The sequence below is a fragment of the Scyliorhinus torazame genome, chromosome 16 (assembly GCF_047496885.1).
Source record: "Scyliorhinus torazame isolate Kashiwa2021f chromosome 16, sScyTor2.1, whole genome shotgun sequence".
NCBI lineage: Eukaryota > Metazoa > Chordata > Chondrichthyes > Carcharhiniformes > Scyliorhinidae > Scyliorhinus > Scyliorhinus torazame.
In genome coordinates, this window is record NC_092722.1 from 125029117 (window position 1) to 125101205 (window position 72089).

At 48.9% G+C, this 72089-nt stretch overlaps 2 protein-coding genes across 8 annotated transcripts in view; both read left to right on the forward strand.

The window, feature by feature from the left end:
• Positions 1–17996: 17996 nt before the first annotated feature.
• Positions 17997–56383, forward strand: LOC140393044 (interferon-induced protein with tetratricopeptide repeats 5-like). 6 transcript variants are annotated; one of them, XR_011935474.1, is made up of 4 exons: positions 17997–18239; positions 21984–22089; positions 46938–49497; positions 53972–56383. XR_011935474.1 is itself a non-coding variant. In XM_072478992.1 (3 exons), the coding sequence occupies exons 2-3, from the start codon at positions 22085–22087 to the stop codon at positions 48382–48384; spliced, it is 1452 nt and encodes a 483-aa protein (XP_072335093.1). In that variant the 5' UTR covers positions 17997–18239; positions 21984–22084; the 3' UTR covers positions 48385–50361. The 6 variants fall into 6 exon arrangements, 4 of the variants coding, with proteins under 4 accessions (XP_072335093.1, XP_072335094.1, XP_072335095.1 ...); XR_011935476.1 differs by lacking the exon at positions 53972–56383 and adding an exon at positions 52056–52413; XM_072478992.1 differs by lacking the exon at positions 53972–56383 and having other exon boundaries at positions 46938–50361.
• Positions 56384–69986: 13603 nt separating this feature from the next.
• Positions 69987–72089, forward strand: part of LOC140393045 (interferon-induced protein with tetratricopeptide repeats 5-like) — an 18853-nt gene continuing 16750 nt past the window's right edge. Inside the window, exon 1 of one of the 2 annotated variants that reach the window (XM_072478996.1) lies at positions 69987–70188. In XM_072478996.1, the coding sequence (XP_072335097.1) occupies positions 70184–70188 (5 nt within the window). In that variant the 5' untranslated portion in view covers positions 69987–70183. Of the gene's footprint in view, positions 70189–70554; positions 70801–72089 lie in introns of those variants that run through there. The other variant, XM_072478997.1, reaches the window with a different exon arrangement.

Below are 72089 nucleotides of genomic sequence, written 5' to 3' on the forward strand. Positions count from 1 at the left end.
AGAGATGTGTGGCCTCCTGCAGCTGCTATCAGAATGGAAGCAGCTCAGGTGTGCACACACATTTATACTCCGCCTACTGGGCGGAGCCAGCAGGCAGGGATTTACCCCTGTACCTATAGTACAGGAGCCTTACCGTATTACCTCTAATAATCATCGTTACAACTATTATATAATCAGTGATGACTACCACAAGCCCTAGTTTCCTCCGTTCTTTCTGCAATTCTGTTTTTGCTGTCACACTTGCCTGACGTTTGCAACCTAATTCTCTGACCACTGCATGTGTTATGGCTTTAAGGCAAACAATCGCCTCTAATTACTTAGTTACAATTTTCAGCTCTTTGAGAGGTGGGTCGTTTAAATGATCAAAAGTAATTTCTGTCCGTTCTAGAAATGCACGGGTATCAAATGTGGGCAGACACTGTAGTAAAGAAAACCTGAAGTGGAATATTTAATTTTATACCTAGAGTTTAATTTAGTTCCCAATTCCAATTACATTCATTGTCTGTGGATTCAAATTCCAGACTTTTACACCCAGATTCCTGTAAACAACATGCAAGGACAGGAAAAACGGACTCTCCTGATTTAGTAATCCAGGACTGACTGCAAATGGATTTTGTGAAGAATTTGGAAGGGTGACGGAATGTTCTCAATGTTTCAGTTTAACCAGTTATTTAATGAATGTAAAGAATCAAGTCTGTCAATCTGTTTGGATTTTTAAGCAGAAGGGGGTTTCTCTTATAGTGAGTTGTAAACCCATGCAAGTGGAGATAACAAGATGTATTTTTTAAACGGATAAACCCACAATTTTTTGACCTTTTATAACCTACATTTACACTTACACAAGTATGCAAAACTAGAATGGAACTTGTTACTTTTTTTAAAATATTTTTATTCAGGCAATTTATGTATACATTAAACACAACCAAAACCAAAATAAGAACAAACAGGACACCTCATAACAAATAAATAATACCCAACCTCCCCACCTTACTGCTGATCTCCTCCACCCATCTTGTCTCCCCCATTGTAACCCCTTTAACCCCCTACCCCCTCCCTATCTGATGTGTTGGGTACTCTGGATCTGTGGAGACTGCGTTTACCTTAGCAGTAACATAGACAGGCTACCAACACTTGTAATAGTACAACTCTATTTTATTTAACTAAGAGCTGTGAAACATACTTGCACTGTTGGTCGACAATATGTTAGATTGACTGAAGACCTATGCCTAACCTGACCAGCCTATACTGCTAGCACATGGTGGATGTTTGTGCTACTGACTGCGGGCTCTGTCTCTCTCAGAGGCTGCATCCCGAATGAGCGGGAAAACTAATGCCCTCTGTCTTTATAGTGACCGTGCCCTAACTGGTGATTGGCTGCTGTGTTGTGTGTGTTGATTGGGCTTGCAGTGTGTCAGTCAGTGTGTGTCTCTGCACCATCATATACTGATGTGTATATTATGACATCCCCCCTTTTCTAAAAAAAATGTGTTTGTGGCAATAAATAATGTAGTATGCGAATGTTCCTAACTATGATTGGTAAGCTCGAGAAATACTTGTTATGAAGGAAGATGTGTTGGGTATTTTGAAAAACTTGAGGATAGACAAGTCCCCCGGGCCTGACGGGATATATCCAAGGATTCTATGGGAAGCAAGAGATGAAATTGCAGAGCCGTTGGCAATTATCTTTTCGTCCTCACTGTCAACAGGGGTGGTACCAGGGGATTGGAGAGTGGCGAATATCGTGCCCCTGTTCAAAAAAGGAACTAGGGATAACCCTGGGAATTACAGGTCAGTTAGTCTTACTTCGGTGGTAGGCAAAGTAATGGAAAGGGTACTGAAGGATAGGATTTCTGAGCATCTGGAAAGACACTGCTTGATTAGGGATAGTCAGCACGGATTTGTGAGGGGTAGGTCTTGCCTTACAAATCTTATTGAATTCTTTGAGGAGGTGACCAAGCATGTGGATGAAGGTAAAGCAGTGGATGTAGTGTACATGGATTTTAGTAAGGCATTTGATAAAGTTCCCCATGGTAGGCTTCTGCACAAAGTAAGGAGGCATGGGATAGTGGGAAATTTGGCCAGTTGGATAACGAACTGGCTAACCGATAGAAGTCAGAGAGTGGTGGTGGATGGCAAATATTCAGCCTGGATCCCAGTTACCAGTGGTGTACCGCAGGGATCAGTTCTGGGTCCTCTGCTGTTTGTCATTTTCATTAATGACTTGGATGAGGGAGTTGAAGGGTGGGTCAGTTGGTGGAGTTGGTGGAGTTGTGGATAGTAAGGAGGGCTGTTGTCGGCTGCAAAGAGACATAGATAGGATGCAGAGCTGGGCTGAGAAGTGGCAGATGGAGTTTAACCCTGAAAAGTGTGAGGTTGTCCATTTTGGAAGGACAAATATGAATGCGGAATACAGGGTTAACGGTAGAGTTCTTGGCATTGTGGAGGAGCAGAGAGACCTTGGGGTCTATGTTCATACATCTTTGAAAGTTGCCACTCAAGTGGATAGAGCTGTGAAGAAGGCCTATGGTGTGCTCGCGTTCATTAACAGAGGGATTGAATTTAAGAGCCGTGAGGTGATGATGCAGCTGTACAAAACTTTGGTAAGGCCACATTTGGAGTACTGTGTACAGTTCTGGTCGCCTCATTTTAGGAAGGATGTGGAAGCTCTGGAAAAGGTGCAAAGAAGATTTACCAGGATGTTGCCTGGAATGGAGAGTAGGTCTTACGAGGAAAGGTTGAGGGTGCTAGGCCTTTTCTCATTAGAGCGGAGAAGGATGAGGGGCGACTTGATAGAGGTTTATAAGATGATCAGGGGAATAGATAGAGTAGACAGTCAGAGACTTTTTCCCCAGGTGGAACACACCATTACAAGGGGACATAACTTTAAGGTGAAAGGTGGAAGATATAGGAGGGATATCAGAGGTAGGTTCTTTACCCAGAGAGTAGTGGGGGCATGGAATGCACTGCCTGTGGAAGTAGTTGAGTCGGGAACATTAGGGACCTTCAAGCAGCTATTGGATAGGTACATGAATTAAGGTAAAATGATATAGTGTAGATTTATTTGTTCTCAAGGGCAGCACGGTAGCATTGTGGATAGCACAATTGCTTCACAGATCCATGGTCCCAGGTTCGATTCCGGCTTGGGTCATTGTCTGTGCGGAGTCTGCACGTCCTCCCCGTGTCTGCGTGGGTTTCCTCCGGGTGCTCCGGTTTCCTCCCACAGTCCAAAGATGTGCGGGTTAGGTGAATTGGCCAATGATAAATTGCCCTTAATGTCCAAATTGCCCTTGGTGTTGGGTGGAGGTGTTGAGTTTGGGTAGTGTGCTCTTTCCAAGAGCTGGTGCAGACTCAAAGGGCCGAATGGCCTCCTTCTGCACTGTAAATTCAATGATAATCTATGATTAATCTAGGACAAAGGTTCGGCACAAAATCGTGGGCCGAAGGGCCTGTTCTGTGCTGTATTTTCTATGTTCTATGTTCTATGTGTGGCACATGCGAGCATATTTACAGGACTATGTACAGAAACTATAAGATATGTACATTAGAAGGTGTCTCGTGCAGATGGACAGTATGTAACACAAAATATAACTAGAACAACAGTATGTACAAACCAGTGATTTAATCAAACAGGGTAACGAAACAATCAGTTCACGAGTTCAAAGAGTCCATGAATTCAGGCAGTTCATAAATTCAGTCTCTGAGGTGGGCGCCGAATTCTGGTTGACCGCCTCAAGGGTGGGTCAGGGCCGCCTGTTCTAGAATGGGCGGGACTGTGTCAGACTCAGAGGGTGGCAGAGCGATAGGGAGATCTGCAAAGTCCGTGACGGGTTCGTCGTGACGGCAGGGCAGGACATGATGATCTGGTGGCGAGAAAGGAAGGAGTCGTAGTGCCCGCCTATTTCGGCGAAGAAGAGCGCCGTCTTGTAGACAAACCAAAAATGACCGGGGTGCCACTTGTCTGAGCACCACAGCGGTGGCAGACCAACCACCATCGGGAAGTTGGACACGGACCTCGTCATCAGAAGCATGAGCAGGGAGATCCGTGGTGCGGGCGTCGTACGCTGATTTGTGTTGGGCCCGAGACAACTGCATTCGACGAAGGACTGGAAGGTTGTCCAAGTCCAGGACATGAATGGCCAGCACCGTCGTCCGCAGAGTGCGATTGATCAACAATTGAGCCAGTGACAGGCCGGTGGACAACGGAACTGATCTGTAAGCAAGCAGGGCAAGGTAAAAATTAGATCCTGCATCGGCCGCCTTGCACAGGAGTCGTTTGACAATGTGCACCCCCTTTTCAGCTTTGCCATTGGATTGGGGGTAATGGGGACATGGGTGAAGTTGTATCGTTTGGCAAAACTGGACCACTCCTGACTTGTCGGACATGACCGTGAGCAGGATGCCATGGCGAGCGAAGGTTTCCTTGCATGCCCGAATGACCGCAGTTGAGGTGAGGTCGTGTAGCCTAACTACCTCCAGGTAGTTTGAGAAATAGTCCATTATGAGGACGTAGTCCCGGCCAAGTGCATGGAACAGGTCGATGCCCATTTTGGTCCAGGGGGACGTGACCAACACATGAGGTTGCAAGGTCTCCCTTGGCTGAGCAGGCTGGAAACGCTGGCATGTTGGGCAGTTAAGAACGGCGTTGGCAATGTCCTCGTTGATTCCAGGCCAGTACACTGCCTCACAGGCCCATCGGCGGCATTTCTCCACTCCCAGGTGGCCCTCATGGAGCTGCTCAAGGACGAGGTTCCGCATGCTGTGCGGAATGACGATCCTGTCCAGCTTTAGTAGAATTCCATCTACCACCGCCAGGTCATCTTTAATGTTATAAAATTGAGGGCATTGGCCCTTGAGCCACCCGTCTGTCAGGTGGTGCATGACACGTTGGAGCAGGGGATCGTTGGCCGTCTCACGACGAATATGGTTGAGTCGTTCGTCCGTGGCGGGCAGATTGGATGCGGCGAATGCCACCCGAGCATCAATTTGGCACACGAAGCCCGCTGGGTCGCAGGGTGTGGTGACAGATCGGGAGAGTGCACTCTTCGACGATGAGCTCCTTACTCGGGGTGTAGACGAATTCGAAGTTGTACCGCCTGAGTTTAAGGAGAATGTGCTGCAGGCGTGGCGTCATGTCGTTAAGGTCTTTTTGAATGATATTGACTAGTGGCTTGTGGTCTGTCTCGCATGTGAACTTTGGGAGTCCATAGACATAGTCATGGAATTTGACGACTCCGGTAAGAAGGCCCAGGCACCCTTTTTCAATTTGCGCATAGCGCTGTTCGGTGGGCGTCATTGCACATGACGCGTATGCGACAGGAGCCCATGAGGAGGCGTTGTCACGTTGAAGGAGCACTGCACCAATTCCGGACTGACTGGCATCCGTGGAGATCTTTGTTTCTTTGGCCGGATCGAAAAATGCCAACACCGGGGTCTTGGTCAGCTTCGTCCTGAGTTGCCGCCATTCTTGTTTGTGGGCGGGGAGCCATTGGAACTCGGTCGTCTTCTTAACCAGGTTCCTGGGAGCCGTGGTGTGGGAGGCGAGGTTAGGGATGAATTTCCCCAGGAAATTGACCATGCCCAGGAAGCGGAGGACCGCCTTCTTGTCCTCCGATGTCCTCATGGCCTTAATGGCAGATACCTTGTCAGCATCCGGCTGCACGCCAAACTGTGAAATGTGGCCTCCGAGGAATTTAAGTTACTTTGACCAAAGGAGCATTTGGCCCTGTTGAGGCGGAGGCCATGCTCATGGATTCGTTGGAAGACGCGTTGGGGGCGATCAATGTGCTGCTGCGGGGTGGTAGACCAGACGATGATGTCGTCCACATATACGCGAACCCCTTCGGTATCTTCCATCATCTGCTCCATTATTCTGTGGAACACTTCCGATGCAGAGATGATGCCAAACGGCATCCGGTTGTGGCAATACTGGCCAAATGGGGTGTTAAAGGTGCAGAGCTTCCGACTGGATGCGACGAGTTGGATCTGCCAGAACCCCTTGGATGTGTCTAGCTTGGTGAAAAACTTGGCGCGAGCCATCTTGCAGGTGAGTTCTTTGCGCTTTGGAATGGGATAGTGTTCTCTCATAATATTGCGGTTGTGGTCCTTGGAATCAATACACATGCGTAATTCGCCGGATGGTTTTTTCACGCACACCATAGAGCTGACCCAGTCAGTCGGTTCTGTAACTTTCAAAATTACGCCCTGGTCCTGGAGGTCCTGCCGCTGCTGCTTGAGGCGGTCCTTGAGGGGTGCTGGTACCCTGCGTGGTGAATGCACCACAGGCGTGGCATTTGGTTTTAACAAGATTTTATAAGTGTATGGGAGTGTGCCCATGCCCTCGAATACACCGTGGTATCGGGTGATGATGGCGTTCAGCTGTGTCCGAAAGTCAGCGTCCTGAGATGCGGAAGCGTCAGCAGCTGACAGGAGTGGACCCTTTGGACAAGGTTGAGAAGTTTGAACGCCTGAGAACCAAGCAGGGAGGCTTTAGTGGATCCCACTATTTCAAATGGCAGGTTAGCCTTTAATGATCGGTGCGACCGTTGCTGCCACTGGCAGCAATGGCATTACCATTATAGTCCAGAAGCTGGCAGGCGGTAGGCTTGACATGGAGGCTGTCGAGGTCAGACCACGTAATGAGGTTGGCTAAGGCGCTGGTGTCCAGGCGGAATCAGATGCAGGATCGGCTGATCGTGAGGGTGGCACATCACTCGTCGTCCGGATCAATGCTGAATATTGGGAGAGACTTGGCTTTTGTCTTCTGGAGCATCTTGTGTTTGGTGATGCTGCCCACCCGAAATGGTGCTTTAGGGTCCTCGGTGTCAAGGTCCAGAATCAAGTTGGAGTCGGAATCGGTGACCGGTGGCTGGATGGTTCGGACATCCCTGCGTGGCTGGTTGGAGCGACAAGAGGTAATAGGTTGAGCAGACCTGCATAGGGCTGCATAGTGGCCAAGCTTGCAACATTGGAGACAGCGTCGGGATTTTGCAGGACATTGCCGCTTTAAGTGGGAGGAGCCACAGTTGCTGCACGTCGGGATGTCAGAACGTTCGGTATGCCACCGCGCATGCGTGGTGCGGTCATACGTAGTGCGCGCCTGCGCATGCCGGTCTTCGGCCTCACCATCCCCTCGGTCAGTGCGAGCATGTGCGGGAGCCCGCGAAAAGCGCGCAACATGGCCACCCTCATCCAGGCTTAGGCCCTGGAGTTGTTTAATGGCTTGCACTCGCTCTGCCTCGTGGGGACCTTGCCGCGCCGTTTCAGCCGCTTGAATGTGCGAGTATCGGTTAGTGGCGTGTTCATGCAGAACGCAGGTCTCGATGGCTATCGCAAGGGTGAGCTGTTTAACCTTGAGGAGCTGCTGGCATAGGGGGTCCGATTGCACACCAAAAACGATCTGGTCACGGATCATCGAGTCGGATATGGAGCTGTAATTACAGGACTGCGCGAAGATGCAAAGTTCGGTGAGGAAAGATTGAAAAGGTTAATCGTTACCCTGCAGACGCTGTTGAAAGACATAGCGCTCAAAACTTTCATTTACCTTGATGTCACAGTGACTGTCGAATTTGAGCAGGACTGTCTTGAACTTGGACTTGTCTTCACCTTCAGCGAAAGTGAAAGAGTTGAAGATATGGATGGCGTGGTCCACGGCAGTGGAAAGGAAGAGAGCAATCTTCCTGGCGTCTGAGGCAGCTTCAAGGTCTGTAGCTTCGAGGTATAGCTGGAATCGTTGTTTAAAGATTTTCCAGTTCGCACCGAGGTTGCCGGTGATGCGGAGCGGCGGGGGAGGGTGGACGCGGTCCATACTACTGGATGGCTGATTGCTGGTCGAAGGCAGATCACTTGAAGGTAGGTCTATTAAACTCCAACATCACATACTGGTACCATGATGTGTTGGGTACTCGGGATCTGTGGAGACTGCGTTTACCTTAGCAGTAACATAGACAGGCTACCAACACTTGTAATAGTACAGCTGTATTTTATTTAACTAAAAGCTGGTAAACATACTTGCACTGTGGATCGACACTATGTTAGATTGACTGAAGACCTATGCCTAACCTGACCAGCCTATACTGCTAGCACATGGTGGATGTTTGTGCTACTGACTGCGGGCTCTGTCTGTCTCAGAGGCTGCATCCCGAATGAGCAGGAAAACTAGTGCCCTCTGTGTTTAAGTGACCGTGCCCTAACTGGTGATTGGCTGCTGTGTTGTGTGTGTTGATTGGTCTTGCAGTGTGTCAGTGTGTGTCTCTGCTCCATCATATACTGATGTGTATATTATGACACTATCCTCATTTCTTTCCCTCTTGCTGGCATCTTAACTGTCCTTGAAGAAATCGATAGACGGCTTCCACCTCCGGGCAAACCCATCCACTGATCCTCTCAAGGCGAACTTAATCTTTTCCAGCCTAAGGAACTCCTCCAGATCTCTCACACACACCCCTGGTATCAATGTCCCGAGACACTCCATTCCAACAAAATCCGTCTCCGGGCTACCAGGGGGTCAAAGGCTAAGACATCGACCTCTCTTGTTTCCTGAACTCCCAGGTCTTCCGACACTCTGAATATATCGCTATTCTGGATTCGGGCTACCTGCACCTTCGGCGCCTCAGAGATTACGTCCGCGAACCCCTGCCAGAACCCCGTCAGCTTTAGACATGTCCAAAACATGTGAACATGGTTCGCAGGGCATCCCCCCCCCCCGCTCACCATCTGTACCTATCCTCCACTACCTCAAAGAACCTGCTCATCCTTGCCACCATCATATGCGCCCTATGCACTACCTTGAATTGAATAAAGCTAAGCCGAGCACACGAGGAAGATGCGTTCACCCTCCTCAAAGCCTCCTCCCACAACCAAGCTTCCATTCCAGCCCCCCCACCACCCCCCCCCCATCTCCTCCTCCCACTTCCGTTTAACCTCTCCTATCGGGAGTCCATTCCAGTCCATTACCTCCTTGTAAATCTCGGATACCTTACCCTTACCCACTCCCGCTTCCAATACTACCTTGCCCTGCAGCCCAGGGGGCATCAGTTCGGGAAAGGACGGCACCTGCTTCCTCGCATAACCCCGCCCCCTGTAAGTGCTGGAACGCATTTCCACTGGGCAGCTCATACTCCTCTTTCAATTCCTCTAAACTCAAAAAGCTGCCCCCACAAACAGGTCCCCAAATTGCTCAATCCCTGCTTGCCACCACCCTCAAAACCCCATGTCCAAGCCCCACGTACCCACTGGTGCAAATCTTTGATTCTCCCAGATCGGTGCCCACACCGAAGCACAAATCTCATCCTTGGGGAAAGTAGTGACCGAGGGAAGCACAAAATAGAAAGGAAACGAATGGAGTCGATAACACGCGTTCCCCTGCCAAAGGACGTGAGCCCGTTGCTATCCTTTCTAGCATGGTGGGGTACTGCCGAAACCATATGGACCAAAGCCGCCCCCCTTTCAGACCCGCTAAAGAAAAATGCCCTGTGGGAGTGGACGGAGCATCACACTCAGGCTGCCTCGGATTAAAACAGGCCACAGTAGGGCAGCACGGTGGCACAGTGGTAGCACTGCGGTCTCACGGCGCCGAGGTCCCAGGTTCGATCCCGGCTCTGGGTCACTGTCCGTGTGGAGTTTGCACATTCTCCCCGTGTTTGCGTGGGTTTCGCCTCCACAACCCAAAGATGTGCAAGGTAGGTGGATTGAACACGCTAAATTGCCCCGTAATTGGAAAAAATTAATTGGGTACTCTAAATCTTTTTAAAAACAGGCCATCGTGCAGGTCCCAGCACTGCAAATACCCAACACAGACCTCCCCTTTGTGATAGAAGTGGTGGCCACGGACCGCACACTTGCAGTTGTACTTCTGCAGGAGCACCAAAGGAGACCCGGGCCGATGGCCTATGCCTCCCAGCTCCTAAACCCAGTCGAAGAGGGTTTCTCAGGGCGTGAGAAGCACCTTTCAGCGATTTTCTGGGGCTGCAACACTTTAGCTATACATTTGGCCAAAACCATTGACCAGTCTCAACCTCCAGGCAGCGATTGTTGGATGGCCGGATTAAAGACCGGACGGTTAGCCAAAGCCCAACACTTGACCCTCATGCTCCAGGGCCGTCTCATCACGGTAAAGCACAACATCTGCTTCCCTTCCTAGCCAACAACTTGAGCTACGGAAGGGAACCTCATGAGTGCCAGGTCACGGCAATAAATTACTCCCAAGGGGCCATTTGTGCCAAAACAAAATGGGGGAGGAACCAGGGAAGCAGATAAACAGGCCCTAAACATATTTGCAGATGGATCTTCTGTGGTGGAGGACAGGAACAGAAGGACAGAGTGTGACATCTATGTGGAAGACCAGCAAGGTAAGCCCCTGAGAGAGATAGCCTTAAAGCTTCCCACCCAGATGAATGCACAAGCTGCAGAGCTAACGGCTGCAGCTTACGTGGTCAGCCATCCTGACCAGTTTTCCACCCTGGCAGACATACACTCGGGCTGCATATATGTCTGCAATAGTTTAACTGACTTCCTACCACTGTGGCAGGCTAGAGGATTCTTCTCGGCAGACGGGAAACCTTTACCGTCCAGACCCCTGCTTAAATTTATTTTTCAAACTGCTCAAGGCCATGAGTACGGCATCATTAATGTTAAGGCCTACCATAGAATTTCCCCAATTGGGAATGTAAGGACAGATGAATTGACCAAGCAATTGAGCCATGGCAAACCCCTCCTTACCAAATGGATCAATGCTGTGACTGTCAGCCAGACTAAGGTCAAAGACCTTAAACAGGCTCAGAGCAGGAACCAGGACCTGAAACAGATTCAGAAAGGAGCACAACCCACCTCCTTTGACAAGTGGTGGGATATAAACACAGTAACGGATGGGCTAGTCCTTAAGGACGGCAGGTACATGGTACCAACTAGGGACCGCAACCAAATTATTTATCAAACCCACCATGTCCAGGACCACCAAGGGGAAGGAGCCATGGGTGAGCGAGTTAAGGGATTGTGCTGATGGGCAGACACAGACAAAGAAGTGCACATTTAAGTCAAAAATTGCATAATCTGCACCCAAAATAATCCCGACAAGTATACCCACAAGGGAGAACTGAGGCATGCCCGCTCCCTGGACAAATCTACAGATTGATTACATCAGTCCCTACTGCCCAGCAGTGGAGTTTATAAATACACCCTGATCGTCATTGACACTTTAAGTGGGACAAAGCCTTCCCCAGTAGAACCAATATGGCCAAAGTCACGGCAGATATCCTGCTGCAGCAAATCTTCAGTAGCTGGGTTCTCCCTCGTAGTATAGATTCAGATAAAGGCACTCACTTCACCACCCAGGTGATGCGGTGGTAATGAAATTGTTTGGAATCAAACAACAATTCCATATTGTATATCATCCTCTATCCAGCGGGATTGTGGAAAGGATGAACTGCAGCCTCAAAAAATGATCGGTAAGACCATCCAGCAGAATAACCACACTTGGGATAAAGTCCTGCCATTTGTCCACATGATAGTGCGGAACTCAGTTTCCAGTTCCAGCGGGTTCACCCCCTATGTGCTCGTGACAGGGACTCATGAGAGGGATCGAACTCTGCAAGGGCTGGATTTATCCGAACCCGAGCTCGCAGTCCTTAGCCACGAGACCGCAGTCCAAACACTGCTGCAAAATGTTCAAGCTGCACGACTGGCAGCAGCTGTTAACAGAGTACGGCCTACTTTGATGGCAAGGTGAACACAATGGAGTATGAGGGTCTGAAAGACGGTAATGCTCCAAGTCTTCCAGACAGGCATATTCCTATCCACCAGAGAGGCGGGATGAAACCCGGTGGTAGGTAAGGTGAGCCTATCCATTTACCAGGTATCGATGGGATTCCGGGAAAGCTGGATGGTACCACGTGAACCAAATGAAGGCATTTGGCTCCCAAAACAACTACCACCAGTACCATATAATGCTAGAGGGAATTGAGGCAAGAGCCCCCAATCCCCACTCCCGGGGAGGGAATCCTGATCCCTTGCTGCCAGTTCCACCCCACAGACCACTGACTCCAGACGCAAGACTCTGTCTAATGTCACGGCGAATAAGGAAACAAGTTGTGAGCAAGCCATATACACTCGAGGGCACCTGGCGCAGGGATCCACGGAAGCGCCTGGTACAGTGCTCAGTTAGAGAGACAGTGCAAAAGCAGGTCCTAGGTAGCCAGAGACACCCACTTAAAATCACCACCCCAGAAATACAGGGACTCTGCCATCCCTAAGTGTAAATAAAAAAATGTGCAGCATTCAGTTGAATTTATTTGTATTTATAACTTTAGGCCCTGAGACAGGTCCCTTGTCCCCTTTTCACTTCATGCATATCTCCTTCTTCCTTGGACTTCTCGGAAGATGGCGTCCACTGGCTGTTCTGCCCAAAACTCACACTGGTAAGACAGTAGCAGATGCTAGTTCTGCTCAATTAATAAACTGTGCTTGAGAGATCCAAGGTCCAACTCCTGGAGCCTCAGCTGGTATCAATTATTAGTGCCCCACGTTACAGTATGATGGTAGTCATCATCATTGACCCACATTGTCTCGTCTCATATTACATCTTGATCATATAAAAATGCTCTTCTGAAGTCAGCAAACCTTGACTTTACCATCTTATCTCGTCTTCATCGTCTCTTGTCTTCATCATCTCTTCTCGTCTATGCGACTCCCGTTTCTGTAACTCTGCCCTGTGGCGATAACCATGACTTATCACTCCGGAAAGCACCCAATGAAGCATGGACTCTTAAATCACTCTGATTCGGAGTAGACACTCAGACCCCTACCCCAACCCCTAAGCACACCTCCACCCTGATCATATAAGAACTCATCTCCTGCTAAGTTGGCGAGTCTTGGTGATCATTTTTGCCATCCCTTCTCAGACGAGACTTTTGCTTCACCATATCTGCTTGTCATCTTCATCATATCTTTTCAGTCTAACTTCCGCTTGTGCGACTCTGCCGTGTGGCGAAAGCCACGACTCACCGATACAGGAGAGCAACCACCTTAAACATAGATGTCTAGACGGCTCTGCTTTGTTGCCACAAAACTCTTCGTCCCCAGGAGACGCAAAGCTAAACACGGGTACCTGGCAACCTCAGGTTCTGGGATGATATTCTAAAAGGGGGTCAGTAAGAGCATGAGCCAACATCTGGCTGGAGGAAAAGGGGAAGAAGGGATCAGATATTGGGAAATAATAACAGATACGACCCTGATCTCTTTTACAGAATGTATTATGCACTCATAGTGTGCTGCCATTCAAGTGGGGGGGAGTATAGTGAGAGGGATAGACACATCTCTGCAACAATAAAATGTAAGCCCAGAAGGTTGTGTTGCTTGTTCATATCTGGAGAGAAACCTGCAATGGGAGGGAAAAGATACAATCATTGTGGTCCATGTAGATATCGATGATACACCCAGGACAAGGAAAGAGGTTCTGCATAGTCAATCTGAGAGTCTAGGTACCTAATGAAGAAGCAGAACTTCAAAGTTAATCATCTCTGGATTATTACCGAAACCACATGCAAACTGATATAGGGAAAATAAGAGAGATGAATGCATGGCTCAAAGACTGGTGTGGAAGAAGTGGGTTCCAGTTTGTAGGGCATTTGCGCCAGTGCTGGGTTGCCTACCCCTGAACACTGTTGGGGCAAGTGTCCTTGTAAATCGCATAACCAGGGAGGTAGATAATAATAATAATAACCTTTTATTGTCACAAGCATGAAGTTACTGTGAAAAGCCCCGAGTCGCCACATTCTGGTGCCTGTTCGGGTAAGCTGGTACGGGTTTTGAACCTGCGCTGCTGGCCTTGTTCTGCATCACAAACCAGCTGTCTAGCCCCCTGAGCTAAATAGGGCTTTAAAATAAATAAGAGGGTGAGAGATCAAGTTTGAGTAGATAGAATAGAATCACAGAATACCTACAGTGCAGAAGGAGGCCATTCAGCCCATCGAGTCTGCACCGATTTTCTGAAAGAGCATCCTACCTAGGCCCCCACCCCCATCCTATTCCCGTAACCCCACCTAACCTTTTTGGACACTGTAGGGAAATTTATCATGGCCAATCCACGTAACCTGCACATCTTTGGACTGTGGGAGAAAAACGGAGCACCCGGAGGAAACCCACGCAGACACAGGGAGAACACAAACACCACAGTCACCCAAGGCTGGAATTGAACCTGCGTCCATAGTACTGTGAGGCAGCAGTGCTAACCACTGTGCTATTGCACCGCCTTTATGTAGACAATCAAGAGATAGATTCAAGACCATGATAATATGGGAAATGAGATTTGTAGAAATGCAGGAGGAAAAGTGATATAAAACCAATACACCAATTGTCAATACTACGTGGTACAAAATTAACCAAAGGACAAAACTAAAGGCTCTGTACCTGAATAGACATAGTGGGCGGGATACTCCGCAATCGGCGCAATGTCCGCCGACCGGCGCCAAAAATGGCGCGAATCAGTCCAGCATCGCGCCGCCCCAAAGGTGCGGAATCCTCCGCATCTTGAGGGGCCGAGCCCTAACCTTGAGGGGCTAGGCCCGCGCCGGACTGATTTCCGCCCGCCAGCTGGGTGGAAAGGCCTTTGGTGCCCCACCAGCTGGCGCGAAACTGACTTTGCCGTGCGGCGCATGCGCGGGAGCGTCAGCGGCCGCTCACGGCATCCCCGCGCATGCGCAGTGGAGGGGGTCTCTTCTGCCTCCGCCATAGTGGAGACCATGGCGAAGGCGGAAGGAAAAGAGTGCCCCCACGGCACAGGCCCGCCCGCGGATCGGTGGGCCCCGATCGCGGGCCAGGCCACCGTGGGGGCACCCCCCGGGGCCAGATCGCCCCGCCCCCCCCCCCGGAGCCCGCCCGCGTCGCCTTGTCCTGCCGGTAACAGAGGTGGTTTGATTCTCGCCGGCGGGACAGGCATTCCAGCAGCGGGACAGGCATTCCAGCAGCGGGACTTCGGCCCATCGCGGGCCGGAGAATCGCCGGGGGGGGCCCGCCAACCGGCGCGACGCGATTCCCACCCCCGCTGAATATCCGGTGCCGGAGAATTCGGCAACCGCCGGGGGCGGGATTCACGCTAGCCCCCAGCGACTCTCCGACCTGGCGGGGGGTCGGAGAATCCCGCCCAGTATTCATAACAAAGGAAATGAATTGATAGCGCTTATTAAAGTAAATAAATATGATTTGATAGCCATTACAGAGATATGGCTGCAGGATGACAAGGATTAGGTCCTGAATATTGAGGGGTACATGACATCAACAAGAATAGGGGGCTAGGTAAAGGTGGAGGGGTAGCACTAATAATTAAGGATGGCATTGGTGCAATAGCTAGAGATGGCCTTGGTTCAGATCAGGATGTAAAATCGGTTTGGGTGAAGATGAGAATTAGTAAGGGAAAGAAGTCACTTGTCGAAATGGTCTACAGGCCCCAGAATGTCGGGCAATGTAGACAAGAAGAAATATTGGATGATTCTAATAAAGGAACGGCAATAATCATGGATTACTCCACATGTCTGCGTGGGTTTCCTCTCGGTGCTCCGTGTCCTCCCACAGTCCAAAGATGTGCAGGTTCAGTGGATTGACCATGATAAATTGTCCCTTAGTGTCTAATCCTTAGGGGGGGGTTACTGACTTAGGGGATAGGGTGGAGGTGTGGGCTTCGGGTGCTCTTTCAAGGGCTGGTGTAGATTCAATCGGCCGAATAGCCTTGTTCTACACTGTAAATTCTATGAGAGAATGTTCTGAGTGGTCTGGCAGGCTTAAAAGTAGATGGAATGTATTCCAGGCTGATGAATGAGGCAAGGGAGGAAAGAGCAGGGGCACTGGCAATAATTTTCAATTCCTCTCTGGCCACAGGAGAGGTTCCGGGGGTCTGGAGGATAGGCAATATGGTACCATTATTCAAGAAGGGTGGAAGGGATTAAGCAGGAAACTACAGGCCAGTCAATCTAACCTCAGTGATGGGGAAACTATTGCGAGCAATTCTGAGGAACAGAATTTGGAGAGGTAGGGATGAATCAAGAACAGTCAGCATGGTTTGTTAAGGGGTGGTTATGTGTGACCAACTTGATTGAATTTTTCAAAGACGTGATCAGGTGTGTAGCTGAGGGCAATGCATTTGATGTAGTCTACTTGGACTTTTGATAAGGTCCCACATGGGAGACTGACAGCGAAGTTAAGAGACCATGGGATCCAAGGAAATTTGGCAAATAGGGTCCAGAATTGGCTGAGTGGTAGGAAGCAGAGGGTGATAGTAGAGGGGCGTTTTTCTGACTGGAAGCCTGTGTCCAATGGGGTCCCGTAAGGATCAATGTTGAGGCCCTTGATGTTTGTGGTTAATATAAATGATTTAGATATGGATGTAGGAGGGTTGATCAGTAAGTTTTCAGTTGATACTGGTTTAGCACAGTGGGCTAAATAGCTGGCTTGTAAAGCAGACCAAGGCCAGCAGCGCGGGTTCAATTCCCGGTGCCTCCCCGAACAGGTGCCGGAATGTGGCGACTAGGGGCTTTTCGCAGTAACTTCATTTGAAGCCTACTTGTGACAATAAGCGATTTTCATTTGTGGTAAATTGTGAGGATAGCCTTCTATTACAGGAGGATATAGACGGGCTGGTCAGGTGGCAAATGGAATACAATCCGGGTCAGTGTGGGGTGATGCATTTGGGCAGGACAAACAGGATTAGATAGACTTGGACTGTTTTCCTTGGATCAGAGGAGACTGAGAGGGTCTTGACTGAGATGTATAAAATTATGACGGACATAGATAGAGTAAACATTTAGAAAGAGGGACCAATGACCAGGGGGGATAGATTTAAGGTAAGGATCAGGAGGTTGAGAGGGGATGTGAGGAAAACACTTTTTACCTCGAGTCTGGAACTCGCTGCCTGACAAGGTGGTGGAGGCAGAGACCCTCCAATCATTTAAGAAGTATTTCGGATGTGCACTTGTGATCCCGAGGCATACAAGGCCAAGTGCTGGGCAATGGGATTAGAATAGTTAGGTGGTTGTTTTTGGCCGGATGGGCAAAAGGGCCTTTTCTGTGCTCTGACTAGGACTATGAATCAAGCTCCATGGATGGAAACCAGTGAAATGTGGCAACCTTGCTTGTGGTCCACAGTTAACCAAACGTCTCGCGTGGCCGAATTCAGAACCTAGATGGGCCGCATGTGGCCCCCTGGGAGCAGGTTGCGCCGAACGGGATGGCAGACTCAGCCGGTGGGCCTGGACCAACAAATAAGGTCCCACTGATCTGCCCCGCGCTGCTCGATCTAACCCGCCCGATCGCCACCCATAAGGCCTCCCCCCGGTGCTTGATCCCCCCCCCATCCCCCACCAGGGCGGCCACGGACTGAGTCCAGACCAGCCAGACGTGGTTAGAACCTCGCCATCGGAAATTCGGCCGGTCGGGACCGTTGTATCACTGGGAGGGTCTCTGGCAATGGCCCCCCAGCTGCGCAATTCACGCGCGAGTGATTCTCTGGGGCGGGAACAGCGCCGGGCCCGATTCTCACGTAAACGTCGATTCTCCGCCCCAGCGCCAAACTCGATTTTGGCGGGGGGGGGGGGACTGCGGAGAATCTAGCCCCCCCCCCCCCCCCCCGAGTCTCCAATCTCCCTTTCCTGCAAACCCCCAATCACCCACCCCCCTCAATTTTTCATCTCTCCCCTCAAGCCTCCATTCCCCCTCATTCCCTCTTCCCCAGTCAAGCCTCGATAATTTCAGAGGCCAGAGGATTTTATATCAGAATATAATCCCCCCGCCCCAGCCCCACTGCTACACCAGTTGCACCCGGAGTCTGCTCTTTGTGGCGGGATATGTCTTTGAGTTTAGCAGGTGGTTTAGCAGGTGCTGCAGGGGGTAAATTGAAACCATCTCCCGCCGGCTGCTGCAGGAGTCTGTGCTCCCGGGGCATACACTCTCAAATCTCTCGGTTCCGATGGTAATTGCAGGATGGTTGGGAAAATGATTGGAAAGTCCCAATTTTAACCCTCTACCCTTCAAGTATGACAGCCAGGCACAAACTAGTGACCCCTCTCCCCCTCCCTCCTTCACACACACACACTTTCTCAGGAATAGGCGGAGCAATTCTCAGCTTGCAGTCACTTTCGGATTCCCATGCAAGAGGCGATTCTTGGAAATCATGTGATTGCAGATGCTATAAAAGTTTTGCGCGGAAGCCCGGCTTTATCAGTGACTGCCTGACTGCCATTCCAGCTCAGCATCATGAGGTGAGTGAGTGATCGCAACACAGCAATGCGCTTCATTCGCCGCCGGTGGGAGACTCCTTTCTGCCGGCAGCCCCGGGGGTTTTCCCGACGGCTTGGGACTACCCCACAATGAGAAACCCCGGCCGGCGTAACGGAGCATCCCGCCGTGGGGTGGGGGGGGGGGAGCAGAAATGTGGCGGGGCAGAGTGTGTGACATTGGTGTCCCCGTCTGGTTGCAGAGAGAGGGAATGTGCGGGGGGAGGCGAGGAAACAGCAGCTTCATATTACAAACACACCCATAATGGGCGGGACTCTGTGACCCTGAGGCTAAGTGTTGACGCTGTCGGAAACGTCCTCGCGTTTCTCAACGGTGTCAATGCGGCCTCCGGATCAGGAATTCTGGCCCCTACAGGAGCGGTTCATGTTGCGGTTCATGACGCAACATGGCGCAGGCCTACAGGGGCCGGCATGGAAGAAAGGAGGCCCCCAGCCACAGAGGCCGGCCCACCGATCGGTCGGCCACAATCGGTGGTACCTGTATATAAGTTGGGCGGTTGCTCAAGGACTGCATGTCCACCATCCCTTTGTCCTCATCATTGTTGGAAATACAATCAAAGAAATAGGGCCGATGGAAGCAGCAAAAGATCCTGAAAACCCAGGAAGAGAAGATCCCTGACACCGTGTGCAGCAGACAGGAGAGCCAGAGGTTGAAACTGTAATTAAAATAAGAAACATCTGGTAAGTCAGGGTGGCACGGTGGTGCAGTGGTTAGCACTGCTGCCTCATGGCATCAAGGACCCGGGTTCCAATCCCGGCCCTGAGTCACAGTCCGTGTGGAGTTTGCACATTCTCCCTGTGTCTGTGTGGGTCTCACCCCCACAACCCAAAGATTAGGTAGGTGGATTGGCCATGCTAAATTGCCTTTTAATTGGAAAAAATGAACTGGGTTCTCAAGCTTTATAAAAGAAGAGTCTGGTAAGAGATGGCGAATGCTCAATCATTTTATTGCTTTCTCAAAGAATCACCGCACACTGCGCAGTTATTACTTCAAGGGAAATGTCCCTGTGCTTGAGGTTAAGCAAACATTTTTTCCTTAATGTCACAGAAAGTATCAGCAGACAAGCCAGTGATGGTGATGAGCAATCCTCGCACTTCGAGGAGGTTTTATAGATACTGGAACTACAGTTGTCAAACCAACTACTTAATGCAACCCAATGACAGCAGCATCGGCACAGCCACACTGACTGAGGTGTAGTAGCTGATTGGTCAGGAAGGATGGTCAGGGGGGATAGTATTGGGTGAAGCAGTTGCATTGGGGTTGAACAGAGGTGTTGCCATGGTGACAGCAGGGGAGCAAGATGGAGGACACAGAGAACAGGAGGCATGAGTTCTTGATCCATTGTGACCTTCTCAATACAGCTGTGTTCAAAAAATGTAAATGGGACATAATATTCCAATATCACGATGGTACAGTGGTTATCACTGCTGCCGCACAACACCAGGGACCCAGATTCAATTCCAGCCTTGGGTGACTGTGTGCAGTTAGCACATTCTCCCTATATGTGCATGGGTTTCCTCCAAGTGCTCCGGTTCCTTCCCACAGTCCAAAATATGCAGGTTAGATGGATTGGCCATGATAAATTGCCCGTTAGTGTCAAAACGTTGACTTGGTTAGGTGGGATTACGGGTATAAGGCTGCGCTGTGGGCCTAGGTAGGGGGCTCTTTCTTCACTGTAGATGTTCTATGTTCACACGGCAGAGAATCTGGCAGCACGGGATCCTTGAGGAAAATACGTGCACTCTCTAATTCGTGACACTTAAGGTGGAGTGGAACCTGGAGTAAGGTGGACTCCCTGCTGGCAGATAAAGAAACAATACTTTTCACTGTATACTAATACATGTGACAATAATCAAATAAAGAATCTAGCCACTGATCCACTCTTGGCTCCGTTTCCCACAGACCAATCACATCCCTCGTGCAGTAATAAGGGTTTGTGGTCAAATGATTCTATCGCCCAACAAAACTGACAGGCGTAACATAATTGATGTCACAGCACAAAAGGAGGTTATTTGACCCACCAAGATTGCACCAGAGCAGTCCAGTTAGTCCCAATTTCTTGTTCTTCCCCAATATTTTGTTTCTTGTTAAAGAGGAACAGATTTGTGGGTCACAGGCGTGGTGCAGCAGAAATGGAAAAGTATTTTTTTAAAGCAAAACAATGTTTATTCTATGAACTCAAGTTAATCTTTTTAAAACATACAGTGAACATCTTAGCAATCATTAATTCAAATACAACCCCCAAAGAATACAACACTAAGTAATCCTTAAACTGTCCTTTAAACATCCATAAAAACCTTTAAAACACAAAGATCAGGTTTAAATTCACTATTGAAGCAGTTATTAGTTGTAAATTACCAAAGGATCGATTACAGTCTTTAGATTACAGAGAGAGTGACTAATACACGTTCTGGCTGTGACTGCAGCTATCCAGCTCTGATAAACGAAACTAAAACACACCCTGCAGCAAACAACCTAAAACAAAAGTAAAAAGCTGACAGACACCCAGCTCCACCCACATTCTGACATCACTGATAAACATCCATTTCTTAAAGGTACTCTCACATGACACAACAAACAGGAGATAAATGTTGGATGCAGGAGTAAAGTAGCTCTGTGTATGGCTTGTTTGGTTGCCAGTATTAATTGTCATGATTACATACAATCCATTCAACTTGTGAAATTGCTTTTGGAGGGTTTTCTTTTGATCAATAGGATGATCAGTTACTCTGAGACACGGCGACTGCTGGAAGATGTGCACCAGGTTGGGTGAAAGTTTCTTTCTGGAACTGTAGCCAGTGGCACGCGGTACAATTCTTATTCTGTGCTCTAAGCTTTGCCAAAGGCACATGTGTTGATACTTGATCCAAACTAAATTTTTAAAAAATCATTGTACCGTATGTTTATTGAAATGGGGTGAAAATACATTGCACACTGCAAGGTGTGACTTGCAGCAGTGTTCACATAAGGTCCTATGGGACTGGCATATTTTGCTGCTATGATGGTTTAGAAGGGACAAATGTGAGACCGTTATTTTTCTTGTTTTAATGAAAGTCACTCTGATTCCTTGTTAGTGGCCCTGACAATACCTCGAACTCACCAGTCTGGGGCTGCAAGTGTCCTTGCTGACAATTTAATGTTTCTGCTTTTGTGTTCCCTGCCCTTCTCACCGTGTAAACATTATTTAGTGTGTTTAATTTTTGAATACAGCCAGATGGAACCCAGATCGTTGGTCTTAATGAGGGACATGGAGGGGTGGGTATTCTGAAAGTGTCCACCCCCTTCACACTGATGTCGCTGACCTTGGGATTGGGAATGGTGCCAGTGCTCAGGCATGGTGGGTAGAGTGTGCTACCCCAGCCCCATTCCAGCGACTGAGCAGCCTGACTCGAATTTCCAGATGTTGGTGTTACCGACACAGGGATCAATTTATCCTGGAAAAGTAATTGAAGCATCTCCTGCCAGTGGATTCCCGGTGAGAATATGGGGAATGTGGTAAAGAGGCAAAGGTGAGATTAATCAAACAGGTTGGGCTTGTTGATTGTTTCTGTGTTTGTGAGCAGGTCCATGTTGTCAATAAGATCATATATATAGTATCATATAATCTCCATGGAGATCTGGGACGTTATAAACAACTCTTGTTTTGGCACCATTTTCCCTGGAGTAAAACAATGAAGGTTAGGTTCAGTTTCTATTCTCACACTCAGGATATAAATTATCTGGAAATGAGAACACATCGAGCACTGTTCATCGACAACTCGCCGGTGGAGCTAAAGTTGAAGAAGGAATTTGGCTTTCGATCAACGTTATGAGGTAAATTTCATTGGCATTCTGTGTGTTAGACGATTAGGCATGTAGACTAGCAGACAAGGAGCTTGTTTTCTGAAATACAATAGTATAAATTACACGGGAGTTGAAACACGAGAGTGGGATTATTTGTCACAGTGAGTCATTCAGATATGTGTATACTGTCGCACTGAGACAAATGATTGTCAGAAGAAATTAGACACAAAAGGCGGATCTATTTATAATATTGTATCAGGTGATATTTTAAATAAAATAAGCCTTACTTTCCCAGCAGATTTTACAGAAAATACAAAGATAAACTTCAATTCTAAACTCTCACACTGTGGATTCAAGCATCCTGTAAATAACCTCAGGCAGATATTATGGATAATAGCTATCTGGAATTATTAACTAATGGAGAACTGTTGGCAGCTCATCTTGATGAGCTGACTAAATCGTCAGAACTATAATTCCCAGAGCAACAGAGAATACATTAGACTGCAGGATTCAATTGACCATCTCTGATTCTGAATTTGGCTCCAGAGGTCACTCAGCTGGTCAGCTGATGCTGGTGTTGGAAACCTTCTGCAGTTCTTGTTCTTTAAGAGTTACAAAGCCATTGTACAGACTGGATGGGGCAAGTCCATAATCCAAAACCGTGATTGCTCCTAAAACTAATTCAGATTCAGTCCAATTCATGCTCCCCCAGAAGGGACAGACTAGATGCACACTGACCAGGACAGGCATTGCACCTGACCTCCCACTTGATCCAATGTTTGATCTTCGCCAAAAGCCTGGGAAGCGGAAGTTACTGTTGCCTGTTTCCAATACTCTGCTGCCGGAGAGTCCTGCTCTCTGCTCCAGTGACTGTTCTGCTGCTTTAGTCTCCTTGTCTCCCACCCTCTCTTCATTAGCAAGTGCTATAAACAACAGTAAATATTATTCATCTGGAAACAAATACCTTTGTTCCTAATCTCCTGGTTTATGTCTGATAGTGTTTGAGGATATTAACAATTAGATAAAAAAGATAGACTTGTAATCACCATCTCTTCATTAGCAAGTGCTTTAAGCAACAGAAAATATTAGTGAAGCAATGTAAATATCTGTGAAAAAAATGCCCTTTTAAAATACAAAGGGCTGGATTTTCCGATTTTGAGGCTATGTCCAGAGGAAGTGTCCAGTTTTACGATGCAAAAGTCGGCGGTGCCGCTACACCGATGCTCCGCCCGGTGGGGGGTTAGCAGCTGCGCCACGCAAAACCCCCGGCATAAATGGCCGGAGAATTGCCGGGTCCATGGCCGCGCACATGCACGGCGACGACCTGCAGCGGTTGCGCCGTACAACATGGCGTCAGCCGCGTGTGGATGCGGCCTGCCAGATAGTGTAACCCCCCTGAACCACCCCCCGCCAGTCCCCGAAGACCCCGCCGAGCCTCCCCGGTCAGCAGAAGGGCTCCCCCCACCCAACTGGGGCAGCACGGTAGCATTGTGGTTAGCATAATTGCTTCACAGCTCCAGGGTCCCAGGTTCGATTCCGGCTTGGGTCACTGTCTGTGCGGAGTCTGCACGTCCTCCCCGTGTGTGCGTGGGTTTCCTCCGGGTGCTCCGGTTTCCTCCCACAGTCCAAAGATGTGCAGGTTAGGTGGATTGGCCATGATAAATTGCCCTTAGTGTCCAAAATTGCCCTTAGTGGGGTTGCTGGGTTATGGGGATTGGGTGTAGGTGTTGACCTTGGGTAGGGTGCTCTTTCCAAGAGCCGGTGCAGACTCGATGGGCCGAATGGCCTCCTTCTGCACTGTAAATTCTATGAACTGTGACGGCGCTGGACACAGTCCGCAGCCACCACTCGAGGTTGACGAGACCCATGCAGGTGATGTCCTGAGGCCGTCCCAACAGTGTGCGCCGTACTCACCGATGATGCCGGTTTGGAGGGGGCGGAGCATCTAAAAACAGGCACTGCCCCCGATTTTGGCGTCAAAAGGGATTCTCCGCCCGATCGCCGAATAAGATTTCGACGTCGGCAAGCGGAGAATCCCGGCCAAAGTATTTTGTTCCTAATCTCCTGGTTTATGTCTGATAGTGTTTGAGGATATTAACAATTCGATAAAAAGATAGATTTGTAATTATATCACATGCTGCCCAATCTCAGAACATCCAAAGAGTTTTACAGGCAGCAAACTGTGTTTCCAAGTCTTTGACGCTGTCGCATTGTGGGAAGCACAGGTGACAGTCTGCACATAACAAGCTGCACAATGTGACAATAACCAGGTAATCTATATTAGGGATGTTGATGAAGGGATAAATATTTGCCCCCACCTTATCCCCATAACCCCACCTAACCTGCACATCTCTGGAAACCTAAGGGGCAATTTTTCCGGTGCGGACCTGGTGGGCCAAATGGCCTCCTGTACTGTAAATTCTATGTCTATGTCTAACTCATCTGCTCTTATGCCAATAACACCATGGGATCCTTTCACTGGAGAGATTAGAGGGAGCCTTTTTTAAATGTCTAATCCAAAAGATGGTGCTTCCAACCAGAGAGCACCTCCCTTATTGCGGCACAGCAGTGTCAGACTCAATTATGTGGCCAAGTCTACAGGTTGGCGATTGAGCTACTAACCTTTTGACTAGTTGAGACATACAAGCTCACTGAGGGCAATGATGACTAAGATCAGCTGAGAACAGTTGGGAATATTGTTCCCAGACTTCATAGTCCAGTAATACAGGCCCTATGGTTATTCTGCACTTTCAGTTATTATTTCTGATCAGGGTTTTGGGTAGTTGGAAAAGCAAAGTAAAGTTGCCACAGTTCCAGATAACCATAGGCTGTTTTTCCCTTTTGAGGGGGAGAGTTGACTGCTGGTGATTTACGTGAGGCGAGGAGCAAGATTGAGAAGGCAGGCCTTCAGACAATCATGGAATTCCGACATTGCAGTAGGATGCCATTTGGCCCATCGAGTCTGCACCAACCCTCGGGAAGAGCACTCTACCTAGGCCCACTCCCTCAACCTATCCCCATACCCCACCTAACCTGCACATCTCTGGACACTAAAGGGCAATTTTTAGCCTGACTGGTCCACCTAAGTTCACATCCTTGGACTGTGGGAGGAAGATGGATCGCCCCGAGGAAACCCACACAGACACGGGGAGAAAGTACAAACTCCACACGGAATTGAACTCGGGTCTCTGGCACTGTGAGGCAGAAGTGCTAACCACTGTGCCACTGTGCTGCCCATTTAGGGTTATTCATGAATAACCTCAGCTGGTATGGGAATTGAACCCATGCTGTTGGCCTCGCTCTGCATCACGAGCCAGCTTTCGAGCCAATTGAGATGAATTGGGGGTAGTCTATAATGCAAAGGAAACACAGCATGGGATACCATGGGCGCGATTCTCCACTCCCGCGCCGGTTGAGAGAATCGCCTGGGCCGCCAAGATTTCCTGGGACGCCGGTCCGATGCCCTCCCGCGATTCTCCCAAGCGGCGGGAACGGCCCCGTCGAGTTCCGCGGGCCGGAGAATCGCCGGAGACACCCAAAATGGCGATTCTTCGGCACCCCCGCTATTCTCAGGCCCGGATGGGCCGAGCGGCCAGGCCAAAACGGCGGGCTCCCCCCCGGCGCCGTCCACACCTGGTCACTGCCGTCGTGAACGGTGCGTGAACGCTGGGGGGGCGGCCTGCGGGGGGGGGGGGGAGGGGAGATCCTGCACCGGGGGGGGTACCTTAAATGTGGCATGGCCCGCGATCGGTGCCCACCGATCGTTGGGCCGTCCTCTCTGAAGGAGGATCTTCTTCCTTCCGCGGCCCCGCAAGATCCGCCCGCCATCTTCTTGCGGGGCGGACTTAGAGAGGCCGGCAACCATGCATGCGCGGGTTGGCGCTGGCCAACCCGCCATGCGCGGATGACGCCAGTTATGCGGCGCCGGCCGCGTCATCTATGCGGCGCCGCCTTTACACGAGCGACAAGGCCTGGCGCGTGTAGATGACGCGGCCCCGATCCTAGTCCATTGTCAGGGCCTGAATTGGTCGGGATCGGGGCCGTTTCGGCCGTCGTGAACCTCAACGGCGTTTACGACGGCGCGGCCACTTCGGCGCGGGAGTGGAGAATCCCGCCCCATGGGCTGGATAACTTGAAAATGTTTTCAGTGTTTGTAGTGATATTGTATGTACGGTGTTGTAGGCAATGGCATGTACATAGAACATAGAACGATACAGCGCAGGACAGGCCCTTCGGCCAACTATGTTGCACCGACATGGGAAGTCAAAAAACAAAAGCCATCTAACCTACACTATGCCATTATCATCCATATGCTTATCCAATAAACTTTTAAATGCCCTCAATGTTGGCGAGTTCACTACTGTTGCAGGTAGGGCATTCCACGGCCTCACCACTTTTTGCGTAAAGAACCTACCTCTGACCTCTGTCCTGTATCTATTACCCCTCAGTTTAAGGCTATGTCCCCTCGTGCTAGCCATTTCCATCCGCGGGAGAAGGCTCTCACTGTCCACCCTATCTAACCCCCTGATCATTTTGTATGCCTCTATTAAGTCTCCTCTTAACCTTCTCTCTAACGAAAACAACCTCAAGTCCATCAGCCTTTCCTCATAAGATTTTCCCTCCATACCAGGCAACATCCTGGTAAATCTCCTCTGCACCCGCTCCAAAGCTTCCACGTCCTTCCTATAATGAGGTGACCAGAACTGTACGCAATACTCCAAATGCGGCCGTACCAGAGTTTTGTACAGCTGCAACATGACCTCATGACTCCGGAACTCAATCCCTCTACCAATAAAGGCCAACACTCCATAGGCCTTCTTCACAACCCTGTCAACCTGGGTGGCAACTTTCAGGGATCTATGTACATGGACACCGAGATCCCTCTGCTCATCCACACTTCCAAGGACTTTACCATTAGCCAAATATTCCGCATTCCTGTTATTCCTTCCAAAGCGAATCACCTCACACTTCTCTGCATTAAACTCCATTTGCCACCTCTCAGCCCAGCTCTGCAGCTTATCTATGTCCCTCTGTAACCTGCAACATCCTTCCGCACTGTCGACAACACCACCGACTTTAGTGTTGTCTGCAAATTTACTCACCCACCCTTCTGCGCCCTCCTCTAGGTCATTTATAAAAATGACAAACAGCAACGGCCCCAGAACAGATCCTTGTGGTACGCCACTTGTAACTGAACTCCATTCTGAACATTTCCCATCAACCACCACCCTCTGTCTTCTTTCAGCTAGCCAATTTCTGATCCACATCTCTAAATCACCCTCAATCCCCAGCCTCTGTATTTTCTGCAATAGCCTACCGTGGGGAACCTTATCAAACGCTTTACTGAAATCCATATACACCACATCAACTGCTCTACCCTCGTCTACCTGTTCAGTCACCTTCTCAAAGAACTCGATAAGGTTTGGAGGCATGACCTACCCTTCACAAAGCCATGCTGACTATCCCTAATCATATTATTCCTATCTAGATGATTATAAATCTTGTCTCTTATAATCCCCTCCAAGACTTTACCCACAACAGACGTGAGGCTCACCGGTCTATAGTTGCCGGGGTTGTCTCTACTCCCCTTCTTGAACAAAGGAACCACATTTGCTATCCTCCAGTCCTCTGGCACTATTCCTGTAGCCAATGATGACATAAAAATCAAAGCCAAAGGCTCAGCAATCTCTTCCCTGGCTTCCCAGAGAATCCTAGGAGAAATCACATCAGGCCCCGGGGACTTATCTATTTTCAGCCTGTCCAGAATTGCCAACACCTCTGCCCTACGTACCTCAATGCCATCTATTCTAATAGCCTGGGTCTCAGCATTCTCCTCCACAACATTCTCTTTTTCCTGAGTGAATACTGACGAAAAATATTCATTCAGTATCTCGCCTATCTCTTCAGACTCCACACACAACTTCCCATCCCTGTCCTTGACTGGCCCTACTCTTACCCTAGTCATTCTTTTATTCCTGACATACCTATAGAAACACTTGCAGCCTACTTCTCCAACCTATGCCCCCCAAGTCATGTCTAATGGCATCATAATTGCCCTTCCCCCAGCTATAACTCTTGCCCTGCGGGGTATACTTATCCCTTTCCATCACTAACGTAAACGTCACCGAATTGTGGTCACTGTCCCCAAAGTGCTCACCTACCTCCAAATCTAACACCTGGCCTGATTCATTACCCAAAACCAAATCCAATGTGGCCTCTCCTCTTGTTGGCCTGTCAACATATTGTGTCAGGAAACCCTCCTGCACACATTGTACAAAAAACGACAACCATATCTTTTCCAGTCAATATTTGGAAAGTTAAAGTCTCCCATAATAACTACCCTGTTACTTTCGCTCTTATCCAGAATCATCTTCGCCATCCTTTCCTCTACATCCCTAGAACTATTTGGAGGCCTATAGAAAACTCCCAACAGGGTGACCTCTCCTTTCCTGTTTCTTATCTCAGCCCATACTACCTCGGAAGAAGAGTCCCCATCTAGCATCCTCTCTGCCACCGTAATACTGTTTTTGACTAGCAGCGCCACACCTCCCCCTCTTTTGCCTCCTTTTCTGAGCTTACTAAAACACCTAAACCCCGGAACCTGCAACAACCATTCCTGTCCCTGCTCTATCCATGTCTCCGAAATGGCCACAACATCGAAGTCCCAGGTACCAACCCATGCTGCCAGTTCCCCTACCTTATTTCGTATACTCCTGGCATTGAAGTAGACACACTTCAAACCACCTACCTGAACACTGGCCCCCTCCTGCGAAGTCAAATCTGTGCTCCTGACCTCTATACTCTCAATCTCTCGTACCCTAAAACTACAATCCAGGTTCCCATGCCCCTGCTGCATTAGTTTAAACCCCCACAAAGAGCACTAGCAAATCTCCCCCCCCCCAGGATATTTGTGCCCCTCTGGTTCAGATGTAGACCATCCTGTCTGTAGAGGTCCCACCTTCCTCAGAAAGAGGCCCAGTTATCCAGAAATCTGAATCCCTCCCGCCTGCACCATCCCTGTAGCCACGTGTTTAATTGCTCTCTCTCCCTATTCCTCATCTCATTATCACGTGGCACGGGCAACAACCCAGAGATAACAACTCTGTTTGTTCTCGTTCTGAGCTTCCATCCTAGCTCCCTGAAAGCCTGCCTGACATCCTTGTCCCCTTTCCTACCTATGTCGTTAGTGCCCATGTGGACCACGACTTGGGGCTGCTCCCCCTCCCCCTTAAGGACCCGGAAAACACGATCCAAGACATCACGTACCCTTGCACCTGGGAGGCAACATACCAAACGTGAGTCTCTCTCGCTCCCACAAAATCTCCTGTCTGTGCCCCTGACTATCAAGTCCCCAATTACTAATGCTCTGCTCCTCTCCCCCCTTCCCTTCTGAGCAACAGGGACAAACTCCGTGCCAGAGGCCCGTACCCCATGGCTTACCCTTGGTATGTCGTCCCTCCCACAAGTATCCAAAGCGGTATACTTGTTACTCAGGGGACCAACCGCAGGGGATCCCTGCACTTGACTGCTTCTTCCCAGTCCCTCTTACAGTTACCCATCTATCTCCAATCTTTGGTGTAACTAATTCCCTGAAGCTGCTATCTATGACCCCCTCTGCCTCCCGAATGATCCGAAGTTCATCCAACTCCAGCTCCAGTTCCCTAACTCGGACTTGGAGGAGCTGGAGATGGCTGCACTTCCTGCAGGTAAAATCAGCAGGGACACTAACGGCATCCCTCACCTCAAACATCCTGCAGGAGGAACATTGCACTCCCTTCCCTGCCATCCCTCTAACCTCCAACCAAGATCTGGTTAATAAATAAATAAATAAGAAATATAATAATAATATAATATGGCACTTACCTCACACCAATGGGTCTTATTATTAGGTTAGAGGAGGAGGGCGGGTGGGAGACACTACACGTGTAGTGTCTCGGGTTTCCTCTCCACCAGAATATATTAGTTGGGGGTGGGGAACCTTCCCAGAAGTCCACGGGTCGAACTTCCGGTTCCCGCCTTATATAAAAAATAAAAAATAAAACAGAAACGGGACCAGGTAAGGGTTTTTAAAGCAAAACCTTACCTCCCAGAAGGCCCCTGCGCTCCGCTCCCGCCGAAATTCAAAGGGCTGCTCCTGCAAAGGTAAGGGTTTTTAAAGTAAATACTCACCTCGCAGAAGGCCCCTGCGCTCCGCTCCCGCCGAAATTCAAAGGGCTGCTCCTGCAAAGGTAAGGGTTTTTAAAGTAAATACTCACCTCCCAGAAGGCCCCTGCGCACCGCTCCCGCCGAAATTCAAAGGGCTGCTCCTGCAAAGGTAAGGGTTTTTAAAGCAAAAACTTACCTCCCAGAAGGCCCCTGCGCTCCGCTCCCAACGAAATTCAAAGGGCTGCTCCTGCAAAGGTAAGGGTTTTTAAAGTAGCTTTAAGAAGCTGCATAGTGTCAACACTAGGATATCACCATGTGTAAGGCTGGAGGATAAATAGTGCAGTCTCCATATTATCTATGATTCTTACTGTCTGTGACTCTATATCAGTAAAACTCAATAAGTATACCTTATGAGTCTTGCATATAGTCTGATAATTAACCTATTTAACACAACACAACAAATAGAGAAAATACTGGACAATTGCAGCAGGTCTGACAGCACCTGGAGGGAGAATTGAGCTAACGTTTCGAGTCTGAATGCCTCTTTGTTAAAGTTGATTCACCTATTTAACTGTTCGAACCTGGTCTGAATCAAGATCTGCAGAGTTGTGTATGTGGCTGTTGCTAGCAATAAACTTCATATAATTCCTGGAGAAAATCATCATGAATATTGCCAGAAAAATATAAGCAAAATACTGCAGATGCTGGAATCTGAAACAAGAACAGAGAATGCTGGAATAGCTCAGCAGATCTGGCAGCATCTGTAGCATAGGAAACCGTGTCATTCTCAATATCTCACTTAGGATACGTCGCAGACAGACCAGATCCATTGAGGTCCACATCAAGACCCTCAACATTTATGGTAGCAGCAGACTTCAAGCCACCATGACAATGTTCCAGCCTTCAGGACTCAATACTCAGGTCAACAACTTTAGACTGTGACTTTTCTCCTCTATCTTAACCCCTTCTGTATCCCATACATTTTTGGTCTCAATACAACCCCCTTCCCCCCCCCCCCCCCCTCGCCCCATTCTCCCCCACCCTCCCACACCTGGTCATCTGTCTCTTGTTCTTATGTTTTCTACATCTTTGCTACAATCTCTCCCGGCTACAGTTTGATAGCCGACACATTCCCCTTTTAGTTCCGATGAAGAGTGAAGTGGACTTGAAACGTTAACTCTGATTCCTCTCCCTCCAGCTGCTGCCGGACCTCCTGAGTTTTTCCGGCATTCTGTGTTTTAGTTTGAGATTCCAGCATCCGCAGTATTTTGTTTATAATTATTGTGACAATGTTGATGGTGATTTCCTCAATCCCCAGCCTCTTGTACATCTCCCAATTCCTTCACCCACCGCTGGTGGTCATCTCTTCAGCTGCCCAGGCTCCAAGCTCTGGAATCACCTGCCTCAACCTCACTGCTTCCCTCATGCTCTCCTCTTTGAACACGTGCCCGAATATCTTATTGCGGGTTCGCTGTCGGACTTTGTTTGAAAACATCCATTTATTTATACTAACGATGCTACATAAATGCAAGTTGTCGCTGTAAACTCTTGGGATATTCCAGCCCACCCCCAGCCGGGATTGTCCCTAATAGGCTTTTGGCTGTGACCTCAGTGTGGGGCTGTGTGATTCTGAGGATTTTATGTTTGAACTGAAATATTAACGTCTCCAACTTCATTTCAGAGTGCCCACAGAAGCAGGGTTGTATGAGCGGGGTGCAGAGTGGGGAGGAAACAATAGGTGGGAGAATGTCTGGCGCCAGGGGCAAGGGCTACCAAATTGCTGGACAGGCTAGCTTATGGAAGCGTAGTGGGGGGGGTCTGGAGATGTTAGGCTTATCAAAGGAGTTGATTTATTTTGTGCTGTTACTGGGGGGGTGGAGAGGGGGGAAAAATGTTCTGCTGATGAGGGAGGGACTTTTGTTGAGGGACAGAGAGGAGGTTGGGGGGCGGGGGCTGCCTGGGGGCAGACCGGTGGAGGCATGGGGTGCGGGCAGGCGACTGGCCCAAGAGAGGGGATGGCTGATCGGCGAAGGGGAGGGGGCGATGAACCCCCAACTAGACTGATCACCTGGAATGTAAGAGGGTTCAATGGGCCGGTCAAGAGGGCACGCGAGTTTGTGCACTTGGGAGGACTGAAGGCGGATGTGATAATGCTGCAGGAGACGCACCTTAGAGTAGCTGACCAGATTAGATTAAGGAAAGGTTGGGTCAGACAGGTTTTTCACTCGGGACTGGACTCGAAGACTAGAGGGATCACGATCCTGATCAACAAGTAAGTGGCGTTTGAGGCGGCAAGAATAGTTTTGGATGTGGGAGGCCTGTACATTATGGTCAGTTGGAAATTGGAGGGGGTGCAGGTGGTACCAGTAAATGTATATGCACCAAACTGGGATGATGTGGAGTTTATAAAGACGATTTTTGGGGAGTTTGTGCATCTTAAAAAATATTAAGGTAGCTAAGTCCCCAGGGCCTGATGGGATCTACCCCAGAATACTGAAGGAGGTGGGAGAGGAAATTGCTGAGGCCTTGACAGAAATCTTTGGATCCTCACTGTCTTCAGGTGATGTCCCGGAGGACTGGAGAATAGCCAATGTTGTTCCTCTGTTTAAGAAGGGTAGCAAGGATAATCCAGGGAACTACAGGCCGGTGAGCCTTACTTCAGTGGTAGGGAAATTACTGGAGAGAATTCTTTGAGACAGGATCTACTCCCATTTGGAAGCAAATGGACGTATTAGTGAGAGGCAGCATGGTTTTGTGAAGGGGAGGTTGTGTCTCACTAACTTGATAGAGTTTTTAGAGGAGGTCACAAAGATGATTGATGCAGGTAGGGCAGTGGAGGTTGTCTATATGGACTTCAGTAAGGCCTTTGACAAGGTCCCTCATAGTAGACTAGTACAAAAGGTGAAGTCACACAGGATCAGGGGTGAGCTGGCAAGGTGGATACAGAACTGGCTAGGTCATAGAATGCAGAGAGTAGCAATGGAAGGATGCTTTTCTAATTGGAGGGCTGTGACCAATGGTGTTCCGCAGGGATCAGTGCTGGGACCTTTGCTGTTTGTAGTATAGAAAAATGATTTGGAGGAAAATGTAACTGGTCTGATTAGTAAGTTTGCAGACGACACAAAGGTTAGTGGAATTGCGGATAGCGATGAGGACTGTCAGAGGATACAACAGGATTTAGATTGTTTGAAGACTTGGGCGGAGAAATGGCAGATGGAGTTTAATCCGGACAAATGTGAGGTAATGCATTTTGGAAGGTCTAATACAAGTAGGGAATATACAATGAATGGTAGAACCCTCAAGAGTATTGAAAGTCAAAGAGATCTAGGAGTACAGGTCCACAGGTCATTGAAAGGGGCAACACAGGTGGAGAAGGTAGTCAAGAAGGCATACGGCATGCTTGCCTTCATTGGCCGGGGCATTGAGTATAAGAATTGGCAAGTCATGTTGCAGCTGTATAGAACCTTAGTTAGGCCACACTTGGAGTATAGTGTTCAATTCTGGTCGCCACACTACCAGAAGGATGTGGAGGCTTTAGAGAGGGTGCAGAAGAGATTTACCAGAATGTTGCCTGGTATGGAGGGCATTAGCTATGAGGAGTGGTTGAATAAACTCGGTTTGTTCTCACTGGAACGACGGAGGTTGAGGGGCGACCTGATAGAGGTCTACAAAATTATGAGGGGCATAGACAGAGTGGATAGTCAGAGGCTTTTCCCTAGGGTAGAGGGGTCAATTACTAGGGGGCATAGGTTTAAGGTGAGAGGGGCAAGGTTTAGAGTAGATGTACGAGGCAAGTTTTTTACACAGAGGGTAGTGGGTGCCTGGAACTCGCTGCCGGAGGAGGTGGTGGAAGGAGGGACGATAGTGACATTTAAGGGGCATCTTGACAAATACATGAATAGGATGGGAATAGAGGGATACGGACCCAGGAAGTGTAGAAGATTGTAATTTAGTCGGGCAGCATGGTCGGCACGGGCTTGGAGGGCCGAAGGGCCTGTTCCTGTGCTGTACATTTCTTTGTTCTTTGTAAGATACCGAACCTGGATTTGCATAAGCTGGTCATTGGAGGGGACTTCAACACAGTTACTGACCCTGGTTAAGACCGGTCAAGCTCAAAAATGGGCAGGGTGCCAGCAATGGCTAAGGAGCTAAAACGGTTCATGCAGCAGATGGGGGGTGGGGTTGCATCCATGGAGATTTAGGCAGCCAGGAGTGAAGGAGTTCTCCTTCTACTCACACGTGCATAAAGGGTACTCCCGGATTGATTTCTACTGATGGGGGTGGTGGACACGGGGTACTCGGCGATCACAATCTCAGACCATGCCCGCACTGGGTTGACCTACAGGTTAGTAAAGACAGTAACCAGCGCCCGCACTGGAGGTTAGATGATTGACTTTTAGCGGGCAGCACGGTAGCATTGTGGATAGCTCCAGGGTCCCAGCTCCAGGGTCCCAGGTTCGATTCCGGCTTGGGTCACTGTCTGTGCGGAGTCTGCACATCCTCCCCGTGTGTGCGTGGGTTTCCTCTGGGTGCTTCGGTCTCCTCCCACAGTCCAAAGATGTGCAGGTTAGGTGGATTGGCCACGATAAATTGCCCCTTAGTGTCTAAAGATGTGCAGGTTAGGTGGATTGGCCTTGCTAAATTGCCCTTAGTGTCCACAAGTGCCCTTAGTGTTGGGTGGGGTTCCTGGGTTATGGGGATAGGGTGAAGGTGTTGACCTTGGGTAGGGTGCTCTTTCCAAGAGCCGGTGCAGACTCGATGGGCCGAATGGCCGCCTTCTGCACTGAAAATTCTATGATAATTATCTATGATAAGAGGTGGGCGGGCGTTGAGGAAATGTATTCAGAACTACCTGGAGGTCAATGATACGGGCAAATTTCAGCAGCGGTGGTGTGGGAAGCACTGAAGGCGGTGGTTAGAGGGGAGCTGATCTCGCTATGGGCCCACAGGGAGAAGGTAGATAGGGCAGAGATGGACCGACTGGTAAATGAGATACTACAGGTCGATAGGAGGTATGCGGAGACCCCAGAGGCAGAACTTTTAAGGGAATGGCAGAGGCTACAGGCGGAGTTTGGCTTGTTAACCACAGGGAAGGTGGTAGAGCAGCTGAGAAAGGCAAGGGGGGCGATCTATGAGCATGGAGAGAAGGCCAGCAGAATGCTTGCACAGCAGCTTAGAAAGAGGGAGGCAGCCAGGGAGATAGGGAAGGTAAAGTATGGAGAGGGGAACCTGGTGGGAGACTCAGCAGGGGTGAATAAGGCGTTTAAGGAGTTTTATAGTAGGCTCTACGGGTCGGAACCCCCACCTGGGCCGGAGGGGATGAGGCACTTCCGAGGGGGGCTGAATTTCCCGAAGGTGGACGGGGAACTGGTAGGAGGGCTGATCGGAGTCGAAGGGATAGCGGAGGGGCTGAACGCCATGCAGTCGGGTAAAGCCCCGGAGCCGGATGGGTACCCAGTGGAGTTCTATAAAATTTTCTCTGGGATATTGGGGCCGCTGCTGATGAGGACATTCAATGAAGCTAGGGAGAGAGGTGTGCTTCCCCTGACGATTCACAGGCCACGGTCTTGCTGATCCTGAAGCGGGAGAAGAATCCAGAGCTGTGTGGGTCCTGCAGGCCGATATCCCTATTGAACGTGGATGCCAAACTACTTGCCAAAATTTTGTCCTCTAGGATTGAAGACTGTGTTCCGGGCGTGATTCGGGAGGACCAGACAGGGTTTTTTGAGGGAAGGCAGTTGGTGGCCAATGTAAGAAGACTGCTAAATGCAATCATGATGCCCCCAGAAGGTAGGGAGGTGGAGGTAGTGGTCGTAATGGACGCAGGGAAGGCTTTTGATCGAGTAGAATGGGAATATCTGTGGGAGGTACTGGGATGATTCGGATTTGGGCGGGGCTTTATCGACTGCGTCAGGCTGCTGTATCAGGCTCCTGTGGCGAGCGTACGGACAAACAGGGCAACATCGGATTATTTTAGGCTACATCGGGGGATGAGACAGGGATGCCCCCTCTCCCCACTGTTGGTCATGTTAGCTATAGAGCCATTGGCAATTGCACTGAGCCTCTATCTTCCCTCTATCTTCCCTCGAGGGGCTGGAAGGGGCTGGACCGGAGGGGTAGTGGAACACAAGAGTCTTGCTTTACGCAGATGACCTGCTCCTGTATGTATCGGACCCAGTAGAGGGGATGGAAGAAATCATGAGCATTGTGGGGGAATTTGACCGGTTTTCGGGGTACAAACTAAATATGGGGAAAAGCGAGATGTTTGCGATCCAGGCAAGGGAACAGGAAATGGCGACTGGGGGAACTGCCGTTTAGAGTGTTAGGGGGAAGCTTTAGGTATTTAGGCATCCAAGTGGCGCGTGAATGGGAACGGTTGCACAAACTTAATCTGGCCCGACTAGTAGATCAAATGAAGGACGATTTTCGGAGGTGGGACGTGCTCCCATTGTCATTAGCTGGGAGGGTCCAGACGGTGAAGATGACAGTCCTTCCGAGATTCCTGTTTGTGTTCCAGTGTCTCCCCATCTTTATTCCGCGGTGCTTTTTTAAACGGGTTAACAAAGTTATCACCGGCTTTTTATGGGCGGGCAAGCCCCGCGAGTAAAAAAGGGGATGCTTGAGCGGAGCCGGGGGGCGGGTGGGCTGGCGCTGCCAAACTTCAGTAACTATTATTGGGCAGCGAATATAGCCGATTAGGAAGTGGGTGGGGGGGGGGGGGGGGGGGGGGGGGGGGGGGTTGGGGGTGGGGGGGGGGTTGGGGGTGGGGGGGGTCGGCGTGGGAACGTATGGAGGCGGCCTCATGTAAGGGCACCAGCTTGGGGGAGTTGATAACGGCACCTCTGCTGTTCCCTCCGGCACGGTACTCCACCAGCCCCGTGGTGGTAGCGGTCCTGAGAGTCTGAGGGCAATGGAGGAAGCATGTGGGAGTGGAGGGAGCATCGGTCTGGTCTCCAATTTGTAATAATCACCGGTTTGCCCCAGGAAGGATGCACAGGGGTTTTTGGAGATGGCAGAGGGCAAGAATTGAGAGGATGGAGGATATGTTTCTAGAGGGGAGATTTCCTAGCTTCAGGGAGCTGGAGGAGAAATTTGGATTGGTGAGGGGAAATGAATTCAGGTACCTGCAGGTGCGGGACTTCCTAAGTAGGCAGGTCTCAACCTTCCCGCTCCTACCACTAAGGGGGATACAGGGCAGGGTAGTTTCCTGAGGGTGGGTGGGAGGAGGCAAGGTGTCTGACATCTATAAGGAACTCATGGGGTCAGAGGACATGCAGACCGAGGAGCTGAAGCGCAAATGAGAAGAGGAGTTAGGAGGAGAGATAGAGGATGGTCTCTGGGCGGATGCGTTGAATAGGGTCAACGCGTCCACAACATGCGCCAGGCTCAGCCTGATACAGTTTAAGGTCATGCACCAGGCTCACATGACAGTGGCCAGAATGAGCAGGGTCTTTGGGGTAGAAGATAGATGCGCAAGGTGTGCGGGAGGGCCAGCGAACCATGTCTACATGTTTTGGACATGTCCAAAGCTTAGGGGATTCTGGCAGGGGTTTGCAGACGTCATGTCCACGATGTTAAAAAAAAGGGTGGCACCGAGTCCGGAGGTGGCGATTTTCGGGGTGTCGGAAGATCCGGGAATCCAGGAGGAGAAAGAGGCGGACGTTCTGGCCTTTGCTTCCCTGGTAGCCCGGAGACAGATACTATTAGCATGGAGGGACTCAAAGCCCCCGAAGTCGGAGACCTGGCTATCGGACATGGCCAGCTTTCTCTGTTTGGAGAAAATCAAGTTTGATTTCAGAGGGTCACTGTTAGGGTTCGCCCGGAGGTGGCATCCGTTCGTCGACTTCTTTGCAGAAAATTAATCGTCAGCAGAAAAGGGGGGTGGCATTAGTTTAGCTTAGAGTAGGGGGTTAATAAAGGTGGGACCTGTGAGGGAGGAAGCAGGTTTTTTCCACTATGTTTATAGACTCGTGTACATTGTTTATTTTGTCGTTGTTGCGGCAGCAGTGCTAACCACACACCACGGTGCCGCGGATTCAACCCTGGTCCCGGGTCACAGTCCGTGTGGAATTTGTACATTCTCCCCGTGTCTGTATGGGTCTCACCCCCAGAACCCAAAGATGTGCAGAGTGTGTGGTTTGGCCTCACAATATTGCCCCTTAATTAGAAATGGGAAAAAAAAAATTAGCCTGGAAATAGTTTGACCTTCTCACTGTATCCTCTGGATTCCCATCGACCCTGTCTGATCGCAGACCCTCTCCAAAGTGGTTGAAAGCACATACTAACAATATTGTAAAGCAGAAATCTGATAGCTTGATAAAACTATCGAGAAACAATTGGATACGGCAACAGATGGATTATGGCAGGCATAGTCAAACTCAGGGGTGCGACCCGCGGATGGGTAGTGGGTGGGTGTCAGGAGGAAAAAATTTTACAGGAAAAAAATGCAGAAATTTGGACAGATGGAGACTCCATACTTACCGACACCGGAAGGCTTCACCTTTACCCAACAGGTTTAATTGGAGGAGCGTGTACGAGGGCCAAAGGGACCCACAACCATTTTTTTGTCAGCAGCAAACAAGGTAAGAGAAAATGGTGGGTCACGCAGGTCAGCCGGCGTCGGCTGCGAAGGTCGGCCGGATGGGTCGCGAAGGTCGGCTGGGTTGGGTCCCGAAGGTTGGCAGGTTGGTAAAAATGGAACCCCAGAAAAAAAGTTTGAAAAACACTGGATTACGGTAATGGATTGCTCCATTTTTTTGATGGTCCTTTGAAAGCTGTTTCCTGCTCTAATAGTAATCCTTTGATAACATTTTTAATGAAATGGAAATAACTGAACTACACAACCAGGAAAGCATTATCATGTTTATTTCCTGTTTAGGCAACTTTGAGCTACAGAATCCTGGGATTTTCCAGACCTGCCAGCAGCCTTGCTGCTCTCTAAATTTTCCCATCCCACTGTGACAATGCCAGCTGCTGACAGGCCCATAAAATCTTGCAATGATTAAAATCAGGCCGGACTCTCACCAGTGTTATGTACGCTGTAAATCAGCAATGACTCAAGTGATTTTGGTTCTCCGGAACATCCAAAGGTGACACCATTTGTCTGTTGTCTCTCTATCTAATCCAGCACTGTCACATGTTTAGGGGTCATTCTGACTGAGAACTGCTCAGTCATAGTCCCAGATGGAGCTTCACATCATTTGCTCTTAAGTCGAATGTCTGAACATGCTATTCCCCTCATTCTGAGCAGGATTAGTATTAACACAACATAATCATCAGGGTAAAACTATAGACTGCAGGAGTTTTATCTGTGCCACGTTACACAGTTCACCTTGTTACTGAGTGTAAAATAGTGCCTGAGAGAATTGGATTGGATTGGATTGGATTTGTTTATTATCACGTGTACCGAGGTACAGTGAAAAATGTGTACCTCGGTACACGTGACAATAAACAAATCCAATTGCACCTTTTACACATCTCAGGCACCAGTATCATGACCTCATCAACCCCTCGCCCCCACACTGACCTCATCAACCCCCCCTACCCATGCTGTGACCTCATCAACCCACCCTCTCCATGCTGTGACCTCATCAACCCACCTCCCCACGCTGTGACCTCATCAACCCCCCTCGCTGCACTGTGACCTCATCAGCCCACCTCTCCACACTGTGACCTCATCAGCCCTCTCCCCACGCTGTGACCTCATCAGCCCCCTCCCCACGCCATGACCTCATCAACCCCCCCTCCTCACTCTGTGTCTTCATCAAGACCCCTCACTCTGTGACCTCATGAACCTCCTAACTCCTATCTAGCCCACCTTCCTTCAAATTAGACTTACAGTTCGAGGTTTCTGCTTCCAATTGGTAATGACTTTCACTGTAGATTAATTCAGGTCTCTGTGCAGCTATTCAGCTTTTCTGGAGAAAGAGAGATAGAGAGAGAGAGAAGGTTCTTTCCTCTTGAGCATCCAGGAGGCAACTGTGCTTTTCTTTGTTCTCTGAAAAATCATCCGACTTGGATAGGATCCAATCACTGCCTGTTACCAGGCAGCATATGGTGTTTTGGCCAATTCATTGGCCACCAGCCAACCAATCAAAGAACAAAGAACATTTACAGCACAGGAACAGGCCCTTCGGCCCTCCAAGCCTGCGACGATCCAGATTCTCTATCTAAAACTGTTTTTAAGGATCTGTATCCCTCTGCTTCCTGTCCATTCATGTATCTGTCTAGAACAAAGAACAAAGAAATGTACAGCACAGGAACAGGCCCTTCGGCCCTCCAAGCCCGTGCCGACCATGCTGACCGACTAAACTACAATCTTCTACACTTCCTGGGTCCGTATCCCTCTATTCCCATCCTATTCATGTATTTGTCAAGATGCCCCTTAAATGTCACTATCGTCCCTGCTTCCACCACCTCCTCCGGTAGCGAGTTCCAGGCACCCACTACCCTCTGTGTAAAAAAACTTGCCTCGTACATCTACTCTAAACCTTGCCCCTCTCATCTTAAACCTATGCCCCCTAGTAATTGACCCCTCTACCCTGGGGAAAAGCCTCTGACTATCCACTCTGTCTATGCCCCTCATAATTTTGTAGACCTCTATCAGGTCTCCCTCAACCTCCTTCGTTCCAGTGAGAACAAACCGAGTTTATTCAACCGCTCCTCACTCATAGCTAATGCCCTCCATACCAGGCAACATTCTGGTAAATCTCTTCTGCACCCTCTCTAAAGCCTCCACATCCTTCTGGTAGTGTGGCGACCAGAATTGAACACTATACTCCAAGTGTGGCCTAACTAAGGTTCTATACAGCTGCAACATGACTTGCCAATTCTTATACTCAATGCCCCGGCCAATGAAGGCAAGCATGCCGTATGCCTTCTTGACTACCTTCTCCACCTGTGTTGCCCCTTTCAATGACCTGTGGACCTGTACTCCTAGATCTCTTTGACTTTCAATACTCTTGAGGGTTCTACCATTCACTGTATATTCCCTACCTGCATTAGACCTTCCAAAATGCATTACCTCACATTTGTCCGGATTAAACTCCATCTGCCATCTCTCCGCCCAAGTCTCCAAACAATCTAAATCCTGCTGTATCCTCTGACAGTCCTCATCGCTATCCGCAATTCCACCAACCTTTGTGTCGTCTGCAAACTTACTAATCAGACCAGTTACATTTTCCTCCAAATCATTTTTCTATACTACAAAGAGCAAAGGTCCCAGCACTGATCCCTGTGGAACACCACTGGTCACAGCCCTCCAATTAGAAAAGCATCCTTCCATTGCTACTCTCTGCCTTCTATGACCTAGCCAGTTCTGTATCCACCTTGCCAGCTCACCCCTGATCCCGTGTAACTTCACCTTTTGTACTAGTCTACCATGAGGGACCTTGTCAAAGGCCTTACTGAAGTCCATATAGACAACATCCACTGCCCTACCTGCATCAATCATCTTAGTGACCTCCTCGAAAAACTCTATCAAGTTAGTGAGACACGACCTCTCCTTCACAAAACCATGCTGCCTCTCACTAATACGTCCATTTGCTTCCAAATGGGAGTATATCCTGTCTCAAAGAATTCTCTCCAGTAATTTCCCTACCACTGAAGTAAGGCTCACCGGCCTGTAGTTCCCTGGATTATCCTTGCTACCCTTCTTAAACAGAGGAACAACATTGGCTATTCTCCAGTCCTCCGGGACATCACCGGAAGACAGTGAGGATCCAAAGATTTCTGTCAAAGTCTCAGCAATTTCCTCTCCAGCGTCCTTCAGTATTCTGGGGTAGATCCCATCAGGCCCTGGGGACTTATCTACCTTAATATTTTTTAAGATACCCAACACCTCGTCTTTTTGGATCTCAATGCGACCCAGGCTATCTACACCCCCTTCTCCAGACTCAACATCTAAAAATGTCTTCTCTTTGGTGAATACTGATGCAAAGTATTCATTTAGTACCTCGCCCATTTCCTCTGGCTCCACACATAGATTCCCTTGCCTATCCTTCAGTGGGCCAACCCTTTCCCTGGCTACCCTCTTGCTTTTTATGTATGTGTAAAAAGCCTTGGGATTTTCCTTAACCCTATTTGCCAATGACTTATCGTGACCCCTTCTAGCCCTCCTGACTCCTTGCTTAAGTTCCTTCCTACTTTCCTTATATTCCACGCAGGCTTCGTCTGTTCCCAGCCTTTTAGCCCTGACAAATGCCTCCTTTTTCTTTTTGACGAGGCCTACAATATCTCTCGTTATCCAAGGTTCCCGAAAATTGCCGTATTTATCCTTCTTCCTCACAGGAACATGCCGGTCCTGAATTCCTTTCAACTGACATTTGAAAGCCTCCCACATGTCAGATGTTGATTTGCCCTCAAACATCCGCCCCCAATCTATGTTCTTCAGTTCCCGCCTAATATTGTTATAATTAGCCTTCCCCCAATTTAGCACATTCATCCTAGGACCACTCTTATCCTTGTCCACCAGTACTTTAAAACTTACTGAATTGTGGTCACTGTTACCGAAATGCTCCCCTACTGAAACATCTACCACCTGACCGGGCTCATTCCCCAATACCAGGTCCAGTACCGCCCCTTCCCTAGTTGGACTGTCTACATATTGTTTTAAGAAGCCCTCCTGGATGCTCCTTACAAACTCCGCCCCGTCTAAGCCCCTGGCACTAAGTGAGTCCCAGTCAATATTGGGCAAGTTGAAGTCTCCCATCACCACAACCCTGTTGTTTTTTACTCTTTTCCAAAATCTGTCTACTTATCTGCTCCTCTATCTCCCGCTGGCTGTTGGGAGGCCTGTAGTAAACCCCCAACATTGTGACTGCACCCTTCTTATTCCTGATCGCTACCCATATAGCCTCACTTCCCTCTGAGGTGTCATCCCGCAGTACAGCGGTGATATTCTCCCGAACCAGTAGCGCAACTCCGCCTCCCCTTTTACATCCCCCTCTATCCCGCCTGAAACATCTAAATCCTGGAGCGTTTAGCTGCCAATCCTGCCCTTCCCTCAACCAGGTCTCTGTAATGGCAACAACATCATAGTTCCAAGTACTAATCCAAGCTCTAAGTTCATCTGCCTTACCCGTAACATTTCTTGCATTAAAACATATGCACTTCAGGCCACCAGACCCGCTGTGTTCAGCAACTTCTCCCTGTCTGCTCTGCCTCAGAGCCCCACTGTCCCTATTCCCTAGTTCTCCCTCAATGCTCTCACCTTCTGACCTATTGCTCCCGTGCCCACCCCCCTGCCATACTAGCTTAAACCCTCCCGTGTGACACTAGCAAACCTCGCGGCCAGGATATTTATGCCTCTCCGGTTTAGATGCAACCCGTCCTTATATAGGTCACACCTGCCCCGGAAGAGCTCCCAGTGGTCCAGATAACCGAAACCCTCCCTCCTACACCAGCTGTTTAGCCACGTGTTTAGCTGCTCTATCTTCCTATTTCTAGCCTCACTGGCACGTGGCACAGGGAGTAATCCCAAGATTACAACCCTAGAGGTCCTGTCTTTTAACTTTCTGCCTAGCTCCCTGAACTCCTGCTGCAGGACCTCATGCCCCTTCCTGCCTATGTCGTTAGTACCAATATGTACAACGACCTCTGCCTGTTTGCCCTCCCCCTTCAGGATGCCCTCTACCCGTTCGGAGACATCCTGGACCCTGGCACCAGGGAGGCAACATACCATCCTGGAGTCTCTTTCACGTCCACAGAAGCGCCTATCTGTGCCCCTGACTATAGAGTCCCCTATGACTATTGCTCTTCTGCGCTTTGACCCTCCCTTCTGAACATCAGAGCCAGCCGTGGTGCCACTGCTCTGGCTGCTGCTGTTTTCCCCTGATAGGCTATCCCCCCCCCGACAGTATCCAAAGGGGTATACCTGTTCGAGAGGGGGACAACCACAGGGGATTCCTGCACTGACTGCCTGCCCTTTCTGGTGGTCACCCATTTCTCTGCCTGCACCTTGGGTGTGACCAAATTTATATAACTGCGATCTAAGACGCTTTCCGCCACCTGCATGCTCCTAAGTGCATCCAATTGCTGCTCCAACCGAACCATGCGGTCTGTGAGGAGCTCCAGTTGGGTGCACTTTCTGCAGATGAAGCCATCCGGGACGCTGGAAGCCTCCCGGACCTGCCACATCTCACAGTCAAAGCACTGCACCCCTCTAACTGACATTGCGTCAATTAATTAAAATAAAAATAAAAAATAAAAAATTTTTATATACAAAAAAATTTCAAAGTTACTGCTAACTATCTAGCATTAGATTTCTAATAGAAATGCGAAAGCTAAATATAGTACTCTACGATCTTAGATACCCCTCTAAACATCTTAAATGACGCTGTCATGCTTGCCTCTAGCACCTCCGCCGGCAATGCGTTCCAGGCACCCACCACCTTATGCGTAAAGAACTTTTCACGCATATCTCCCTTAAACTTTCCCCTCTCACATTGAACTCTTGCTATCCACCCTGTCTATACCTCTCATGATTTTGTAGACCTCAATGGGGTCCCCCCTCAACCTCCGTCTTTCTAATGAAAATAATCCTAATCTACTCAACCTCTCTTCATAGCTAGCGCCCTCAATACCAGGCAACATCCTGGTGAGCCTCCTCTGCACCTTCTCCAACGCATCCACATCCTTTTTGGCAATGTGGCGACCAGAACTGTACGCAGTATTCCAAATGTGGCCGAACCAAAACTGTCTTAAAAACTGTAACATGACATGCCAACTCTTGTACTCAATACCCCTTCCGCTGAACGAAAGCATACCGTATGTTTTCTTGACCACTATATCGACCTGCGCAACCACCTTCAGGGTACAATGGACCTGAGCACCCAGATCTCTGTACATCAATTTTCCCCACGGCTTTTTCACTTACCGTATAGTTCGCTCTTGAATTGGATCTTCCAAAATGCATTACCTCGCATTTGCCCTGAATGAACTCCATCTGCCATTTCTCCGCCCAACTCTCCAATCTATTTATAATTCTGCTGTATTCTCTGACAATCCACTTCACTATCTGCTACTCCACCAATCTTAGTGTCATCTGCAAACTTGCTAATCAGACCACCTATACTTTCCTCCAGATCATTTATGTATATCACAGACAACAGTGGTCCCAGCACGGATCCCTGCGGAACACTACTGGTCACAGTTCTCCATTTTGAGAAACTCCCTTCCACTACTACTCTCTGTCTCCTGTTGCCCAGCCAGTTCTTTATCCATCTAGCTAGTACACCCTGAACCCCATGAGACCTCACTTTCTCCATCAGCATACCATGGCTGAACCGAGTCCCATCGATCTGTTGGGCCTAAAAGTCTTGCTGTAAGTCTGAGTCCTGCTGTCCATAGGCTAGCACATTGTACTTCTTTGTAACTTTGAGTTCCTCACTTCTCCTGCGCGACTTAAAGATTTATGCCCATTAAGCATCTGTGCATCAAAATGATATCAGCAAAAATAAAGAAATGGGAAATATGGGAATCAACAGGATGGGTCCTTACACTGTGTTGTGCAGATTGGTGGAGCGGGGGGGGGGGGGGGGGAATCTCCTCTGATGAGCAGGAGCTCTATCCTTATCCACTCTGTGGCTGAGGAGAAGGCAACTGCTGCTGTTTACATTGTTCCTCCTGCTGCTGCTTGTGTTGTTGCTGCTGCTCCTAATTAGTGTTACAAATATAGAGCCGCATAAACTGCAGAAATATAGAGTAAAGTGAGAAAAGTCTGAAGAGGCAGACATGTCCTCAAAATTCTGGAAATTACCAGCAAAATAGTGAAAGCAAACTCTCAGCACAAGTCCTGTGCACAAAATCCTATCGCTGAGGGAAAGGGAGAACTGTCCTGGAACATTGTGTAAAGGCTTTCCACCCTGTCCAATTAACCACCCTGCCAATTCCCCTCCGTCTTCTCCTCCCCCCACCCACACAGCTCAGGGAATCATTCGCTAACAGCTAAAGGTAGGGTGCAGGATTACATCTGCAGTAAACTGATCTTTATTATCATTCAGTCACTGACCCGGCTGTTGCTTTGGACTGTCCCGTATGCCTCCAAAACAGCACTGGTGAAATGTGGAAGGCAGCGGGTTCAGCCGTCTTCAAAACATCCAAGCAAATTTGGACTGTTAACCAACCACATGCATGCACAGCTGCCCCTTTGCAACTAAAAATTTGCCCTGGTGGCAATTATTTGATTTCATCAGAGACAAATTCTCCAAAAAAGGTTAGACAATGCCTGCTGATATTTTACTAACAAGGCGGACAAAATTCAACAGAACATCTTAATCAGAGGCGAAGTCAAAACTGCTTTTCTTACAGGTAGTAATATATCATTGATATGTATCTCTTTTGTACCATCAAATCACGGTTTTTATTGTTTTGATTAATTTTAATGATCAAATATGCAGTTCAGGTGGACTATGAAAGATTTGTTCTCTTGCAACAATACACAGAAGGATTTATTGAGAGTGGAGCTTGATTTGGTGAGAAGGTTAAGTGTCCACCAGATGATACATCAATCAGCAGAAAGGAGACAAGTGGAAGAACAGACAAGGTTATGAAGTAAATCCCTTTATTTTGCTGGGAGGTTTTGCTGAGATAATCATTGTGTGACCAGAGGTTTCAGGATCATTGAGTCCTAGAGTTAGGAACAGCTGTTAGATAATAAAACTGGATAGAGGGACTGGAAAATAGTTCAGTTAATCCGAGATGGATTTTGATGGGTTTGTTTTTCTCTCCTGCAGTGACCAAGAGATGGTTTCGTTGAAAGTGAAGCTTGAACAGCTTCAATGTCACTTCACGTGGGGGCTACAGAAAGAAAACATTGTCTTGGACGACATGAAGCAAAGATTTGAAGATTCAATTCAGACGAATGTGAAATATCAAGCCAGCTCTTACAACCAACTCGCTTTTGTAAACTGTCTGCAAGGAAACTGTGAGGAGGCGGTTCAAAACTTAAAGGAAGCTGAAAAGATTCTGAGGGAGAATCATGAAGATGAATTTGATAAAAGAATCATCGTCACCTATGGAAACTATGCCTGGGTATATTATCACATGGGACAACTGACAGAGGCTCAGTCCTACCTCGACAAACTGGAGAGGATCTGTAAACCATTTCCTGATGCCTCTCGGTACACCGCAATGATACCTGAAGTATACGGGGAGAAGGGTTGGGCACTGCTGAGTTCTTCATCTCAATATTATGAAGATGCAAAGGAATGTTTCAAAAAGGCTCTTGTGGAAGATCCGGATAATATTGAATGGAATCTCGGCTATGCGACGGCCCTGTCTCGTCTTGAAATAATTTCTGGTACCCCAGAGAATTGTGAACCCACTCAATCAATGAAGCAGTTTAGACGTGTGCTGGAGCTTGATCCAGATCACACTGAAGCCATGGTGCAGTTAGCTCTGAAACTACAAGACTGCAATCAAAACGAGGAAGCATTCACATTGGTTGAACAAGCGTTGCACAAATCCCCTGATCTCCCATATGTGCTTCGCTACGCAGCAAAATTTTTGAGAAGAGAAGGAGCTGTGGAAAAATCTATTGAACTGTTGAAGAAAGCATTGGAAATTACCCCAAACTCTGCCTTCCTACATCACCAAATAGGTTTGTGTTACAGAAACAAACTCAAAAGTACAAGCTGGAGCAACACTCGACAGAAAAATCAATTGGTCAATCTATGCAAATATCATTTTAAAAAAGCGATCGAGCTCAAAGAACCATTTTCTCATGCACAGGTAGATCTTGCATTCATATTTTCAGAAAATAAAGAATATCACAAAGCAGAGGAGATTTACAGAAATCTACTGAAATTGGAAGATCTTCGTCAAGAAGATAAGCAGTCAATACGTTTACAGACTGGATTATTTGAACTGCATCACTGGAAATCAGAATCCAATGCCATCAGTCATTTTCTGGAAGGATATAAAATAAACTATGTCTCAAAATCACGGGGCTTGTGTCGTGAAAACTTAGACAAGATAATACAAAGACGACTTCGCAAGTATCCAAGTGACAGCAAGATCCACGGTCTTCTTGGGTTCCTGCACCAGCTGGATGGTGAGAGATGTGAAGCTATCAGCTCCTTTAAAATGGCCTTAGAGTTTGATCCTGACAATGAAGAATATCTAAGTGCTATTTTTGAATTACGCCTTTCTCTCCAGGCCGACAATGACCTACCCAACTAAACCTAAGCAGGGTGTATGAACGATTACCACTTTAACCTGTAAACCGTTTCTACATGGTACATCTGTTACCCTTTACTTGCATTGATTGAGAAGCTAGCATATTGGTGAACTTTAACATTTATTGGATATTCTATAAGGTGTAGCACAAGACTTCACGTATTACTAGCTCTGTTGCCATGTGATCTCACATCACTGATGATGTATTTAACATTAACCTTCTGTACTACATCTCCCCCTCACGCCTATTAATTAAATACATAATTTACATCACACTAAATGTCCCTCTGGAGGCTTTGCATCCATCCCTGGTTCACAGAGGTAAGAGTTGTGGTATTTTAACCAATCTCCCTTACCGTGTCCTCTGCTTTCTTGAAGGTTGCATAGGATTCAAGTTCTCCAAATAATCATAGAATCCCTGCGGTGCAGAAGGAGGCCATTCGGCCCATCTAGTCTACACCGACCCTCTGAAAGAGGCAGACTCCCCCACCCTATCCCTAGGGACAATTTATCATGACCAATCCACCTAATCTGCACATCTTTGGACTGTGGGAGAAAACCGGAGCACCGGAGGAAACCCATGCAGACCCAAGAAGAATGTGCAAACTTGACACAGTTACTCTAGGTTGGAATTGAACCCGGGTCCATGGCAAGGTGAAGCAGCAGTGCTAATCACTGTGCCGCCATGCTGCCCAATGTTCTCTCTCGAACTCTGGAGAGCCGAATGAGAATTACCAAAGACCATTGGCTCTCTGTTCAGGGTGTGATGTTGACCATTGACTTCCATTGACTGTCTTCCTCTTGTCGATATAAATCTGCTGCTGTTTCTTCTGACCATTCAATTTTCAGTCTTTACAAGATAACATTGCAGATGTAACACCTGCTTACAATGCTTGGCCTTTGCAATTGTGGTGGCGAATTGAGACTGGATGGAGTTTTGAGAAATTCCCCATTAATTGTAGTTTCTAGTTTTATTTGCAGAATACCCATCCTCCTTCTGCCTCGCTCTCACTATATCTGCAGCTTTGAGACATAAACATCGGAGAAAAACAGGAAGATGAGCGTGTGGTTGTTTTCTCATCAGACGTTCTGGCAGAGCCAAACCATTCTGGCATGGTGAGAAACAGAGCTCAGCAGGGCTAAGTTGATATTGTTGTTTTTCTTCACCATCCTTACTCTTCTTTTAGGTCACTCGTTAGTTGTGGGTTTCTGGGTAAACTAGTCATGTGGTCAAATCCACAGTCTTTCTGTGAACTGTTTGAAATATTTGTTTGCAGAATGTGGGCCATGGCTTGGAATGCCATGAGTGGCAAAAAATGTAGTTTTGTTATTTAATTTAACTATCTGAGGTTGGACCATAAAGATCCGATCCCCCGGTTGAGTGTTTCACGACAGCGCCATTCGCTGCTGGCGGGATTCTCTGCTCCTGCCACTTTCCAATGTGATTTCCCATTGAAGTCATCCCACGCTGCCATGAAACCCGTGGGCGGGGATGCACTGCCGGCGGGAACACAGCATCCCGACGGTGAAGAATTATGACTGTGGAAAGGAAATCTCCGTCCCTCGGGTTTCCTAATGGCTGCCTTGACTGACTAATGTGATATAAAATAGTTACTTTAGAGTTACTAGTTAATGTAATGTAGAAATAAGCCACTTTGATTCTGGCAGTTAGGGACAAAGGGGTTTGAGACCGCATGGAAAAAGCAGGAAGAGGTGTGTCTATGAGAGTGATGCTGCATTGATAGGGGCCAGAGAAAGGGATTGGAAGTGAGCCAATCAGAATAGATCGAACAGGTCAGGAGGGACATAGGCTGACCTATGTCCGTCGAGTATGTGAAACTTGATACCATTTGAATTGATTTTGCAGAGATCCCTTTGTCTTTTAGTTCAGTCGTTTTTCTGGGGTGTAAGAGGCTGGATGTCTCTTACGTTTCTGTAAGATGATTCAAGCTTGCAAGCTAAATAAATAACTTATTTTTACGTGCGAATCCATCTCAACTTTTATTGAGGCCAGACTGACTGAGAAAGAAATCTGGGGATCGACATTTGGTGCCGAAAACCGGGATTTCTCTGGGCGATCCTGATCCAACTGCGAAATCAGAATTAGACTGATTATGAACAGGAGGATGGGGAACAAAGGGCCCTCAATGTAGAACTGGAAAACGACCGCGCATTGATTGTTCCCCTCTTCTTATCGTCTGATTAGTCTGGTCACTCGCGGTTGGCACAGAAAGACCGCCTCGACGAAATCACAGGTCAGTCTGGGGATTAGCACTTTAATTGATGGGATTTCATATTGTTGTTTCGGCTTGGGTTAGGGTTTTGGGCTGATGGGACTTCATTAATGAAGGTTCAGTCTATTATATGGGTTCAGAGGCTGATGTGACTTCATTAATGAAGGTTCAGTCTATTATATGGGTTCAGAGGCTGATGTGACTTCATTAATGAAGGTTCAGTCCAGTATAACTGTTTTTAAATCTGAAGATGGTTCAACTCTATGTGTGAGTGTTTTAAATATATAGTTGATTAAGCTAAAATTGTCTCCTTGGACTGTAAAGTTCCGAGGTCTAGTTGAGATTGTGAGGAATGCTGCATATTGGTTGAAGCAGAAGTCTCTCAAAGGGTTAACAGCAGCAGGCGGAGTTGAAAACAGAGTGCTTCTCACTCAGGCTTTGAGATAACAGCAGCAGCCGTAGTGTAATCGGATACCTTTCCTTTGAGTCAGTGAACACCAGCAAAGTTACGTTTTGAATTAATTAAAGGAAACCAGTGGGTTTCTCCACCTCTTTGATAAAAGTTATTATTTTCGAAAGCAATTGATTGAAATTGCCAGAATCTTAAGTTTTACTTACTTGAAATAAGGTTTATCTCATTTTATCTGGAGATTAATAGAAACTTAAAGAAGATCATGGACACCATTTTAAAAAGTGTCAATCTGGAGATGATAGTTGATTTTGCTAATACTTATGTGTATGTAAAAGAAAAAAAACTTGTTAAAAGAAAAATTGTTAAGATAAAGAAATAATTAAGTTGTAAATGTTATACAAGTTTGTGTTAAGCAAATTGTAAATTTAGTTCTGAGTTGAGATCCGAGCTAAGCTTGCAAGTTGCAGTAATTCAATTTGAATTTTCAAACATTTTTAAGTTTTTTAAAAAAAAGAGAGCAAATAGAGAGAAGGACACAGATCTTGAATGCGTTGAATAGCACATTTCAAAGGCCCATAAATCTTTCTGTTATCTTAGACCTAAAACCTAGGAAGATTGACGAGCCAGAGGAATTTCTGGAGCGTTTTAATGAAATCTACCGGGGGCAGTCAGGCGATTTGCTGTATCAAAATGGTCAGAATTCCCCTCAATACTGTGCTATGTTAATGCATTGCCTACCACCTTCTGTGGTTACTGCTGTGAAATGTAATAACATGAATTGGACAGAGAACGACCCTTCCCAGATGGCAAGGGCAGTCAGATTTTACTGGAAGGAGGGTGTAGGCCAAGAAGGAGGCTCAGTTACAAAGGTTAAGACTGAGTATGCAATGAAAAAGGATGATCTGCGACCCCAACAAGCGGCAGAAATGGTAGTTTACCAGCAGGAGCCCCAATATAGTGACTTTGGGTGGGTGGATCAGCGAAGAGGAGGATGAGACAACAGTGCTATATTTCTATCACCCCCCCAGTGGTGGACGTTAGACGTTGAACAGTCACTGCATCACGTTACCCTGGCCTATGACAGAACTGGACGAAACAGGGAGTTGGAGGACAAATACCGGCCATTACTTGAGACCGAATGGCCAGTCAAGGTTACAGCCACAGTCACGGGAAAAGAAGGTACAGCCGATTTTGTTACAATATCACCACATTTATGGCCACAGTCAGCTTCGGTAAGCCCTCATATTACACGTCAGGTCCATGACCAGTACCATGCCAGGGATATGGGGCGAATGGTCAGCATCTTACCGCAGCTCGTCAGAATAGGTATGAGATATACCTTTTGAACAATCCACGTCTGACATTTAAATACTGTACCACTATCAATCCAGCCTGTTTTCTTAGTGGTCCCCCTGTCCATGAAGACGCACCTGGCCACGACTGTTTAGCCTTGATTCAGGAAACTACCACAATAAGGGGCGATTTGAGTGACATTTCGTCAGAACAACCTGACATGATTATGTGTGGTCAAATATCCCACCGGGGTTTAGTTAATGACCTACTGCAGGCCCTCCTTATGCCCGCGCAGATTTCCGTTATTAAATGCGCTGCCCACACGAATGGTACAACCCCAGTTGACGTTGGTAATGAACGAGCAGATCGTGCAGCGCGCACAGCCGCACAAATTCAGCAAGTGATGGTGCCTAAAATGTTAAGTCAGACTAAACGATCTACTATGAATATGTCTGCTTCTGACAAGCCAATGCCAACCATCCAAGACGTCATAAGGTTACAGGAGGACGCTCCTGAGAGTGATAAACAAATGTGGAAACGGTTAGGTTGTACATATGATTCTGTTTCCTCTTTATGGACCACGCCTGCACATCAGACTTGTATGTCTGATGTGCTGGCTTTATGGGTCATTGAATGTGTACACTTTGCAACTCATTGTGGGGCTCGAGGGACTAGTGATTTGTTGCTGGACACTTGGTGGCACCCTAAAATGCAGGGGTTGGCCCAAAGTATCAGTAATCGGTGTTTGATTTGTCAGCAATATAACACCGGAAAAGGTATCCCTTGTGGGAAGGGGCAAACCCCGTTGCCCAGTGGTCCCTTTGAGACGCTCCAAATGGATTACATTGAGTTGGAAAGGTGTCAATGTTACAAATATGTTTTGGTCATTGTGGATGTGTTCAGCAGATGGGTCGAGGCGTATCCGACTATCGATAATAAAGCTGCTACTGTGGTTAAAGTCTTGATGAGGGAAATCATTCCCCGGTACGGTATACCAGCTCAGTTAAGTTCTGATAATGGGCCTCATTTTATTGGAAAGATTAACAAGGAGTTCTGCTCCCAGTTGGGCATACGCCAGCAGTTACACTGTGCTTACAGACCGCAGGCGGCCGGGTTGGTTGAGAGACACAATCAGACCCTCAAAACTAAATTGGCTAAATTAAAAGCAGACACGGGACTGACATGGCTTAAGTTGCTCCCCATTGCCCTCTTCCAGCTGCGGGTTACACCTGCGGGACCAGCCCGGCTCTCTCCCGCCGAGATTCTTTATGGCAGGCCTCTTAGAACTCCTTGGAGCCTGCAGGTTCCCAGACGGGTTCAGTTTCATCAGATGACTGAAGAAATGACCACCTATGTTCTAGCCCTTACGCAAGTGCTCAAGGAACTCCATGGCCAGGTCCGCGCGGCTCACCAGCCATTGCCCCCAGTACCTAGCTCACTTTCAGTCCAGCCCGGTAGTTATGTCATGGTCAAAAATTGGACTAGGAAGGGGTCGGAGCCGCGATGGGACGGGCCCTTCCAAGTTCTCCTTACCACCCCCACAGCAGTTAAAGTGGAGGGGCGAAGTGCTTGGGTCCACCTACATCACTGTAAATTGGGTCCATCTCCACTACTGTAAAAGGTCGGATACTAACCTGCCTCCCTTCTCCAGTGCTATTTTACAGGTGTGGAGCATGATGGAGTGGCTACGCATCGTCTGTCTGATATTTGGCCTCACTTCGCTTGGCGTGTTATTGGCGATGGACATGGAAAAGGGGAATATTATGTATCTGTGTAGCCCCAACCAATCTACAAGGATACATCACCTATGCAAAGGTGATGTTCTTCGCTGCCCCCATATACGAGGACATGGTATCGACTCATGGAAGGTCATCAAAGTTAAGGAGAATGCAGGAGTCATGAAGCAGCTGCACCGGTCCCGGCGATGGGAAGGGAACATTATATGGACATTGCCTTGTTTTTGGAATACATGTAAATTTGATTTTGGATGTGTTAAAAGTGGTACAATAAAGGTAAAATCAGGCTGTCAGAAGAGTGTAGGAAGAGACCATGAGAAAGAGAAAGGGACTAGAGAGAGGACGGGGCGTGTGAGAAGGGAAGTACAGCTAGAACGTAGGTTACCGGGAGATACACTTAAGATAATTAAAAGGCCAAACTGAGGAAAACCCGGGTAGTATGAATCTCTTCTACCAGATTTACCACCGTCTGTATGGCCAGGGACGGGTTGTCTGCTACCCAAACCCCGCAGCGGTGTCTAGGTTATTTTCTGTTTCACCGCTTTGGGGCACTCCCCAAACGGTGGTTCATTGTCAGCATTCCGAGCCACTGCCCGAGCAAGTCACTTCCTTACGATCCGGATTCAGCACCACCGGCAATTTGCCTTCCCCTTCCTCGGGATAATTCCCATTCACAGTACGATAGGCTGCGACGGTGGAGGGCGTACATACCTAGCCACTTCACTCCCAATAGGGATTCCCGGTCGTACGAGAATTGCTTCAGCAGTGAAGGATATGGCTGTTTGCTGGTAGAGGTGGACACAAATATAACATGTCTGTTTCCCACCTGTACGGACAAGAGGTGCCATATCACCCAGGCGTCTGGCCAATGCGTTTGTTACAACATCACTTGCGTTCCATTGAACGCTGGCCTCCAGCTCCTCTGTGGCTGGGCGAATGTCTCTCATATCACTGTTGGGACTAGGGCTTTCCGCATTGCTGGGCGGCCCGAATGGGCATTTCAAAGTTGGATAAACTGGGCTACTGGGAGGTCCTTACGCAACCGATATGCTGATTGTGATGCTAGTCTCCACACGGAACAAGGATACTACTTTTTATTTAATGGTACGGCGACCAACGTTTTGTCACCCCCATTTCCCCGCCGAATTGCTATAGGGACTCTAGTCCCTACCACAGTCCCCTGCCCTTCGGCGTGGAACCTGCATAATCAGTTAGCACGCCGGGCAGTCTCTGCTGAATTTTGCGAGAACTGGAAAAAACCTCAGGTTCTTGCACCCAACCGGGGCCACTCAGCCGGGTGGGGCATTCTGAGCGTATTGACACTGGGAGGTGTGGGGGGTTCCTTGGCTGTTAGTGATCGGAATTATTTTATTTGCGGCCTTACCATCTTGGGAAATGAAACCTTGGGAGCCCTCGGGGCAATAACTAAGGAGTTGTCTCAGCTACGGTTGTTTGCAATGCAGAACCGGTATGCTCTTGACTATCTTCTGGCCCGTGAGGGTGGGGTATGCGCCATAGTACAGGGCAAGTGTATCATGGGTGTTCAGGACTTGACCGCTAACATTACTAAATTTATGGATCGCATACGGGATCACTTGGACGGGATGCAGGATCCTGGCTCTTGGGGTAACTGGGGATTTGGAGGATGGAAGGACTGGTTGATAAATATGGCCATGTATCTAGTGGTAGCTATCGGCTGCATCTTTGTGGGCCTGGCCATCCTTAAATGTGTGATGGGTAGAATGCGGGGTGCACTAGATCAGATCACCGCCCCAACCACCGGAAAAAAAAAATTAACTGTTAAAATCCATGAGGGTGAGGCAGATGAAGGGGGGCTAAGACAGGAATTGGAAATGCAGCGACGGATCTTTTTAGGTGAGGAACCGTAGCTATGGATTGGATAGTTTGGTTATCATGGAATGATAAAAGGAGGGAATGACGAATGTGATATAAAATAGTTACTTTAGAGTTACTAGTTAATGTAATGTAGAAATAAGCCACTTTGATTCTGGCAGTTAGGGACAAAGGGGTTTGAGACCGCATGGAAAAAGCAGGAAGAGGTGTGTCTATGAGAGTGATGCTGCATTGATAGGGGCCAGAGAAAGGGATTGGAAGTGAGCCAATCAGAATAGATCGAACAGGTCAGGAGGGACATAGGCTGACCTATGTCCGTCGAGTATGTGAAACTTGATACCATTTGAATTGATTTTGCAGAGATCCCTTTGTCTTTTAGTTCAGTCGTTTTTCTGGGGTGTAAGAGGCTGGATGTCTCTTACGTTTCTGTAAGATGATTCAAGCTTGCAAGCTAAATAAATAACTTCTTTTTACGTGCGAATCCATCTCAACTTTTATTGAGGCCAGACTGACAGAGAAAGAAATCTGGGGATCGACATGACTACAATGGAAATCCTATTGAGAAGTGGTGGGACGAGAGAATCCCGCTGCTAGCGAGCGACGCACCACCGAGAAATACGTGGCCTCTGCCCGCGAGCGGCATGCCACCAAGGAACACGCTGTTTGGGGGCTGGAGAATCCAGCCCAATATTGTAAGAGGGAATTAATGGGCGGGATTCTCCGGTCTCCGACTCCAAAATCACGTTCGGCAATCGGCCGGAGAATCTACATTGGCGCGCAAATCGGGGGCGGCGCTGCTTTTGCGATGCTCCGCTCCCCTCCAAAACACCATACTCTAGGATGTTACCAGAGGCCCGCCCCCCAATGCTTCGTCCCCGATGGGCCGAGTTCCCGACGGTCGCGTGTGGTATTCTTTTTCGGGAACTCGGTGTGGCGGCTGCCGTCTAAGCCCACAGTCGGGGGTGGGGGGAGGGGGGGAAGCCAATCCGCGGGCAGGGGGCTATGGCGGGGATTGGGGGCACTAATGGGCGGTGCTCCGGGGTGGTGAACCTGGCCAAAGGGGGTCATTATTTGGCAGGCCGGGTCCGCTGCAGGCCGCCGCCGTGCGAATGCCCGGTCATGGATCCTGCAATTCTTCGGCCGTATCCGCAGCTAGAGCCGGTGGTTCTACCCTGCGTGCCTGCTAGCCCCCCACCAGATGGAGGATCGTGGCCATTTGACGCCATTTTATCGGTTGTAAAAGGCCACTGTTCGCACACTGGTGGCAGCACTTAGTTTCAAAATCGGAGATTCCAGCCCAATGAATATGGTTTATTAAGTGATCTTTATAGGGGTTAAATTATTACATTAAAAGGGGACTAGGGAATCTATGTAATTTACCAAAGGTACTTTTAGTGGGATATGAAACTACAAAAGTCCACTAAATTATGAGGGGCATGGACAGAGTGGACAGTCAGAAGCTTTTTCCCTGGATGAAGAGTCAATTACTAGGGGACATAGGTTTAAGGTGCGAGTGGCAAAGTTCCGAGGACATGTGTGAAGTACGTTTTTTACACAGAGGGTAGTGAGTGCCTGGAACTCGCTGCCAGAGGACCTGGTGAAAGCAGGTACGACAATGACATCTTGACAAATACATGAATATCATGGGAATAGAGGGATACCGGCCCCAGAATGTAAAAGGTTTTAGGTTAGATGGACAGCATGGTAGGCACAGGAATGGAGGGCCGAAGGGCCTGTTCCTGTGCTGTACCTTTCTTTGTTCTATATAATTGATCTATATAATTGTATCTGGAAAGGTGAAGTAAAATTCCACACTCCGGTAAAAGACACCACCCAGCTAACATGCTGATGTGGCAGAGACACACAGGTACTGCAAGTTGGACGCTTATGTGGTTAATCAGCCAGCTGGTATCAGTAAACCTCCGACATCTTCAGGGCCCATATCAGAAGCTTGAATGCCTGGTGACCCCTGTACTACCTCAAAGACCTGACCAAGGCTGAGCCTGGTGGCATCAAGAGATTAGCAGGAGCCTCCAAGAGATAGGGCTTGCCTTTCGAAAATCTGAAATGTAAATGGGTGGCACAGTGGCAAGCTGCCTCACAGCGCCAGGGACCCACTTCAATTCCGGCCTTGGGTGACCTGTGTGGAGTTTGTACTCTCTCCCCAATATCTGCACCGGATTTTCTGTGCCTCCCGTGTCTGCATGGGATTTTCCGTACTTCCCGTGGCGTTTTTCTCTTCGGGGGAGGCAGTCTGCCATTGGCCAGTGGGTGGCAGGATATTTATGTTATGAGCCAAGACAAAATGACACTTTATACTTTAATTGTGAGTGTATATTTTGTACATTATTTGTTTGAATATCCTACACTTATTTCCAGGTGGATTTGTTTATGTTGCATTTATGCTTTCGACGAATTTATTAAACTTTGTGATATTTCAACGATGATGATATATTTCAGAATTTAACATTCATGGTTTATGAGTCTTTTGCGAGATACTACAGCTACAATCTTTCAAATTGGTTTTTAATCCATCTTTTCCAGATATTGATTTGTTTTGTTTCTGAGGTTCCTTTCAATAGAGATTTACTGGGCTGGATTCTCCGCCGGCGAGATGCTCCATTTTGCCGGCAGCCCGGGGGTTTCCCAACGGCATGGGCCTGTTCCACAATGGGAAATCCCATTGACCAGCCGGCGAAACGGAGCATCCCGCCGGTGTGCTGAACCAGAAATTCTCCTGAAACGGCGCGATGTCCGCCGACTGGCGCCCAAAACGGCGCCAATGAGACGGGCATCGCGCCGCCCCAAAGGTGCGGCCGCTGACAGTTTCCCATGCATGCGCAGTGGAGGGAGTCTCTTCCGCCTCCGCCATGGTGGAGACCGTGGCGGAGGCGGAAGGGAAAGAGTGCCCCCACGGCACAGGCCCGCCCGCGGATCGGTGGGCCCCGATCGCGGGCCAGGCCACCGTGGGGGCACCCCCCCGGGGCCAGATCGCCCCGCGCTCCCCCCAGGACCCCGGAGCCCGCCCACGCCGTCTTGTCCCGCCGTTCAAAAGGTGGTTTAATCCACGCCGGCGGGACAGGCAATTTATCGGCGGGACTTCGGCCCATCCGGGCCGGAGAATCGAGCGGGGGGGCCCACCAACCGGCGCGGCGTGATTCCCGCCCCCGCCGAATCTCCGGTGCCGGAGACTTCAGCAACCGGCGGGGGCGGAATTCACGGCAGCCCCCGGCGATTCTCCGACCCGGCGGGGGGTCGGAGAATGACGCCCCTGGTGCGGCGGGGCGGAGTACCCAGCCCATTATCTCTGTGACACATTGAGGACTTTGAAAATGGTTTCACTTAACAAGAACCAGTAAAATACTTTGTGACGACCCCCCCTCCCCCCCTCAGTTCTTGACTGGACCTCAAGCCTGCTGTTAAATGGTGTGTTTAGATTACATTTCCATGAAATTATATGCTTAGTTTAAAGATAAAATACTAAAGCAAATGTAGCCAGTTCCTTTTTCTGACCACTTTACGGTCTGCTGCCAACTCAAATATGAAAAATTGCAAATAAGAAATCCAAAATATTAAAAACACAAGTCTGTTGGAATCTGAAAAGAAAAGATCAAGTTCCAGATGTACAGTTTTTCCATGGTTGCACTGATATTTTCTGCCTCTAGAGCTGAATGGACTGTTGTGTGAAATTACTTTAATAGGTGAACTTGGGAAAGAGCATTGGAGTACTGTGCTAGTATTCAGTTGCAGATGGCTTGGGCTGTTTTTGTGCAAATCACAGTTTGTATTTTTAGGTTCCTGTATGTACACACCTGATAGTTCCTTAAATTCAGATTCCACAGGCTGGCATTCAAAGGTATTAAAAACAGCATTTTAAGTGGCCGATACAAACCATGATGAGGCTTGCCTTCTCAACCTTGCCCCTCACCTGAGGTGTGATGATCCTCAGGTTAAATCACCACCAGTCAGCTTTTACCTTAGCAGTAACATAGACAGGCTACCAACACTTGTAATAGTACAACTCTATTTTATTTAACTAAAAGCTGGTAAACATACTTGCACTGTGGGTCGACACAATGTTAGATTGACTGAAGACCTAAGCCTAACCTGACCAGCCTATACTGCTAGCACATGGTGGATGTTTGTGCTACTGACTGCGGGCTCTGTCTCTCTCAGAGGCTGCATCCCGAATGAGCAGGAAAACTAGTGCCCTCTGTGTTTAAGTGACCGTGCCCTAACTGGTGATTGGCTGCTGTGTTGTGTGTGTTGATTGGTCTTGCAGTGTGTCAGTGTGTGTCTCTGCTCCATCATATACTGATGTGTATATTATGACACTATCCTCATTTCTTTCCCTCTTGCTGGCATCTTAACTGTCCTTGAAGAAATCGATAGACGGCTTCCACCTCCGGGCAAACCCATCCACTGATCCTCTCAAGGCGAACTTAATCTTTTCCAGCCTAAGGAACTCCTCCAGGTCGCTCACACACACCCCTGGTATCAATGTCCCGAGACACTCCATTCCAACAAAATCCGTCTCCGGGCTACCAGGGGGTCAAAGGCTAAGACATCGACCTCTCTTGTTTCCTGAACTCCCAGGTCTTCCGAAACTCTGAATATCGCTATTCTGGATTCGGGCTACCTGCACCTTCGGCGCCTCAGAGATTACGTCCGCGAACCCCTGCCAGAACCCCGTCAGCTTTAGACATGTCCAAAACATGTGAACATGGTTCGCAGGGCAGCCCCCCCCCGCTCACCATCTGTACCTATCCTCCACCACCTCAAAGAACCTGCTCATCCTTGCCACCATCATATGCGCCCTATGCACTACCTTGAATTGAATAAAGCTAAGCCGAGCACACGAGGAAGATGCGTTCACCCTCCTCAAAGCCTCCTCCCACAACCAAGCTTCCATTCCAGCCCCCCCACCCCCCCATTTCCTCCTCCCACTTCCGTTTAACCTCTCCTATCGGGAGTCCATTCCAGTCCATTACCTCCTTGTAAATCTCGGATACCTTACCCTCACCCACTCCCGCTTCCGATACTACCTTGCCCTGCAGCCCAGGGGGCATCAGTTCGGGAAAGGACGGCACCTGCTTCCTCGCATAACCCCGCCCCCTGTAAGTGCTGGAACGCATTTCCACTGGGCAGCTCATACTCCTCTTTCAATTCCTCTAAACTCAAAAAGCTGCCTCCACAAACAGGTCCCCAAATTGCTCAATCCCTGCTTGCCACCACCCTCAAAACCCCATGTCCAAGCCCCACGTACCCACTGGTGCAAATCTTTGATTCTCCCAGATCGGTGCCCACACCGAAGCACAAATCTCATCCTTGGGGAAAGTAGTGACCGAGGGAAGCACAAAATAGAAAGGAAACGAATGGAGTCGATAACACGCGTTCCCCTGCCAAAGGACGTGAGCCCGTTGCTATCCTTTCTAGCATGGTGGGGTACTGCCGAAACCATATCGACCAAAGCCGCCCCCCTTTCAGACCCGCTAAAGAAAAATGCCCTGTGGGAGTGGACGGAGCATCACACTCAGGCTGCCTCGGATTAAAACAGGCCACAGTAGGGCAGCACGGTGGCACAGTGGTAGCACTGCGGTCTCACGGCGCCGAGGTCCCAGGTTCGATCCCGGCTCTGGGTCACTGTCCGTGTGGAGTTTGCACATTCTCCCCGTGTTTGCGTGGGTTTCGCCTCCACAACCCAAAGATGTGCAAGGTAGGTGGATTGAACACGCTAAATTGCCCCGTAATTGGAAAAAATTAATTGGGTACTCTAAATCTTTTTAAAAACAGGCCATCGTGCAGGTCCCAGCACTGCAAATACCCAACACAGACCTCCCCTTTGTGATAGAAGTGGTGGCCACGGACCGCACACTTGCAGTTGTACTTCTGCAGGAGCACCAAAGGAGACCCGGGCCGATGGCCTATGCCTCCCAGCTCCTAAACCCAGTCGAAGAGGGTTTCTCAGGGCGTGAGAAGCACCTTTCAGCGATTTTCTGGGGCTGCAACACTTTAGCTATACATTTGGCCGAAACCATTGACCAGTCTCAACCTCCAGGCAGCGATTGTTGGATGGCCGGATTAAAGACCGGACGGTTAGCCAAAGCCCAACACTTGACCCTCATGCTCCAGGGCCGTCTCATCACGGTAAAGCACAACATCTGCTTCCCTTCCTAGCCAACAACTTGAGCTACGGAAGGGAACCTCATGAGTGCCAGGTCACGGCAATAAATTACTCCCAAGGGGCCATTTGTGCCAAAACAAAATGGGGGAGGAACCAGGGAAGCAGATAAACAGGCCCTAAACATATTTGCAGATGGATCTTCTGTGGTGGAGGACAGGAACAGAAGGACAGAGTGTGACATCTATGTGGAAGACCAGCAAGGTAAGCCCCTGAGAGAGATAGCCTTAAAGCTTCCCACCCAGATGAATGCACAAGCTGCAGAGCTAACGGCTGCAGCTTACGTGGTCAGCCATCCTGACCAGTTTTCCACCCTGGCAGACATACACTCGGGCTGCATATATGTCTGCAATAGTTTAACTGACTTCCTACCACTGTGGCAGGCTAGAGGATTCTTCTCGGCAGACGGGAAACCTTTACCGTCCAGACCCCTGCTTAAATTTATTTTTCAAACTGCTCAAGGCCATGAGTACGGCATCATTAATGTTAAGGCCTACCATAGAATTTCCCCAATTGGGAATGTAAGGACAGATGAATTGACCAAGCAATTGAGCCATGGCAAACCCCTCCTTACCAAATGGATCAATGCTGTGACTGTCAGCCAGACTAAGGTCAAAGACCTTAAACAGGCTCAGAGCAGGAACCAGGACCTGAAACAGATTCAGAAAGGAGCACAACCCACCTCCTTTGACAAGTGGTGGGATATAAACACAGTAACGGATGGGCTAGTCCTTAAGGACGGCAGGTACATGGTACCAACTAGGGACCGCAACCAAATTATTTATCAAACCCACCATGTCCAGGACCACCAAGGGGAAGGAGCCATGGGTGAGCGAGTTAAGGGATTGTGCTGATGGGCAGACACAGACAAAGAAGTGCACATTTAAGTCAAAAATTGCATAATCTGCACCCAAAATAATCCCGACAAGTATACCCACAAGGGAGAACTGAGGCATGCCCGCTCCCTGGACAAATCTACAGATTGATTACATCAGTCCCTACTGCCCAGCAGGGGAGTTTATAATTACACCCTGATCGTCATTGACACTTTAAGTGGGACGAAGCCTTCCCCAGTAGAACCAATATGGCCAAAGTCACGGCAGATATCCTGCTGCAGCAAATCTTCAGTAGCTGGGTTCTCCCTCGTAGTATAGATTCAGATAAAGGCACTCACTTCACCACCCAGGTGATGCGGTGGTAATGAAATTGTTTGGAATCAAACAACAATTCCAGATTGTATATCATCCTCTATCCAGCGGGATTGTGGAAAGGATGAACTGCAGCCTCAAAAAATGATCGGTAAGACCATCCAGCAGAATAACCACACTTGGGATAAAGTCCTGCCATTTGTCCACATGATAGTGCGGAACTCAGTTTCCAGTTCCAGCGGGTTCACCCCCTATGTGCTCGTGACAGGGACTCATGAGAGGGATCGAACTCTGCTAGGGCTGGATTTATCCGAACCCGAGCTCGCAGTCCTTAGCCACGAGACCGCAGTCCAAACACTGCTGCAAAATGTTCAAGCTGCACGACTGGCAGCAGCTGTTAACAGAGTACGGCCTACTTTGATGGCAAGGTGAACACAATGGAGTATGAGGGTCTGAAAGACGGTAATGCTCCAAGTCTTCCAGACAGGCATATTCCTATCCACCAGAGAGGCAGGATGCAACCCGGTGGTAGGTAAGGTGAGCCTATCCATTTACCAGGTATCGATGGGATTCCGGGAAAGCTGGATGGTACCACGTGAACCAAATGAAGGCATTTGGCTCCCAAAACAACTACCACCAGTACCATATAATGCTAGAGGGAATTGAGGCAAGAGCCCCCAATCCCCACTCCCGGGGAGGGAATCCTGATCCCTTGCTGCCAGTTCCACCCCACAGACCACTGACTCCAGACGCAAGACTCTGTCTAATGTCACGGCGAATAAGGAAACAAGTTGTGAGCAAGCCATATACACTCGAGGGCACCTGGCGCAGGGATCCACGGAAGCGCCTGGTACAGTGCTCAGTTAGAGAGACAGTGCAAAAGCAGGTCCTAGGTAGCCAGAGACACCCACTTAAAATCACCACCCCAGAAATACAGGGACTCTGCCATCCCTAAGTGTAAATAAAAAAATGTGCAGCATTCAGTTGAATTTATTTGTATTTATAACTTTAGGCCCTGAGACAGGTCCCTTGTCCCCTTTTCACTTCATGCATATCTCCTTCTTCCTTGGACTTCTCGGAAGATGGCGTCCACTGGCTGTTCTGCCCAAAACTCACACTGGTAAGACAGTAGCAGATGCTAGTTCTGCTCAATTAATAAACTGTGCTTGAGAGATCCAAGGTCCAACTCCTGGAGCCTCAGCTGGTATCAATTAGCAGTGCCCCACGTTACAGTATGATGGTAGTCATTATCATTGACCCACATTGTCTTGTCTCATATTAAATCTTGATCATATAAAAATGCTCTTCTGAAGTCAGCAAACCTTGACTTTACCATCTTATCTCGTCTTCATCGTCTCTTGTCTTCATCATCTCTTCTCGTCTATGCGACTCCCGTTTCTGTAACTCTGCCCTGTGGCGATAACCATGACTTATCACTCCGGAAAGCACCCAATGAAGCATGGACTCTTAAATCACTCTGATTCGGAGTAGACACTCAGACCCCTACCCCAACCCCTAAGCACACCTCCACCCTGATCATATAAGAACTCATCTCCTGCTAAGTTGGCGAGTCTTGGTGATCATTTTTGCCATCCCTTCTCAGACAAGACTTTTGCTTCACCATATCTTCTTGTCATCTTCATCATATCTTTTCAGTCTAACTTCCGCTTGTGCGACTCTGCAGTGTGGCGAAAGCCACGACTCACCGATACAGGAGAGCAACCACCTTAAACATAGATGTCTAGACGGCTCTGCTTTGTTGCCACAAAACTCTTCGTCCCCAGGAGACGCAAAGCTAAACACGGGTACCTGGCAACCTCAGGTTCTGGGATGATATTCTAAAAGGGGGTCAGTAAGAGCATGAGCCAACATCTGGCTGGAGGAAAAGGGGAAGAAGGGATCAGATATTGGGAAATAATAACAGATACGACCCTGATCTCTTTTACAGAATGTATTATGCACTCATAGTGTGCTGCCATTCAAGTGGGGGGGAGTATAGTGAGAGGGATAGACACATCTCTGCAACAATAAAATGTAAGCCCAGAAGGTTGTGTTGCTTGTTCATATCTGGAGAGAAACCTGCAATGGGAGGGAAAAGATACAATCATTGTGGTCCATGTAGATATCGATGATACACCCAGGACAAGGAAAGAGGTTCTGCATAGTCAATCTGAGAGTCTAGGTACCTAATGAAGAAGCAGAACTTCAAAGTTAATCATCTCTGGATTATTACCGAAACCACATGCAAACTGATATAGGGAAAATAAGAGAGATGAATGCATGGCTCAAAGACTGGTGTGGAAGAAGTGGGTTCCAGTTTGTAGGGCATTTGCGCCAGTGCTGGGTTGCCTACCCCTGAACACTGTTGGGGCAAGTGTTCTTGTAAATCGCATAACCAGGGAGGTAGATAATAATAATAATAACCTTTTATTGTCACAAGCATGAAGTTACTGTGAAAAGCCCCGAGTCGCCACATTCTGGTGCCTGTTCGGGTAAGCTGGTACGGGTTTTGAACCTGCGCTGCTGGCCTTGTTCTGCATCACAAACCAGCTGTCTAGCCCCCTGAGCTAAATAGGGCTTTAAAATAAATAAGAGGGTGAGAGATCAAGTTTGAGTAGATAGAATAGAATCACAGAATACCTACAGTGCAGAAGGAGGCCATTCAGCCCATCGAGTCTGCACCGATTTTCTGAAAGAGCATCCTACCTAGGCCCCCACCCCCATCCTATTCCCGTAACCCCACCTAACCTTTTTGGACACTGTAGGGAAATTTATCATGGCCAATCCACGTAACCTGCACATCTTTGGACTGTGGGAGAAAAACGGGGCACCCGGAGGAAACCCACGCAGACACAGGGAGAACACAAACACCACAGTCACCCAAGGCTGGAATTGAACCTGCGTCCATAGTACTGTGAGGCAGCAGTGCTAACCACTGTGCTATTGCACCGCCTTTATGTAGACAATCAAGAGATAGATTCAAGACCATGATAATATGGGAAATGAGATTTGTAGAAATGCAGGAGGAAAAGTGATATAAAACCAATACACCAATTGTCAATACTACGTGGTACAAAATTAACAAAAGGACAAAACTAAAGGCTCTGTACCTGAATAGACATAGTGGGCGGGATACTCCGCAATCGGCGCAATGTCCGCCGACCGGCGCCAAAAATGGCGCGAATCAGTCCGGCATCGCGCCGCCCCAAAGGTGCGGAATCCTCCGCATTTCGAGGGGCCGAGCCCTAACCTTGAGGGGCTAGGCCCGCGCCGGACTGATTTCCGCCCCGCCAGCTGGGTGGAAAGGCCTTTGGTGCCCCACCAGCTGGCGCGAAACTGACTTTGCCGTGCGGCGCATGCGCGGGAGCGTCAGCGGCCGCTCACGGCATCCCCGCGCATGCGCAGTGGAGGGGGTCTCTTCTGCCTCCGCCATAGTGGAGACCATGGCGAAGGCGGAAGGAAAAGAGTGCCCCCACGGCACAGGCCCGCCCGCGGATCAGTGGGCCCCGATCGCGGGCCAGGCCACCGTGGGGGCACCCCCCGGGGCCAGGTCGCCCCGCCCCCCCCCCCCCCCCCCCTGGACCCCGGAGCCCGCCCGCGTCGCCTTGTCCTGCCGGTAACAGAGGTGGTTTGATTCTCGCCGGCGGGACAGGCATTCCAGCAGCGGGACTTCGGCCCATCGCGGTCCGGAGAATCGCCGGGGGGTGCCCGCCAACCGGCGTGACGCGATACCCACCCCCGCCGAATATCCGGTGCCGGAGAATTCGGCAACCGCCGGGGGCGGGATTCATGCTAGCCCCCAGCGATTCTCCGACCTGGCGGGGGGTCGGAGAATCCCGCCCAGTATTCATAACAAAGGAAATGAATTGATAGCGCTTATTAAAGTAAATAAATATGATTTGATAGCCATTACAGAGATATGGCTGCAGGATGACAAGGTCCTGAATATTGAGGGGTACATGACATCAACAAGAATAGGGGGCTAGGTAAAGGTGGAGGGGTAGCACTAATAATTAAGGATGGCATTGGTGCAATAGCTAGAGATGGCCTTGGTTCAGATCAGGATGTAAAATCGGTTTGGGTGAAGATGAGAATTAGTAAGGGAAAGAAGTCACTTGTAGAAATGGTCTACAGGCCCCAGAATGTCGGGCAATGTAGACAAGAAGAAATATTGGGTAATTCTAATAAAGGAACGGCAATAATCATGGATGACTCCACGTGTCTGCGTGGGTTTCCTCTCGGTGCTCCGTGTCCTCCCACAGTCCAAAGATGTGCAGGTTCAGTGGATTGACCATGATAAATTGACCCTTAATCTCTAAACCTTAGGGGGGGTTACTGACTTAGGGGATAGGGTGGAGGTGTGGACTTCGGGTGCTCTTTCAAGGGCTGGTGTAGATTCAATCGGCCGAATAGCCTTGTTCTACACTGTAAATTCTATGAGAGAATGTTCTGAGTGATCTGGCAGGCTTAAAAGTAGATGGAATGTATTCCAGGCTGATGAATGAGGCAAGGGAGGAAAGAGCAGGGGCACTGGCAATAATTTTCAATTCCTCTCTGGCCACAGGAGAGGTTCCGGGGGTCTGGAGGATAGGCAATATGGTACCATTATTCAAGAAGGGTGGAAGGGATTAAGCAGGAAACTACAGGCCAGTCAATCTGACCTCAGTGATGGGGAAACTATTGCGAGCAATTCTGAGGAACAGAATTTGGAGAGGTAGGGATTAATCAAGAACAGTCAGCATGGTTTGTTAAGGGGCGGTTATGTGTGACCAACTTGATTGAATTTTTCAAAGATGTGATCAGGTGTGTAGCTGAGGGCAATGCATTTGATGTAGTCGACTTGGACTTTTGATAAGGTCCCACATGGGAGACTGACAGCGAAGTTAAGAGCCCATGGGATCCAAGGAAATTTGGCAAATAGGGTCCAGAATTGGCTGAGTGGTAGGAAGCAGAGGGTGATAGTAGAGGGGCGTTTTTCTGACTGGAAGCCTGTGTCCAATGGGGTCCCGTAAGGATCAATGTTGAGGCCCTTGATGTTTGTGGTTAATATAAATGATTTAGATATGGATGTAGGAGGGTTGATCAGTAAGTTTTCAGTTGATACTGGTTTAGCACAGTGGGCTAAATAGCTGGCTTGTAAAGCAGACCAAGGCCAGCAGCGCGGGTTCAATTCCTGTACCGGTGCCTCCCCGAACAGGTGCCGGAATGTGGCGACTAGGGGCTTTTCGCAGTAACTTCATTTGAAGCCTACTTGTGACAATAAGCGATTTTCATTTGTGGTAAATTGTGAGGATAGCCTTCTATTACAGGAGGATATAGACGGGCTGGTCAGATGGGCTGATCAGGTGGCAAATAGAATTCAATCCGGGTCAGTGTGGGGTGATGCATTTGGGCAGGACAAACAGGATTAGATAGACTTGGATTGTTTTCCTTGGATCAGAGGAGACTGAGAGGGTCTTGACTGAGATGTATAAAATTATGACGGACATAGATAGAGTAGACATTTAGAAAGAGGGACCAATGACCAGGGGGGATAGATTTAAGGTAAGGACCAGGAGGTTGAGAGGGGATGTGAGGAAAACACTTTTTACCTTGAGTCTGGAACTCGCTGCCTGACAAGGTGGTGGAGGCAGAGACCCTCCAATCATTTAAGAAGTATTTCGGATGTGCACTTGTGATCCCGAGGCATACAAGGCCAAGTGCTGGGCAATGGGATTAGAATAGGTAGGTGGTTGTTTTTGGCCGGATGGGCAAAAGGGCCTTTTCTGTGCTCTGACTAGGACTATGAATCAAGCTCCATGGATGGAAACCAGTGAAATGTGGCAACCTTGCTTGTGGCCCACAGTTAACCAAATGTCTCGCGTGGCCGAATTCAGAACCTAGATGGGCCGCATGTGGCCCCCTGGGAGCAGGTTGCGCCGAACGGGATGGCAGACTCAGCCGGTGGGCCTGGACCAACAAATAAGGTCCCACTGATCTGCCCCGCGCTGCTCGATCTAACCCGCCTGATCGCCACCCATAAGGCCTCCCCCCGGTGCTTGATCCCCCCCCCATCCCCCACCAGGGCGGCCACGGACTGAGTCCCGACCAGCCAGACGTGGTTAGAACCTCGCCATCGGAAATTCGGCCGGTCGGGACCGTTGTATCACTGGGAGGGTCTCTGGCAATGGCCCCCCAGCTGCGCAATTCACGCGCGAGTGATTCTCTGGGGCGGGAACAGCGCCGGGCCCGATTCTCACGTAAACGTCGATTCTCCGCCCCAGCGCCAAACTCGATTTTGGCGGGGGGGGGGGGGGGGGGGGGCTGCGGAGAATCTAGCCCCCCGAGTCTCCAATCTCCCTTTCCTGCAAACCCCCAATCACCCACCCCCCTCAATTTTTCATCTCTCCCCTCAAGCCTCCATTCCCCCTCATTCCCTCTTCCCCAGTCAAGCCTCGATAATTTCAGAGGCCAGAGGATTTTATATCAGAATATAATCCCCCCGCCCCAGCCCCACTGCTACACCAGTTGCACCCGGAGTCTGCTCTTTGTGGCGGGATATGTCTTTGAGTTTAGCAGGTGATCAGTTGCTGCAGGGGGTAAATTGAAACCATCTCCCGCCGGCTGCTGCAGGAGTCTGTGCTCCCGGGGCATACACTCTCAAATCTCTCGGTTCCGATGGTAATTCCAGGATGGTTGGGAAAATGATTGGAAAGTCCCAATTTTAACCCTCTACCTTTCAAGTATGACAGCCAGGCACAAACTAGTGACCCCTCTCCCCCTCCCTCCTTCACACACACACACTTTCTCAGGAATAGGCGGAGCAATTCTCAGCTTGCAGTCACTTACGGATTCCCATGCAAGAGGCGATTCTTGGAAATCATGTGATTGCAGATGCTATAAAAGTTTTGCGCGGAAGCCCGGCTTTATCAGTGACTGCCTGACTGCCATTCCAGCTCAGCATCATGAGGTGAGTGAGTGATCGCAACACAGCAATGCGCTTCATTCGCCGCCGGTGGGAGACTCCTTTCTGCCGGCAGCCCCGGGGGTTTTCCCGACGGCTTGGGACTACCCCACAATGAGAAACCCCGGCCGGCGTAACGGAGCATCCCGCCGTGGGGTGGGGGGGGGGAGCAGAAATGTGGCGGGGCAGAGTGTGTGACATTGGTGTCCCCATCTGGTTGCAGAGAGAGGGAATGTGCGGGGGGAGGCGAGGAAACAGCAGCTTCATATTACAAACACACCCATAATGGGCGGGACTCTGTGACCCTGAGGCTAAGTGTTGACGCTGTCGGAAACGTCCTCGCGTTTCTCAACGGTGTCAATGCGGCCTCCGGATCAGGAATTCTGGCCCCTACAGGGGCGGTTCATGTTGCGGTTCATGACGCAACATGGCGCAGGCCTACAGGGGCCGGCATGGAAGAAAGGAGGCCCCCAGCCACAGAGGCCGGCCCACCGATCGGTCGGCCACAATCGTTGGTACCTGTATATAAGTTGGGCGGTTGCTAAACCCGAGACACTACACTTGTAGTGTCCCCCATCCTTCCACCTCCTCTAACCTAAGGGGTTGAGTGAATATCAGGTAAGCTCTTCCTTGCTTTTTCTTGTTTTATCTAGAGGGGATGGCAGGGAAGGCAGTACAATGTTCCTCCTGCAGAATGTGTGAGGTGAGGGATGCTGTCAGTGTCCCTGCTGATTTCACCTGTGGGAGGTGCACCCATCTCCAGCTCCTCAGAAACCACGTTAGGGAACTGATAGGGAGAGAGAGGAGTTGAACACGTGGCTACAGGGATGGTGCAGGAGGGAGGGTTTCATATTTCTGGATAATTGGGGCTCATTCTGGGTCGGTGGGACCTCTACAAACGGGATGGTCTACACCTGGACCAGAGGGGTACCAATATCCTGGGGGGGAAATTTGCTAATGCTCTTCGGGGGGGTTTAAACTAGTTCAGGGGATTGGGAACCTGAATTGTAGCTCCAGTATACAGGAGGTTGAGAGTAGTGAGGTCATGAGTAAGGTTTCAAAGTTGCAGGAGTGTACCGGCAGGCAGGAAGGTGGTTTAAAGTGTGTCTTCTGCAATGCCAGGAGCATCCGCAATAAGGTGGGTGAACTTGCATCATGGGTTGGTACCTGGGACTTTGATGTTGTGGCCATTTGGGAGACATGGATAGAGCATGGACAGGAATGGTTGTTGCAGGTGCCGGGGATTAGATATTTCAGTAAGCTCTTGGAAGGTGGTAAAAGAGGGGGAGGGGTGGCATTGTTAGTCAAGGACAGTATTAAGGTGGCAGAAAGGACGTTTGATGAGGACTCGTTTACTGAGGTAATATGGGCTGAGGTTAGAAACAGGAAAGGAGAGGTCACCCTGTTAGGGGATTTCTATAGGCCCCCCAAAAGTTCCAGAGATGGAAAGGAAAGGATTACAAAGATGATTCTAGATAGGAGCGAAAGCAACAGTGTAGTTGTTATGGGAGACTTTAACTTTCCAAATATTGACTGGAAACGCTATTGTTTGTGTACTTTAGATGTGTCCGTTTTTGGTCAATGTGTGCAGGAGGGTTTCCTGACACAGAATGTAGATAGGCCAACGACAAGCGAGGCCATATTGGATTTGGTACTGACACGGTAGCATTGTGGATAGCACAATTGATTCACAGCTCCAGGGCCCCTGGTTCGATTCCAGCTTGGGTCACTGTCTGTGCGGAGTCTGCACAGCCTCCCCGTGTGTGCGTGGGTTTCCTCCGGGTGCTCCGGTTTCCTCCCACAGTCCAAAGATGTGCAGGTTAGGTGGATTGGCCATGCTAAATTGCCAGTGTCCAAAAAGGCCCTTTGTGTTGGGTGAGGTTACTGGGTTATGGGGATAGGGTGGA